The sequence below is a fragment of the Panicum hallii genome, chromosome 3 (assembly GCF_002211085.1).
Source record: "Panicum hallii strain FIL2 chromosome 3, PHallii_v3.1, whole genome shotgun sequence".
Lineage (NCBI taxonomy): Eukaryota > Viridiplantae > Streptophyta > Magnoliopsida > Poales > Poaceae > Panicum > Panicum hallii.
Genome location: NC_038044.1, coordinates 22213915 through 22283647, shown reverse-complemented (window position 1 = coordinate 22283647; position 69733 = coordinate 22213915). Strand labels below are relative to the sequence as shown.

General features: G+C 44.0%; 7 protein-coding genes across 11 annotated transcripts; 2 read left to right on the top strand and 5 right to left on the bottom strand.

Moving 5' to 3' along the window:
- Positions 1 to 26581: 26581 nt before the first annotated feature.
- On the bottom strand, positions 26582 to 30435 carry LOC112887278. 2 transcript variants are annotated; one of them, XR_003227543.1, is made up of 3 exons: positions 29846 to 30435; positions 28766 to 28849; positions 26582 to 26731 (listed from the first exon to the last, which is right to left on the bottom strand). XR_003227543.1 is itself a non-coding variant. In XM_025953415.1 (2 exons), the coding sequence occupies exons 1-2, from the start codon at positions 30336 to 30338 to the stop codon at positions 28806 to 28808; spliced, it is 537 nt and encodes a 178-aa protein (XP_025809200.1). In that variant the 5' UTR covers positions 30339 to 30435; the 3' UTR covers positions 28432 to 28805. The 2 variants fall into 2 exon arrangements, 1 of the variants encoding a protein (XP_025809200.1); XM_025953415.1 differs by lacking the exon at positions 26582 to 26731 and having other exon boundaries at positions 28432 to 28849.
- Positions 30436 to 30945, bottom strand: LOC112885349. The gene has a single exon (XM_025950983.1). It carries the CDS (start codon positions 30943 to 30945, stop codon positions 30436 to 30438), a length of 510 nt encoding a protein of 169 aa, XP_025806768.1.
- Positions 30946 to 33472: 2527 nt separating this feature from the next.
- On the bottom strand, positions 33473 to 36949 carry LOC112887064. Of its 2 annotated transcripts, XM_025953145.1 has the most exons (4): positions 36887 to 36949; positions 35617 to 36782; positions 34910 to 34984; positions 33473 to 33736 (listed from the first exon to the last, which is right to left on the bottom strand). In XM_025953145.1, exons 2-3 carry the CDS (start codon positions 36737 to 36739, stop codon positions 34914 to 34916), a joined length of 1194 nt encoding a protein of 397 aa, XP_025808930.1. In that variant the 5' UTR covers positions 36740 to 36782; positions 36887 to 36949; the 3' UTR covers positions 33473 to 33736; positions 34910 to 34913. The 2 variants fall into 2 exon arrangements, with proteins under 2 accessions (XP_025808930.1, XP_025808929.1); XM_025953144.1 differs by having other exon boundaries at positions 35617 to 36921.
- Positions 36950 to 44505: 7556 nt separating this feature from the next.
- On the top strand, positions 44506 to 47972 carry LOC112885879 (caffeoylshikimate esterase-like). Its single transcript, XM_025951564.1, has 8 exons — positions 44506 to 44642; positions 44741 to 44834; positions 44960 to 44992; positions 46210 to 46356; positions 46583 to 46713; positions 46801 to 46938; positions 47160 to 47258; positions 47378 to 47972. The coding sequence occupies exons 1-8, from the start codon at positions 44622 to 44624 to the stop codon at positions 47765 to 47767; spliced, it is 1053 nt and encodes a 350-aa protein (XP_025807349.1). The 5' UTR covers positions 44506 to 44621; the 3' UTR covers positions 47768 to 47972.
- On the bottom strand, positions 47094 to 51848 carry LOC112885878. 3 transcript variants are annotated; one of them, XR_003227288.1, is made up of 4 exons: positions 50581 to 51848; positions 49338 to 49428; positions 48204 to 48489; positions 47094 to 47721 (listed from the first exon to the last, which is right to left on the bottom strand). XR_003227288.1 is itself a non-coding variant. In XM_025951563.1 (3 exons), the coding sequence occupies exons 1-2, from the start codon at positions 51704 to 51706 to the stop codon at positions 49376 to 49378; spliced, it is 1179 nt and encodes a 392-aa protein (XP_025807348.1). In that variant the 5' UTR covers positions 51707 to 51848; the 3' UTR covers positions 48001 to 48489; positions 49338 to 49375. The 3 variants fall into 3 exon arrangements, 1 of the variants encoding a protein (XP_025807348.1); XR_003227289.1 differs by having other exon boundaries at positions 47094 to 47627; XM_025951563.1 differs by lacking the exon at positions 47094 to 47721 and having other exon boundaries at positions 48001 to 48489.
- A 7454-nt stretch (positions 51849 to 59302) lies between these two features.
- Positions 59303 to 64721, top strand: LOC112884528 (caffeoylshikimate esterase-like). Its single transcript, XM_025949931.1, has 8 exons — positions 59303 to 59526; positions 59753 to 59846; positions 60100 to 60132; positions 63139 to 63285; positions 63506 to 63636; positions 63718 to 63855; positions 63965 to 64063; positions 64186 to 64721. Exons 1-8 carry the CDS (start codon positions 59506 to 59508, stop codon positions 64591 to 64593), a joined length of 1071 nt encoding a protein of 356 aa, XP_025805716.1. The 5' UTR covers positions 59303 to 59505; the 3' UTR covers positions 64594 to 64721.
- A 131-nt stretch (positions 64722 to 64852) lies between these two features.
- Positions 64853 to 68881, bottom strand: LOC112884527 (UDP-glucuronic acid decarboxylase 4-like). Its single transcript, XM_025949930.1, has 6 exons — positions 68106 to 68881; positions 66927 to 67074; positions 65985 to 66064; positions 65804 to 65887; positions 65617 to 65691; positions 64853 to 65413 (listed from the first exon to the last, which is right to left on the bottom strand). The coding sequence occupies exons 1-6, from the start codon at positions 68736 to 68738 to the stop codon at positions 65096 to 65098; spliced, it is 1338 nt and encodes a 445-aa protein (XP_025805715.1). The 5' UTR covers positions 68739 to 68881; the 3' UTR covers positions 64853 to 65095.
- Positions 68882 to 69733: the final 852 nt, after the last annotated feature.

Genomic DNA, 69733 nt, shown 5'->3' with positions numbered 1-69733 from the left:
GGTATGCATGACTCTAATGCCACATTTTCTTTCTAATTATGGCTGTCTAATTTGATATATGTGCAATATATGTCACTACTAAGTACGCTATGAGAGCCTTTTGGGCCTGCAATGAAGTTGTAGTATTCCATCTTGAGTTCCCAATGGGACAAACATCTCGTCTACCTGGCAAACGATACTATATCTCGCACGATTCAGTGCAATTCAGTGGCCCATGGAAAAGAGCTTTGACATCCACAATGCTGAAGCTGGATATTGCAATGCTCCGTGGCTAACAGAAAAGGTTTATGTACCTTTTTTGTTGGGAGTTTCAGAATGCCGGTGCAAAAATTTTGGCATTGAAGCGATTACCTTTTGTTCTTGTGTGCAGATGTCTACTACAATACTGAAGGAAATTAGGATTAAGTGTCCGCGTCGCAAAGAAATGAGTAAAGAAAAGGATTGGCCAAGCAGCCCTTGCCCTTCGATGCATGGAAGTATCATCACTGCCTGATGGCCATAAGTGATGGGGCATATTGCAAGACCTCTTTGCAACTTTCAACATACTATAAGAGGAATATGAATTGTATACTTAGCATACCTTGGCCTCAGCACTTGCGCTCATAGTCTTATGGTGGTCCTCTTTGGCTGTATCTTTCGATCGCAGATTGCATGCTGGTTCACAAAAACAATTTTTTTTCATTAGAGTTGGTCACAAAAATAACTTGGCTTATGATGGTACAGGAACAATAACTGTGGTAGCCGCCCCTCCCTCCCCAAACAGGTCCAAAGCTTGCAGGAATACTGGGCTACTTGGATTGTAAAGTAAGGTTGCCATGCCAAACTCGCAGCCGCCTACAACCGCCGCCGCTAGGCCCTCTCGTTGCCGCCCCTCGGTCCCCCTCCTCTTTATAGATCTTTATAGATCTAGTCTTTTACTTTTCTTCCAGGTTTGGTTCTCCGGCGACATCGGCGAGGTGGTGGCGACGATGACGCTATGGAATAAAGTCTCTTCGGCCTCTCCTACCTCGACAACATCCGATCTGGCGTTGATGAAGGGCCAGTGAGAGTTGGTTCCGCAAGATCTGAAGGTTCTCTCCAGATCTTTGCAGTTGGTGTGTCGTTCAGGAGATGCAGTTGTCTGTCTTTTGTTGTGGCGACTTCGACCTCTTCCTTCGATTTGTTCTGCGACAAGTTCCGATTTGTCCAACCCTCTATTTTGATGGTGAAGGATTGCAAGCATGCGTTGCTTGGGGTGTCCCCCAGCCGTTGTTCTTTCAGCGGTTGCTAGATCTCGTTGTAAGTAGCGAGTGGTTTTTACGGTCTTCAAAGCCTTGTGTGACGATTGCGTTTGCAGGTGTCCCTTTTCCTTGCTGCCTTTCCAGTGCATTTTTCAACCTCCGGTGGATGACGAACAATCAAATGAAGAAGACGACCAGAGAACTCTTCAATGTATTTTTATTTTTTATATTGTTTTGTGTCAAGTTATCCTTCTTTTATACCACCAATTATTTAGACTCCTTTCCGGTGTCTTCCTTAAAAAAAAGGTTGTCATGCCTAGCTAAAACTTTCTACCTAACTTATTGTGGCAAAAATATCAGCCAACAAAACATACCCATTTATGAGGCCAAAGCTCTCCATCGTTTGACAGTAAGGCCCTCCTTGGAACGGGAGTTAATTTCCCCACGCTCCACATGACTTAATGTGCATTTCCATTTTCCTCTGATTTTTACTTTAAGTTACTTACGGGACCTCAGAGGTTGACTATATGTGATATATATTTACAGGTAATGATCTCCAGTGTGTGCATGATCTAATTGCTCAGACTGTAATTCTTTTTAATAATTAGTCGAGTGCTTTATCTTTGATTCATAAAAGGTAAAAAATAAGAAAGAGAACAATCATGAACGTTTCTCGTTAACTACCAAGTGAACAATTATGCAAATTTGCGTTTTGTATTTATTTCTTGTTTTCATTAAGCATGCAAAGCTAAAAACATTGAGCTAATAAACAGCTGGCATATCAGGCATACCCTTGTGACGATAACAGTTGGTTAGCAAATTAATAAGCATACTAGATGGTTAGATCGTTAATTTTCTGAATCATCACCACGTCATTAATCGTGTCTCCTTGACTTGGTGACATCACCATTCACCCCAAGGCTATTAGGGTGCCCATCTTCTCTGCTTTTGTGAGATTAAGGGAGAAGGGCATTCTTTGTTGGTAGTTCAACCCACAGTGAACATGCCAAAATAACTTAGACGGTTCAATAAACCTTTTCCCATAAAATGCGAGGAAAAATATAGCTATGATACCTTAGAAGTTCTTGGGAAACAAATGTATCTTCACTATATATGATGTTGCCGCAAGCCCACAACAAGTGTTCCTTCTCAGCTAAGGGCTAGAGTGCAATGATATACCCTATAGTTTCAGATAATAGTGGCCATCTCCGGCCTTTGACCCTTTGTATCAGCTGGGGGCACACAACCAATATATAATTTTTAGAATGTGCTCACTAGCAGGATTTGGTCTCGTCACACGAAAGGTGCTTCCCTATGTACTAGTAGACACAAAACATTAGTTCACTTCTTTCCAAATGACCAACCTTTAAGCTGATTCATTACTGTTGGATTCAGATTGGGGAGGTTGAGAGTGAAAAATAACCATCTACGAGAGAGAAAATTCTCACCTATTTAATTATACAAAGGTTAAAAGTGGTGAAACACAACTTTTGCATACTTGCAATCTATAAAGCATTTGAGTTGTACAATATAAATAAATAATATGGTGGGAATATGCCCCGTCATGAAAATTGTGTACTTGATCTTTTTTGGGCTTATCCTATGTAGGATCAGATTTTACCTAACGTAGTTTTGTTGAACCTTTTTTCTGATCCTATATTAGATCAGATTTTGGTGGTGTCTTATGCCATGATGATATATACCTAACTATATGGGTCACAAGTATTATCGTGCACCTAGGAAATATGAGCAATATGTACACATACCCCACATATATAACTAGCACAACATATCATGTGCAACCGTTAAAAGTGAAAAGTTGGTTTCTAGAACCTAATAAACATTAAAAGTTCCAGCAATATGACTATCATATTTTCATAAAAAAATATGACCATTATATTTTATCTGAACTACAATGCCAAAGGTACTACCTAGTATTAGGGTGCATTTGGCAGTGCTCCCAAAGCTAAGTCTGATAAATCTAGCAGGAGCTCTGCGAAACGGTTTTTCAGAAAGAAGTGATTCTCTACTGATTCTATGAAGTAATTCTGTGAAATGAACTAAGAGGCTGGAAGCTGAAAAAAGTAGCTTCTCCTGATTCTGTGAAGTGATTCTCCATCCTAATTTTAAAAGTTTATGCTAGAGAATTAAAGAGAATCATTTCAACCTAGAATCATTTCTCTCAGAGAATCAACTTCCATAGAGAATCAGAATCAGATGGGGCTCTACCAAATAGACCCTTAATCAAAATGCCAATTGCTATTACCCAAAGTAATAATAATTTTAACTGAATGCTATATAGATGTGATAACTTAAGAAAATTAATCTCAAGAGTAGATCAACCTTCTCTTGATATTTTCATCATGTTGATTTGCTAGCTAGCTAATACTTTAAAATCAATTGTTCGATTGGACCTTCAAGGTTTCCAAAGTGACTGCACAAGTTACATCTTGCGTGCAATCATTCAGTGACTTTTGGTATAGGCACCATACCAACATATATAGCAATTCATGACAAGAAAGAAGTAAGTAGAGTCCAAACTAATCATCGTTCATGCTATGTTAAGATTAACAGAAGCTGAAAAATCCTGACAGGTCGTAAAATAATTAAAAGGAAAAGGAGGGAGAAAAGGGACAAATTAATGGCTGGAACAGCATATTATCACAAATTTTCGCCTTCTAATTCATTCATGATCATTACTTCCAGGAAAAGGACAAAAATTCCTTATAAGAAGATGAACTGGTGGCACTCATGATCATAATTGCTTCTGGAGTCTTTCATGTTAATTTGATACCCAAAAGATAAATTGGTTGCATAATTGCAACTACTCAAGGTGTGACCGAGCTTTATATGGTCACTACCAGCAACGGGAATTTCCATGTGTACCAAAAACCATCAAGGAAATAGCCCAAAACTGTTAGAAATATTTTTCTATCGGCAAACCGACAGGCAAATCCGGATAGAAATAAAATAATAGAGAAATTAAAGATTTGCCAGGAATAAAATAACAGAAAAATTAAAATTGCCTGTCACAGAATTATTTTTCCTGATGGGTATTCTTGACCATTAGCTCACACGAAAATTGTTGCTAGTCAGGTTTAGAAAAACATTAGATGCCGTCAAGATACTTTTTTCCCCTGAAGGTAGCAACCATCAGAGAAATTCTCAATTCCCTATCGGTCTTCCAACAGGGTTATGAATCATAAACTGACAGAGAAATTACCAGACTAACAACAAAGAGTTATTTCCCTCAGTTCCAACTGAAAATTTTCATATCACCCTCAAGGATACTAGCATTTCAGGCAGTAATAGATTTGCAAACAACCATTAAAGATCAAAGATTTATATAACAGACATCACTAGCATATAGGTACAACCAGATTACAAAGCTACAATTCAACATGGGTTAATACAGAAATGTTCCCCTCACAAAGCCATATGTTTTTCAAAAAACAGCAGCAGCGATGTGTTCAAAAGATAAAAGTCAGCTGCCGGTCGATGTTTGCACCAACAGCCATGCTTTACCATATCCCATCAACATCCTTGACATCGAGCTGTAAATACATCAATATTAGATCTCGACAATTCAACAAGACAAGTTATTGATGTTAAGAGCATCACAAATTAACTATTAATTAGAACATAGCTTAACCACATTTAATAGACTATAAGATTGTCCAAAATTTTGAAGAGCACTATCTAAAAGTGGGCTACAATAATATATCCACTGGCTCCAACACAGTTTCATCATAACCTATGATAGGTGAAAAAATATACAAGTAACTTTCTGGTAGAACTTCACCATGTATCACAATAGGTACTGAACACTAGTTCTTAGAATGTAAGAAAAGAAATTACCTTCCAATATCAGCAGAGAAGAGCACTCGCACCAACATGTTGTACATGTCCATTTCTTCCGGAGGTGCAGGATCAAGATAGTTTTCCTTGCTCTCCTCATTCATTATCACTTAGTATCTGTTACCCATGTATTCAGTTCCATCAGAAAAATTCTGCATGTATGAAATGCTTATAGTTCAGCTCAGCTCAACGCTTAATACCTGGGCGTGGACCCTGTTGACCCTGTTGGACAACCAGAACAAAGTAATTTGGCATATGGGGACCCCCAGGTCTCATCCCTGGAACAAGCTGCTGCTGGAAACCAAATTCCAGCTGGAAGAAACTGAATGTACCATCAATATCCATTTAGTTCAGCACATTAGCTAACGTAAATGAAATGCTTCATGCAAAGAATGAGTATATAACATAATGATCAGGAAGTGATTCAACACAGGACAGATGTTGCTAACCAACAGAAAGTCATAAGTGCAAAACAATAATAAACTATGCCTACTTTGTATGCCAGGTTAAGCATATGGTACATGATAAAAATTTCATAACCAAAAAGGCAGTAGGAGAAGGGCACCTTATCAATTGAGTTTAGTGCAAAATAAGACATCAGTATCACAATAGGAAGCAATGCAAAGCAGTATGCCTCTTCAGACTAAACAAAATGTTCAGGTTCTAAACTCTAATTCTAAAGTTTCAGAAGATATATTTTAAAAGTTTAAAAAGGCAGTTCCTCACGTCCACGTGTGGGGCCTCCTCCTCCACCTCGTGCGCCAGGTGCTCAACCTCCATGCCCCATGTGGGTCATGCGCCGCCCTCCCCCTCCTCAAGGACAAGCTCCAAGGCCGGCCAATGCCCATTGGAGCAACCCAAGTGCTGTTGAAAGGGGCCCATGCTACAATTGTGGTGGCACGGGCCACATGTCCAAGAATTTCCCCTCTCCAAGACAAGGTGGTGCCTCCAATGCACCTAGGCCCAACAATCCTCCATCTCAAGCACCACGTCAAGGAGCCAAGCCACAACAAGCTCCTAAGCGTGGCCGCCTCAACTACACCACCGCGGAAGAAATTCTGGAGGATGCCGAAGTGCTCATGGGTACGCTCTTCATAAATTTCCATCCGGATTTTGTTCTTTTTTTTATTCCGAAGCAACTCTTTCATTCATCAACAAGAAGTTCATGTTACATAGTAAACTTCAAATGCAAACTCTACAACTACCATACCATATAGATTCACCGGGTGGGGAAATCATCTCTAGAAACTTTGTGGAAATGGTTCCAATTCTTATAGAGGGAGCTACTTTTCAGGCTAATCTTCTCATCCTAGATAAGTTGGGTTTAGATGTAATTCTTGGGATGAATTGGTTGGGTAAACATGATGGGGTTATCAAATGTGGGCCACGCACCATCAATCTCTTGCACCTCTCCGGTAATAGGGTTCTACTCTCTCTTGCCAAGAAGGAAGTTTGCCTCTATGCTTTGACGGGTACCGAAACCATGACATTGGAAGATATTCCTACGGTTTGCGAGTATCCGGATGTCTTTCTGGAAGAATTACGGGGCATGCCTCCCGATCGTGAGGTTGAGTTTGTCATAGAGCTCATGCCCGGGACGGCTCCCATCTCCAAACGTCCTTACCGCATGCCCCCTAATGAGTTAAAGGAATTGAAGGAACAACTCAAGATCTTATTGGACAAGGGTTTCATTTGTCCGAGCTCCTCTCCGCGGGGATGCCCCGGCTCTCTTTGTGATGAAGAAAGAAGATAGTTTGCGGATGTGTGTTGATCAACTTTCGGGAGCTCGTTATTTCTCAAAGATTGATCTAAGGTTGGGTTATCATCAAATCAAGATTCAAAAAGAAAATATTCCAAAAATGGCCTTCTCTACTAGATATGGTCTCTATGAATTCACTGTCATGTCCTTTGGCCTCACCAATGAACCGGCTTATTTCATGTATTTGATGAATAGTATCTTCATGAAGGAACTTGATGTCTTTGTGGTTATTTTCATCGATGACATTCTTATCTTTTCCAAGACCCAAGAAGATCATGCACATCACATTCATGTTATCCTCCAAAAGCTTAGAGAGCATCGTCTTTATGCCAAGTTTAGCAAATGTGAGTTTTGGCTTGAAGAAGTATCCTTTCTTGGTCATATTCTCTCGAAGGATGTTGCCGTAGATCCTAGCAAGGTGCAAGATGTTCTTGACTAGAAGCAACCTCGGAGTGTCACCGATATCCAGAGTTTTCTTGGGCTTGCGGGATATTACCGCCAGTTCATAGAGAACTTTTCCAAAATTGCCAAGCCTATGACCGAGTTATTGAAGAATGGGGTCAAGTTTGAATGGTCCCAAGCTTGTCAGGAAGCCTTTCAAACTCTCAAAGATCGTCTCACTACCGCTCCCATTCTTACTCAACCAAATATTCACAAGAGCTTTGATGTCTATTGCGATGCCTCTCGCATCGGTCTTGGTTGTGTTCTTATGCAAGAAGGCCAAGTGGTGGCCTATGCCTCTCATCAACTCAAGCGACATGAAGAAAATTATCCTACCCATGATTTGGAGCTTGCGGCCGTTGTCCATGCTCTAAAGATATGGCACCACTATCTTCTTGGTAATCATTGCAACATCTACACCGACCACACGAGCCTCAAATATATTTTCACTCAATCCGATCTCAACATGAGGTTATGTTGGTGGCTTCAATTGATCAAAGATTATGATCTTGAAGTTCACTATCATCTTGGAAGAGCAAATGTCGTTGCCGACGCACTAAGCTGAAAGGCCCAATGCAATTGCTTGACTATGGGGCCTCCTCTTCACTCTTTGTGATGATCTTCGGAAACTTGGTATTGGAATGGTCAAAGAGGGCTATCTTGGTACTCTCATGGTCAAATCCAATCTCTATGATCAAATTAAGGAAGCTCAAAAGAATAATAAGGGTATGGCCCGAATTCATGATTTAATGAAGGAGGGCAAAGCTCAATGTTTCTCTATTGATGATCAAGGGGTTATATTTTTTGGAAAGCGTATCGTGGTGCCTAAGGATCATAACCTAAGGCACCTCATTCTTGATGAAGCTCATAGTTCCCAATTCTCTATTCATCCGGGTACTACCAAAATGTATCAAGATCTCAAGAAAAGGTTTTGGTGGACTCGCATGAAGTGGGAAATTGCTCGTTATGTCACCGAGTGTGATGTTTGCCAAAGGGTTAAAGCTAAGCATCTCAAACCGGCCGGTACTCTTCAATCTTTACCTATTCCATCTCCGAAGTGGGAAGATATTTGAATGGATTTCATCAACGGGTTGCCAAGGTCTTCTCAAGGGTATGATTCCATTTGGGTAATCGCTGATCGTTTGACAAAACCGGCTCACTTTCTTCAGGTCAAAGCTACTTATCACGCCAAGCATTATGTGGAGTTGTACCTCACTCGCATTATGTGTCTTCATGGTGTTCCTAAAACTATTGTCTCCGATCGCGGTCCACAATTTGTTGCCCGTTTGGAGAAGTCTTCATGAAGCCATGGGGACCGATCTCACCTATGGCACCGCGTATCATCTTCAAACCAATGGTCAAACCGAGAGAGTCAACCAAATCTTAGAGGAGATGTTACAAGCTTGTGTGCTCATCTATGAAAAGAAGTGGGTTACTTGCTTACCATTTGCGGAATTCTCCTATAACAATAGTTATCAAGCAAGTATCAAAATATCTCCCTTTGAAGCCCTCTATGGACGATGGTGTAGGACTCCTACAATTGGTCTGAGTCCGGGGAAAGGCCTTTCTTTAGCCCGGATTTGTTTAAGGATGCCGAGAACCAAGTCAAAACTATCCGTGAGAATCTCCGTATTGCTCAATCTCGCCAAAAGAATTATGCCGATCGTCGTCGCCGTGAACACCAATTCAAAGTGGGCAATCATGTCTATCTCATGGTCTTTCCGTTCAAGGGCAGTCGTTGTTTCCAAGTAAGGGGAAAGCTAATACCTTGCTATGTGGGACCCTTCCATGTTACCAAGAGGGTTGGTAAAGTGGCTTATCAATTGGATCTTCCTCAAACCTTTTCCGCCGTGCACAATATTTTTCACACCTCTCAATTGAAGAAATGCCTTCGTGTTCCAATCGAAGCCATCGACCTAGAGCTATTTCATCTCCAACCGGGTCTTACCTACGAGCAGCACCCTATTGATATTCTTGATCATGATGAGAGGAAAGTGAGGCGTAGTATGGTGAAGTTTGTCAAGGTTCAATGGAGTAATCACACCGAGGATGAAGCTACATAGGAACGTGAGGATCGCTTACACCGAGAATATCCTGATTTGTTTTCCGATGAGTAAGCTTTCCATCTACCACACCCCACTTTCTTAATGAATTTCATCTTTCTATTGCTTTATATGTGTACAAAATAACCATCAAAGAAACTCTAGAAATGTCTTGCCACACAACACCACCATGCTTTGTACATCCTCTTATATGTTTATCTTGTCTAGGTGAATATGGCCTCAATACACTCGGAACTTTATCTCCTTCTATCAACCAAATCTCGGGACGATATTTTCCTAAGGGGGGAGAGTTGTCACGAACCTAAAAATAAAACCATGATTAACATTTAAATATCATCATCATGAGCATCATTAAAGCACAAAGAGGCATCTTGTACATGTGTTGGCATGAGTTATTCAATTTTTGTGCTTGCTTTGAATGCTTGCTTGTGAAGTAAGTTAAATTTTTGCCTCGTAGCTTTGTGCTCAAACAATTTATTTAAATACTAGATTTAAAATGATAAATTTAAAATATTTTTTCAGAATTTTGTGTCAACTAACGCAAGCCATAAAATTCTTAGAAGGTTTTAAAACTATCTTTTTGTTTATTTTTCTAGAAGCAATCTAGAAAAGATTTTTGAGTATTTGTTTTTGTAGTATGTTCTTGATGATTTTATCTTGCTCCAATAAACCTTTGGTGATTTTTGGAGCAAGGGAAGCCTTAGTTATTTAATTTTAAATTTGAACCAGCGTTTTTCCTTTTCCTCCTCCTCCCCGGGGCCCACCCGTTAGTAGGCCCCACCTGTCAGCGTTACCCCCCACCTCTCCCATGCCTGCTTGCTCGCCGGTTGGGCAGCAGGGGTGATGGTGCCATGGCGTCGGCCTCTCGTTGGCGCGCCGAAGCCGAGCCGTTGGCGTCTGTCCACCTCCCGCTCGCCCTCCCCCCTCGATTTAAACCTCGCAGCCCTTCTTCCCCAAACCCTAGCCCCCAATTTTTTCCCTTCCTCCATTCCTGCCACCTCCTTCTTCTTCCTCAACGTCGGCCGCCATCAAATCCGCCACCTATGGTGAGCCTCCCTTCGATTCCTTGCACGCACGACTTCCCCCCGCCCTCCTCGACCCATTCCGGCCTTTATCCCGCCGTTTCCTCGCCGTGCAGGCCTCCCCGGAGACAACTTACGCTCGCCGCCGTTGTTCCTTGTCGAGCTGTCATCCCTGCTACTGTTCTCTACCTCAGGGCTACTAGTGAGCCTCGCCGCCTCGCCTCCATCCCTGTGCACCCGTGCCCTGTGCCCTGCTCACCCTTCCCGGCGCCCAACCGTCCGCCGCTGTCGGCCCGGAGTCAGCCATGCCGAGGCCGCGCGCGTGGCGCGCTGTGGCTGCGTGCTGGCCGTGGTTAAGGCCAGGGGTCGACCTTGACCCGGTCCCCTGGCCCCTAGGCCCCGCCTGTCAGCGGCTCGGGTGGGCCTAGGCTGGTAGATCTGTTGTGTTGTGTTTTGCAAATATGAGATCTTGTAAAATTCGTAGAACATTGTGTGGACCTCCAAAATTTATGAAACTTGTTTTATTGCAACCCTTTGGTATAGATCTACTTTGAAAAAATATTGTTTTGCATGCTCCTGTTGCATAAAATGATTTATGTTTTGTTTTTGTAAAAGTGATTTAAATGCTTGGTAATTTCTGTGATGATCTAAAAATACCAAACTTAATTTCTCTGATGAAAAGATCTATCTAGTGGTGAAATTTGTTGTATGTAACCAAACTGTTTATTAGATTTTAGCTTGATTTCATGTTTACTGCTGAAGTCTTATTTATTACATAACTTTTAACTAAAAACTGCTAAAATGGTAAATCTACTGTGTTATCTTATTTTCTATGTCTAGTTCCTATGGTTTTCTGGAATTTATTTGAAGTGATTTGCATATCTTTTAAAATTTAACTTGTTTAAAGTAGCTGAAAATTGCCATGCTCATAAATAGTTCTATAAAATTATTTTTGCTGCAAATCCAACTTTCATAAATTCTTGTTGATGGTATCTGTATGCTTAAATTAATTCATAATTTATGCTTGCTGTATAAATTTATTATTGATATTTCTTGATTTAGGTTTCTTGCTTAAGTGCTATGATGCTCGGTTACTTTTGCTTGTGCTCATGTTTGTGTATCATTGCATATTGTGCCATTCACTTTTCATTGCATATCATTTCATGCAGAAACCAAAGCACCATACTAATGCATGCATCCATTAATACATTTTAGCGACCGAAACGCCGGAGAACGAGACCGTTGAGACCGAGCTCAGTGTTGAGTACATGGTTGAGCTGGAAGAAAACCAAGACAAGCAGCTAAGAATGTTCTTTTTACCCTCCTAAATTGATTTAGCTTTAGTTATCTTATTTGGATATCTATGGTTATGTATTATTAGTATTTATTGCATTGTTGTACCTACTTTTATGCATTATCTTTCTTGCGTTGTTTATCCATATCCTTGTCACGTGATATTTAGTTAACTAATTAATTTTACTAGTTGCCTAGCCATACTTAGATTATTCTATAACTTGAAAGGAAAGAATGAAATAGGGTCACACTACACCCACTTGGTTATCCTTGGAAGCACATGATCGGTTTAGGATATGTTGGAAAGATCGGTGATGGGTATGTTGGAAAATTTGTTTCGTGGTTCGGGCGAAATGGTAGGGCCTAGAGAAGGAAGTCTCGGAGGCATAGTCCCTTGGATCGTTTAAGGACCATTCGTGGATGCCTCGGTTTTGAGCATTTTATCGTGCTACCACATATCCAATCATAGTAACAATGAGCCCATTACCTACTTTGTCTTGGTTAATGAGGCTCGATCCTAGATGGCCACGCATAGCCCGGTGGACCTAAGTGATTCTCGGCGTAAGCTAGGCGTACCCTCATGCCGAGGCTTGTTAGGAACTGCTGATGCGAGTACCCCCTCATCCAACTTGGCCGCTTGGGTGAGCCGCATGGTCCTTGTGTCGTGTGGGTAAAGAAGTACACCCTTGCAAGGTTAATAATCAATTCGAATTGTCACGTTCTCGGTTATAAGCAAGCTCAATTTCCGTCGAATTCTTCGTAGAAAAGTTTCGTGTATGTTGGTTATGGTTCATGTCACTTTTATGATCAAATACTTATTCTTCCTTTAATCAACTAAAACTTGTGTGGTCGGGTTGGACAAGATAATTAATTTGCTAGAGAGCTAGTTGTTGGATTAGAGAGCTCATGCTTATATAAAAAATTACTTAACCGTAAAGCCTCATCCATGCTAAGCCCTTGTTTGTATATCCTTGCTTATATAATCGTGTAAGCCTTGCGAGTACCTTTGTACTCATGTTGCTTTTTAAACTAAGTTGCAAGTGAGCTGGAAATTATGTTCGGCCACTTTTACCCCGCCGATTCCAGTGCAGGCAGGAGTAGGTCGTTATGGCTGCAATGGTGCTCTTGAGCAAGATGCCATTGCTTTATCGCGCTTTTATCGATTTATCTGCTGCGTAATTTATCTTTTATGATAGCATGTTGAAACACTAAACTTTAATTTCATATCTCTTTTATTATCATTCGTGAGTCCACAGCTTGTATTTGGAGTTGGAACCTTTTATTTTCAGATTTGAACTTTCCTTGTGATAAACTTATACCTTTTAAATGTTGAACTCGTGTAATGGATAAAAGTGCTCTTTATGGTTCATTAGCCATCTGCGTATCTGTAAACAGTACGTGTATGCTTGATCTTGGACATGTTTTGGAGCACATATCGGGACTACCGGTTTGCTTTCGTTTTATGTGAATTTGCATTGGTCAAACGCTTCTAGATGTGGATTAGCACGTGGCGTGTCAAGAGACAGACACGTGCTAGCTCTCATCTTGATAGATTAATCGATGATTTCACTTAAACCGAGTGCAAATTGGGCGTGGGCGGTTCCTTTCATCTTTTCGTGAAGCCTCAGACGTTGTCTTGACGAGCTTGACCTGGACAGTCTCGACATGAGGCTCAAAGCGTATGGTATGCAGAGTTAACGTATGCAAAACTCTTTATTAAAATGGATCACAACTTTCTTCTCGATAAAGTTGCAATCCAACACCTAATTACCCTTCTAAAAACCATAACACATTTTTATCCTAATTAGTTTAACCCTAAACAAATTTTTAAGCATTTATTTAAAGTGAGTTTCAATTATTCTACACTAAGAAAACCCTAATTCCCTATTTATTATTATTCCTAAATATTTATAATAATGGGTTAAGAATTATCCATATTTTATATTTATAATAAGTATTTAAGTATTTATTTAAATCCTTTGAGAATAAAGGAAATAAATAAATATTAGACCTTATTATTAACCTAAGGTTATTATATTTTTCATGCATAAAGGAAAATAAAAGAAACCTAACAAAATATTTTTGGAATTTTCTACAATTTATAATGAAATAAACATGTTTCAGCAATTAAAATAAAAGCTAAACTAATTCTATTTGCAGAAACCCCCTGGAACTTTCTAACTCTCTCAACCCTGCCCTTCCCTCTCTCTTTCTCTCACAGACAGGTGGGCCCGACCTCTGTTTCTCCTCCTCCGCTTGGCATCACGGCCACGGCCGAGGACGGCGGCAGGCACGGCGGCCGGCTCGCCGGCGGCGGCCTCGCAGGCGACGGGACCTCGCCCAAGGGCACCCCCGCGCGAAACGCAACACGCCAGTGCCCTCCTCCCTTCTTCTCCCCATTCCAACAGAGCCTACGGCGGCGGGGCCCTGGCCGGCAGCGAGCCGAAGCTCGGCTCCCGGTGACCGGCGACGACAGGGTTCCCCGGCCCAAACCAGTTGGCCGGTGAGCATCACCGCCACCCCACGAACCTAACCGGCCCCATTTCTGCGGACGAAACCAACCGGGGCATGGCTCCCCACGGCGGCGCCCTAGGCGCGACAGCCCGCGGCGGCGCGAGCCGCGTTCCGGCCGACAGAGGCACGGAACCGTCCAACGGATCTCGGACACACCTTCCTCACCTCTTACTCCCCCCCCCCCCCCCCTCGACACCCTGAATCACAACCCAAACCCTGGGAACAGGTTGCTCACCGGAGAGCTGCTCTGCTCGGCATGATGGCGAGTTGAGGACGGGGAAAACCGCGAGCTCGGAGCTCCGGTGATGGATTCAACCCCGCGATGGATCATATGGGTTAATGACAAGCTGTTGATGGTGGGTGTGCGAGGAATTGAAAGGAGGGAAAGCAACGGCGGCGGATTTCGCCGGAGAAGACAGCTTGGGCAAAAGGGGAAGAATGGCGGGAGGAAGTCGATTTGGATAAGCTCGGGGTCAATTTATCCCATTGCAAACCGCCTCAGCAAGTGCCAGCACCTGCTCGTCTCCTCACCCATGAATCACACGTGGATTAATTGAATTTGGGCGCGAATTTGGATCAGCAGCACCTGGAGAAGAGGATAAGAACACGCAGATACTGTAGCGTTCTGAATTCTGCCCTGTCCAGTGCATAGCTCGATCTTTGAACTGAATTATCTACAAATTTCACATGTGAACATCACAATATCCCAACATAAAAGATGTAGAGGGTACATCCAGATAACTTTACCATGTTATACACTTTCCTTGAATCCATCTCTAACTTGTCCAAAAAGAGCTCTGAATATTGCTGTTTGCGTTGAGTCAAAACTGAATATTTCTGAACCTGAAAATTGCAATGCATTTTTATCCAATTTCTTCCACTGAACATCAAAATCTCCAAAACGAAAATTTGTAGGAATTACAATTATATACAACTTTTTTCCAGGCACCCTTGCCGATTTGTCCTCTAACCCTTCCACAAATTGCTCTGAATATTGCAGCATTCAACCGGTTCAGTCAAATTCAGAAATTCACCTCCTTTTTGCCCTGAACCAGAAATTTTCAGCTCTTTTATCTCCCAATTCCAAATCTCAAATTTAAAATAGTCCAATAGAAACGTTTTATATAAAATATCCAGCTCTTTCATGTTTAACACTTCCTTTAATTCTGCCTCTATCATGCTCAAAAACATCTCTGAACATCAGGGTTTTGGACTGAAATTAATTGTTTCAGTCATCTACCCAAACCTGCTACCTTTGGATCCATTTATATCCAGAATTCATTACTGAACTTTGAATTCTTCCAAAATCAAAGTTGTAGAGTAAAATTTTATCTATAAATTCCATTACAGGCACATCTCCTGATTCAATGCCTAACCCATTCAAAAATATCTCTGAACATATCTGTTTCGGCTGAGTTTCAGCCCTTACTCAAATCAGTTGTTTTTGGATTTAAATTTGGAAGCTTTGCCAAATGTTTTCGGCAAAACAAATAGACCTCCGAATACCTCTGAATATTTGCCAAATTTGGAACCTCTTTGTACCCGAACATCCCTCTATAAGGCTGGGTACTTGTCATCCCAGCACTCGTACATGAATTCTTACTTATAGAACTCTGAATATTGCTGTTTAAACCACATTCAGACTTTCAGTTTGTTTACTCAAACCAGCCATATTTAAATTTAATTTTAAAATCCTTTCCCTAGGGTTCTAGTTAAGCTGATAACACCATTGTACAGGCCAGGCCTCCAGCTTCATAATGGTATGCTTGTTGTCCAAGATCCTCACAATAAATCTAATTTTTATTGGGCTCCAAATTTAGTCATTCTTCACTGAATTCAGCCCCAATTCAGAGTTGCAATTAATCTATTCACACTGGACATCTTTGAGTTCAAATTCAAATACCTTGCCAAATGTTCTCAGGCAAACAAATGGCACCTGTTCTTAGTCCAAACATCCATATTTCTAAATATGTACCTGTTGCCAAAGGTTACATATAAATCTTATTTTAGTTAGCCCCAATGTTGCCCCTTTAACACTGTAATTCCAGACTTCGAAATTCTGTGTCAGCTGAAGCTGCTGTTCTTTCCAAATTTAGGGGCTTTTAACATGTCCAAAACGCTTTTTTCCTTGGTTCAAACTTGGTTCACTATAAAATATACACTTTGCACTGTATTTCTCATTTTAACCAAGAGTTGACTTGTTCAACAGAATTTTCAAAATTTAAGCCGTTGAACATGGCTAATCAACCATTTTCTATTCTTCCTGTGATCCATTGAACTCAGACTCTTTTCCTTTTGAATTTGATCTTCAAACTTTCTGTGTGACCCTCCTTTGACCTTTTTCTGCTGTTTGACACTCTTTAGAGGGTTTGACATGGAAACTTTTCAAATTTGGACAAAGTTTGACCAAATTTGACCAAGTTTGACCTCTTCTCCTTACTTTTCCTTTTCTTTTTCCCTTTTATATCCGTAACCCTAGTTACTTAGGGTTAATCCCTTCTCATCAAAAGGTGGGTTGACACAGCACGTCACTCACCCGGTGGAGTTCGCAAACCCAACAGGCAACAAAACCCACCGGGAGCCTGCAGGAGTGTTAAGGATATGGGCTAAGCTCAATATTGGGGCTTTTTTTTGCTGACCCATTACATGTCATCGGGACCAATGTTTTTCTCCTCAAGCCGCCGGGCACGTCGTCGAGTTGGAGGAAGAAGGAAGCCAAGGAGATCTCTGAGGTAGCTGCCACAAGAAGGTGGCACCGCCGGTTCGAGGTGGATTAGCCATTTCTATATATGAAAGCCCCCGACGAAGCCGCACTGGCAGTAGGTCTATGTTGGCCCAAATAATACCGGCCATCGGATTGGTTTTGGACGGCGTTGAAGCCATGTAGGGAACCGTTCTCGTGTCCAAACTAGCATGCAATCCGTGCAGGGAAAAGTCCTCGTGTCCACACTTGCATGCCGACCCTGCTAGCCTTGTTCTTCTTTTCCCACATCGTTTCACCCTTCCCTGCATATGCAGGGGCGGCCAGCCTCGACACTGTGGTGAGACTTCGATGGTTTGGGTATGGTGTTTGTTGAGCGAAAGCTCTGCATGGCTCATTGCCGGGGCCGACGGCAGTGACGTTCTTGGGCATCATCCCCTCCTTGGAGGCGTCTTTGTAGCATCCCTACCCAAAATCATTTTGGGGGATTCGGGTGAAAACCCTTTTGATCTCCTGGTCGAGTGATGGCGGCATCTGGTTTAACGTCATTCCCTTCATGAAGGCATCACTTTGGAGATCCCCTCATACTCTCATACCGCCAACCACAAATGTTCAGCGTGCACTCTCGCTAGCTCTACTCGCATATGTTGTACTCTGCCTTGGGTCACCTGCTGGTGCCTTTGCTTCTTTGTTATCCATGCCCCTTGGTTATGCCATCTCATCATATGCCGGGTTAGCGAGATCATGATCCCCTCTCTCGGATCTCCTCATTCTCCTTTCGACGGTCCTTCCTCCTTTGTGGCTTCCTCCCCTTGAAGGGCATTGGAGGACATCGTTGGGATCCCGGAAGCACCTCCAAGATGTCTTTGAATACGTCTGTTGTCGGCCGATTTGGCTCAATGCTTAACAGTCGCTGGTGGTGTGGTATCATCGAAGTATAGCCACCTGGTAGTGGCGCAAGTCAGGAAACTTCATGTGCATTCTTCAAGGTTGTAGTATGATGTGGTGTGTGTTGTATCCTCTTCCTTCTTGCATGTGTTGGGTGAGCTTTGATTGCAAAGCTGCTAAACCTTATGGTTTATTGAGCTTGCAAGAAGCTCCAATCAATGAAATTAGGTGGGGATTCCCCCCCCCCTCCGGTTCTCTAAAAAAATAGTAAAATCAGCTAGAAGGACTACCTAAACTCCATACATGACATCTTGGAAGCTAGTGAGCCTGATCTAGAGCGGAAGAAGGTGGGTCCACAAGCAACCAACACCCACACACTGATTAATTACAAGCCTGTTGTAAGAGCACCTAGAGGAATCAAATCATGAATATGGTAGCACCCAACTCTACTTCATACTCCAAAGGATCATTTATTGTCGCAATCGATCTAGTCCATTGTAGGATTACACCTAGCTTCAGGCAAAAAAGACCCAGCAGACTAACGGCCATCAGTCAATCTGAAGTGGGGAGTACCATTCCAGGGACAGTCATGCCAGGATGGGATGACATGGAGGGCTTGGCATGGATATCCAGCACCATCCTGCCGATGATCACCGGCCTCGGCTCCTCCTCCACCACCGTGTGGTTGCTCAATGGATTCTGCAACAAAGGAAAAGAGATCATCAAGAAAGGTAAAGAGAAATCAAGGTTGGGCGGTAATTTAAGCTGAGTGGCATGTACCAGGCGAAGGGGTGGGGTAGAAGAAGGTGGCGGCGGACGGCCTCCATCCTCCGGTTGGCAGGCTCGATCATGTCAGGCGAATGGCGGCGCCTTCGATGTGCGGAGCCGAAGCGATAAGTGAGGATTCCGGCTGCTGTTGGCGGCAAGTGACGGCGCATGGGGCGGGGACGGCAATGGATTGGATCGGGCCCAGGCCGACACGGAACGCGCACGTCACCCACCCCGGCGGAGTCCGCAAACCCAACGGGCAACAAAACCCACAAGGAGCCCGCAGGAGTGTTAAGGATTTGGGCTAAGCTCAATATTGGGCCTTTTTTGCTAACCCATTACACGTCATTGGGCCCAATGTTTTCCTCCTCAAGCCGCAGGTCACGTCGTCGCATTGGAGGGAGAAGCAAGCCAAGGAGAAGCTTTGAGGTAGTTGCGACAAGAAGGTGGCACCGCTGATTCGAGGTGGATTAGCCATTTCTATATATGAAAGCCCCCGCTAAAGCCGCAAGGCCAGCAGGTCCATGTCGACCCAAATAATATCGGCCGTCGGATTGGTTTTGGACGGCGTTAAAGCTGTGCAGGGAACCGTTCTCGTGTCCGCACTAGCATGCAATCCGTGCAGGGAAAAATCCTCATGTCCACACTTGCATGCCGACCCTGCTAGCCTTGTTCTTCTTTTCCACTTTGCATTCACAACTGGTGCTCCTTCTTACCTTCCGCAAAGTTACACGTTCCTGTCATGTCGTTTCACCCTTCCCTACATATGCAGCGGCGGCCAGCCTCGACACTGTGGTGAGACTTCGATGGTTTGGGTATGGAAGTTTGCTGAGCTAAAGCTCTGCATGGCTCATTGCCGGTGCTGACAGTGGTGATGTTCTTGAGCATCATCCCCTCCTTGGAGGCATCGTTGTAGCATCCCTGCCCAAAATCATTTTGGGGGATTCGGGTGAAAACCCTTTTGCTCTCCTGGTCGAGTGATGGCGGCGTCTGGTTTAACGTCGTGCCCTTTGTGAAGGCATCACTTTGGAGATCCCCTCATACTCTCATACCGCCAACCACAAATGCTCAGCATGCACTCTCGCTGGCTCTACTCGCATATGTTGTACTCTGCCTTGGGTCACTTGCTGGTGCCTTTGCTTCTTCCTTATCCACGCCACTTGGTTATGCCATCTCATCATATGCAGGGTTAGTGAGACCATGATACCCTCTCTCGGATCTCCTCGTTCTCTTTTCGATGGTCCTTCCTCCTTTGTGGCTTCCTCCTCTTGACGGGCGTTGGAGGACATCGTTGGGATCCCGGAAGCACCACCAAGATGTCTTTGATCACGTCTATCGTCTACCAATTTGGCTCAATGCTTAATAGTTGCTGGTGGTGTCGGACCATCGACATATAGCCACCTGGTGGTGGCGCAAGTCAGGAAACTACATGTGCATTCTTCAAGGTTGTAGTATGATGTGGTGTGTGTTGTATCCTCTTCCTTCTTGCGTGCGTTGGGTGAGCTTTGATTGTAAAACTGCTGAACCTTATGGTTTATTGAGCTTGCAAGAAGCTCCAATCAATGAAATTAGGTGGGGATGCCCCCCCCCCCCCCCCGCGTTCTCCTAAAAAATAGTAAAATCGGCTAGAAGGACCGCCTAAACTCCATACATGACATCTTGGAAGCTAGCGAGCCTGATCTAGAGCGGAAGAAGGTGGGACCACAAGCAACCGACACCCACATACTGATTAATTACAAGCCTGTTATAAAAGCACCTAGAGGAATCAAATCATAAATATGGTAGCATCCAACTCTACTTCATACTCCAAAGGATCATTTATTGTTGCAATCGATCTAGTCCATCATAGAATTACACCTAGCTTCAGGTAAAAAAGACTCAGCAGAGTAACGGCCATCGGTCAATCTGTAGTGAGGAGTACCATTCCAGGGACAATCGTGCCGGGTGGGGTGGCACGGAGGGCTTGGCATGGATATCCAGCACCATCCCACCGATGATCACCGGCCTTGGCTCCTCCTCCACCACCACGTGGCTGCTCAATGGATTCTGCGACGAAGGAGAAAGAGATCACCATGAAAGGGAAAGAGAAATCAAGTTTGGGCGGTAATTTAAGCTGAGTGGCACATACCAGGCGAATGGTCGAGGACAGAAGAAGGTGGCGGCGGACAGCCTCCATCCTCCAGTTGGCGGGCTCAGCCATGTCAGGCGGATGGTGGCACCTTCGTTGTGCGGAGCCGAAGCGAGAAGTGAGGATACCGGTTGCTGCTGTTGACGGCGAGCTGCGGCGCACGGGGTGGGGATAGCAATGGGTTGGATCAGGCCCAGACCAACACGGAACATGCACGTCACCCACCCCGGCAGAATCCGCAAACCCAACAGGTAACGAAACCTACCAGGAGTGTTAAAGATTTGGGCTAAGCTCAATATTGGAACCTTTTTTTGCTAACCCATTACATGTCATCGGGCCAAATGTTTTCCTCCTCAAGCCGCAGGTCATGTCATCGAGTTGGATGAAGAAGGAAGCCAAAGAGAAGCTCCGAGGTAGCTTCCACAAGAAGGTGGCACCACCAGTTTGAGGTGGATTAGCCATGACCTTTGCGGCGTCGGCCTCGTCTCATCTCCGGAGAGCAGCAGCTGCTCGGACGAAGCAGGTGTTGAGGGTGCGCTGGCTCTGGAGTCTGGAGTCTGGAGTCTGGACTGGAGCGGGAGTCGAGTCCAAAAAGTAAGCAAAAGGATAAGGGAGGGGGAGGAAAGCTTTCAAGTTCCACATGGTGGCACGCAAATTGAGGTGGCCATTTGCTTAACCGAGACGGATCGGTCCAGCTATTCTTGAAATTCGGTTATCAGAGAATAAAGACCGATCAGTTCCTAACAATCAATTGTTAAGACCAAGCAAATGCAGTCTTGCTTAGTTCGATTCAATTTCAGTCATAACTGAACCAACCAAGTTATAAGGCATAGCACATCCAAAATCAAATGAATGAAGTGCAAATCAAGAAGAATGAAGCACAAATCAATACAAATCAGCTAGGAATCAAGCAATTTACACCAGCAATTATCCATAATCAAGAAATCACACATCTCATTGGAGGCACCACATCTTTAGGAACTCATGGTCAGTGCCACCTTGGCCACACTACTAGAAACACGCTAAAGATCCACCCAAAAATACCAGCATGAAGATGACCCGGTACTAGTACTTTTGCGGTGGATGGAAAGATCCAGAAATCTTTAAGTACCGGGTGGTAACACCACCCGGTACCAATGGCTAGTTGGTACCGGGTTGTGTTACCATCCGGCACTATGATAATACCACCGGGTACCAATGTCTAGCCTTTATACCAGGTCGTGTTACCACCCGGTAATAAAGGGTTCTCCACATGTTATTTTAAAAGAAAAGTATCTCTCTCAGTCACAACTGTTGTGTAGGTGAGATGGTAAGGGAGGTACGCACGAGGTAAGAGATCGCGGGTTCGAATCTCGGCCACCGTACGTGCGCGTATTTCGCGTGACTTGTGAATTGGAACCGTCACCCGGTACTAAAGAGGGATTTTGGGTAGCGGGTATCTTACCCAGTGATGAAGATCAAAACGTTTAGTCTTGACTTCGCAGTAAAGGTTAAAAAACCGGTGCCTAAAGACCTTACCAATACTCCTAATACTCCTTTTTCTAGTAGTGCCACTCCGTCAAGCCTGCCCTCGTCACGCAGTTCACCGCCTCCCCGATGTTGCATGCCTCCTTGACACATACGCCCAGCCTGCTCTTGATACGGTTCTCGCATCGTCATGATGCAAGCTCTGCCTTTCTACGCGGTGGATCCGCCGGCACCTGCAAGATTGCATTGGGGAGGAGAGGAGGAGCCAGTGAGCCACCCCCATGGCTGCTCAGGTGGGGAATAAGCCAGGTAGAGTTTGGTTGGGATTATTGAAAGCAACCAAGATATTAGGAAAGCGTTCTCACCTCCCGTAGGAAGCCGCGTACATGTATTAATATGAGCCAAGAACAGCTCCTGGTGTGGCGTACAAAACACGGATTCAATCCTAGATTGGTTTGGCACATAAGAGAGTTTGTTACAGATAAACCTAGCATCTAAACCAATCTAGGATTCCCGCAAGATATGAACCAAACTCATGCACAACATTTATCTCTAACACCCCTCCTCAACCACAACTTACTTAAGTTGAGATTGTGCCAAAATTCTTCAAGCTTGTGAACAGGTAGAGCTTTTGTAAACCCATCAACTAGTTGGTCGTTTGTAGATCAGTTGTTTCTTCATAAGCTTTTGGGCAACTCGTTATCGAACAAAATGATAGTCAATCTCAACATGTTTTGTTCGTGCATGGAGTGCCAGATTTTGTGACAAGTATGTGGCACCAATGTTGTCACACCATAACTGTGCTTGAGAGTTGAGACGGACTTTTCACTTGTAACTCTCGAAGTAATGCCTGTATCCAAATCACTTCTGCTGTAGCATTGGACATAGTTTCCATGCTTGATCTAGTAACTTGCTTACGAGCACTCAAAGACACTAGGTTGGATCCCAAGTAGACGGCAAAATCACTTGTTGACCTTCTATCATCTATTGATCCTGCCCAATCAGCATCTAAGAAGGCACTAGCACACACGGATGATGACTTGCTGAATTTTATTCCCATTCCAAGCGTATAACGTACGTTTCACAGCTGCCCAATGCTCAATTCTTGGAGAATGTAAAAACTGATAAACCTTATTGACATAATGACAGGAAACGAGAGATCAGGTCATGTTAAAGCAGTTAAGGTAAGGTAAGGGATTGTAGCGCCTCAACAATACTTCGATATCTTGTTGAATCCTCAGGTCCAAGTGGCTCTTCTTGCTCAACTGAGAATTTTTCTGAGATTGACAGTGGTGTATTTACCGTTTTACAATTGGCCATGCAACTCTTTCGTGAACATCCATTGCATACTTAATTTGTGATAGCACAATTCCATCTCCCTTCTTTTTTACTTCTATACCAAGGAAATAATACAAGTCTCCTAAGTCCTTGAGAGCAAACTCAGATTTCAAGTCAGCAAGTAATAAGAGAACAGCTTCACTGACAGAACAAACAACAATAATGCTATCCACATAGATAAGTAAGTTAATATTTACATTGCCTTTGTTGTAGAAGAACAGTGAAGTATCAGCCTTTGATGACTTGAATCCTAATTTCAAAAGCTTCTGACTCAACTGAAAATATATACCAAGCTCTTGGCGCCTGTTGCATGAGTTTGAATCACCTGATCAGCCAACTGAGCATTTTATACCAGAATACTGATCTTATTTTCCGTTCAACTCCACCACCAACTGCCCAATCCATAAAGTGAAATAAGTCCAATGAACCATTGAAATTAAAAAAAAAAGCCAAATGGAAAGGATAGAAAGCATGTCTGCTGATCAGATTCAGATCAACGATCCGTTACATATTCATGTAAACCAAGAAAATAGCTAGCCTTTATTACAAGGTCAGAAATTGTTACCCGCAAAAAAAAGGTCAGAGATAGTTAAAAAAATAAAATACAAACTACAGACAAGGACAAGGAGATTTACTCAGAAGTATTATAAGCATTAACCTAAGACTGCAGGGCATGTTTAGACTACTTGGTTGATCAGAGAACGAAAAGGTATCTAGAAGTTAGAACTACTCAAGAGGGAACTTGTTCCTAGTTATTACCAATAAGCATAGTCAACAGATGCAACAACAGCAACAACAACAACTTAGCCTTTTGTCCCAAGCAAGTTGGGGTAGGTTAGAGATGAAACCCACAGAAAACAAGAATAAGAAACACAAAAAGTACACAAGCCAAAGGAAGGGTTAGGGGTTAAACAAAAAGTAACAAAGGTCACGGTTCAGGTACATTAATTGCTAATCTCCAAGCGCTCCTATCCATAGCTAATTCCTTAGCGATATTCCACTCCTTAAGGTCTCTCTTAACCGTCTCGTCCCAAGTTAGTCTAGGTCTACCTCTACCTCTCTTTACATTATCGCCCCGCTTTAGAACTCCATTACGCACCGGCGCCTCGGGAGGCCTCCGTTGTACATGTCCAAACCATCTCAACCGATGTTGAATCAACTTCTCATCGATAGGTGCCACCCCGACCCTATCTCGAATCTCTTCGTTCCGGATTCTATCCCTTCTTGTATGCCCGCAGAACCAACGCAGCATACGCATCTCTGCTACACTCAGTTGCTGGACATGTCGCCTTTTTGTAGGCCAACATTCAGCACCGTATAGCATCGCTGGGCGAATCGCCGTCCTATAGAACTTACCTTTTAGCCTCTGTGGCACCTTCTTGTCACAGAGGACGCCCGAAGCCTGCCGCCACTTCAACCACCCGGCTGAAATTCTATGTCTAACATCTTCATCAATGTCTCCATCTTTCTGAAGCATTGATCCTAAATACCGAAAAGTATCCTTCTTGGCCACCACTTGACCTTCGAGGCTAACGTCCCCATCCTCATGCCTAGTCGGGCTAAAGTCGCACATCATATACTCGGTCTTGGTCCTACTCAGTCTGAAACCCCTCGACTCTAACGTGTGTCTCCACAGCTCTAACTTCATATTAACCCCTACCCTATTCTCATCAACTAGCACCACATCATCGGCAAAGAGCATACACCAAGGGATATCACCCTGTATGTCCCTTGTGACCTCATCCATCACCAAAGCAAATAGATAAGGGCTCAATGCTGACCCCTGATGTAGTCCTATTTTAATTGGAAAGTCACTGGTATCGCCATCACATGTTCGAACACAAGTCATCGCATCCTTGTACATATCCTTGATGAGGGTAATATACTTAGTTGGAACTTTGTGTTTTTCCAAGGTCCACCACATGACGTCAACAGATGCAAATTAATAAAATTCAATGAAATAGATAAGCATGCTGCTTAGAAGGTAGATAAACATGCGCTTTGTAAAAGATAAATCGAAGCATTATTTAGGTCTAATACAGTAAAAATGAACGCATAAGTTGCAGCAGGACATGGACAATATTATTTCAGAAAGCATATGCACAAAAAAGTTAGATTTTGTTAATATGTAAAGATGAGCATTACTGGCAGAGTGGCAGTGTAGAGACTTGTGTAGGGATAGAAGGTGGTGACCAAGTGGTCGCTGAAATTTTTTTCTGAACTGCACTGTTTCCAGTTGCATCATGAAGGCACCGATAGTTGTTGCTACTAAAATCACATTGATATCCTCATCGTACCCTAGTATGCCTGCCAGCCATTGCCCCAGCTTGTTCAATGATGGTTTTGGTGAAAGGAGCTTGTCCAGTTCAACAGATTTCTGCTGCTCCCATTCAACATCACCAACTGCAAAGGTGTTCCTCCCCCGTAAATGGATGTTCTGTTTCGACAAAATAGCGAGGCCAAGCCGCCTATCATCTGTGTGCAAGACCTGGAAGTCAAGAACGTCGGCAACATAGGCACCCGGGTTACGGCCAGACTCTGGCTAACCGTGTCAAACTCAAGGATGCCACCGCCAGACCAATGAAGCAACCAGTAAAGGACATTCCCAACAAGGACACGGTCATGTCAGTCCATGTCCAAGAAGAGGGCAAGGCCGTGGCGGCAGCCGAGGGCCCTCCAGCTCTCGCCGGGGCCCTGCGCGGGGGTGAAGCGCGAGCTGGGGACACGGTCGGGAGTGCCCAGCGTCGGTAATCTGCGAGTACCTGACAAAAGCTCGGAGCTGCTGTAAGCTTGGAGCTTGCACAGCAGCGTGGCGGCCGGCCATTTCTCCCAACACCGCCGGTTTCGTCGTTGCGTGGAGTGGATGAAACCCAGGCTACGCAGCAGGAGCTACAAGCTCTCACCGATGGGTGTGCGCCAACAGGGCCTATGGTCATTGGTCACGGCAGGCCTCAAATGCTCGTGGGCAAATGAGGAGCTGATAGTGTTCGTTAATATTAGCGAAAGTGCAGAACTAAAAATGTTACATTCCCAGGGTGATCACCTCGCAAGTCACAACCCCCAAAGGTACAATCTGATCAGGAACAGTTGTTGGCTGAAGCTGCGTCAAATCAAGAGTCGACATTCCACCATTGCTCGAGTATATTTATACATCATTCAAAATAACCCCGATTAATGTTAGCAACTTCAATTATTGTTACATGACCACCTCTCAGTAGATAGGTGTAGATGGTGCTTTAACTTGGCAGAGCTCGTTGGTAACTCCGTGTAACTGTGAAGCAAAATAATCTTATCAATCAAATAAATTTTCGACTCATCCAAAATGAAAAAGTCAATATCACCCCCTCAACTATAAAGGGTGGAATATTATTCACCCCTGGATATTCTGCCCCCTCGACTAGCCAAAACCGGTCAAATAACCGCTCAAGCGGTTTTCAACGGTGGCTTTGCCATCATGGATGCTGACGTGGACGATGACGTGGCGATGGCCCCACATGTCAGCCACCCCCTCTTCTCTCCCCTCCGCTTCTTTGTGTCCATGCTGTTACAAGCCGGGTCCAGGCCGGGTCAAGGACTCAAGGCTGCCCGCAGGACTTGACCCGCGGCAAGCGCGTGCCGAGGCCGGCGCCGGACCTGCAGCGGCGGCGAGTGCTGAGGCGGCCAGGGAGGCGAGCGGGGGCAGGGGCGGCGCGCGCATGGTCGTGCGGGGGTGCGGCGAGCCTCACCGGCCGGGCGCAGGGCGGAGAACGGCAGCGAGGAGGCGGCCCGACGGAAGACGGAGGCGGCGGGTGGAGCTTCAACATCGGGAGCTCTGCACGGCGAGGCAAAGGGCCAGGTGAGCGCTCAAATGGGTAGAGGGGATGGAGGAGGAGCTGTGGGTTTGAGGAATCGACGAATGGCTCACCGGAGAGGACGAATTAACGGTGGGCGGCGTCGGGGAAGGAGCTCGTGGCGGCGGCAATGGAGGAAGGGAAGGAAATTTGGGAACAAGGGTTTGGGGCCGGTGTGACGCCGTGGCGCCGCCGCCCCTGCTACGGTGCTGCCCCAACGGGCACGCGAGGAGGTGCGGGGAAGATGGGGTGGTGGCTGACGCGTGGGCCCAGATCGTGCACCGCTGCCTCCAAATCGAGCTCTGCCGCCTCCGTATCGAGCTCTGCTGCCGCTGGATCGAGCTTCGCTGCCCTTTGCTATGTCCGCCGTCGTGGTAGCTCGTCGTCGTCCGTCCCCTTCGCCGGCTTGAGCGCAAGGCTCGTCGGCATCGCCACCTGGTCAGACTGCGCGGAGGAGGCGGCGTTCCTGGAGGCGCAGCGCGCGAACGCCTCGCGCCTGCGTCTCCTCTGCTTCCGGCCGATCGCGCTGCTGCCCTAAATCCGCCGCCTCTGAGCTGTCCTGGGCCGATTCCTTGGGTTACCAGCACCTCCTCCGCCCCATCGACCTCTCCAACGCCTCGTCCAAGACCGTCGTGCACGGAGCGTCCCTTGGAGCCCGTGCGCGCGCTACCGCTCCGCGTTCGCCGCCGGCGCCATGGCCGAGCCCTGTAACAGCATGGACACGAAGAAGAGGAGGGGAGAGAAGAGAGGGATGGCTGACGTATGGGCCATCGCCACGTCGTCGTCCATGTTCGCATCCACGGTGGTTTTCGCTAGAGCGATTATTTGACCGGTTTTGGATGGCTGAAGGAGTAGAATATCCGGTTTTATAGTTAGGAGTAAAGTATTTTACTCTTCATTGTTGAGGACGACGTAGACTTTTTCCCATCAAAGATAAGCAATGGAAATTCATGCAACGATTAGATGCATATATACAAGTTAATTAAACTGATAATGAGAAAGTTATGCTTAAAACATGCTACCGAGGCGTGGCATAAAAAAATACATCGTCCACAGAACTGAGTAGGACTACAGCACATACGAAACAGTTGTTCTGGCTATGTGCACATCGCTACATACCTAGTGGCGTGAAAGTTGGAAAAGGAAAACCATGCATCAATATGAAACATTTACATAACTGCAAACCCGAGCAGTAGTGGAAACGGGTAAAACAACGAGTGTACTCAACACCAGTTACATAAAAAAAAAAGGAGCATCGGATCATTTACACTGGAAAATCATGAAGGAGTTAATTAGATTCCGGTCTTGCAATATCCCATATGGTTGTACACTAATTGCATCAGCATGCCATTTAGAAAATACTAACCAATCAAGTGTGATGAAATTGGTACACATTTGCAGCACGTACAGTAGAACTAATAAGATGCTAGCAAGCAGAGTGTATATACATAGCAAAAGATAAAAACGTGCATCACCTTTTCAACCAACGCAGCAGGATCTAATAGGCTGACCATCTCATGTGTTATTCAATATTTCACCTCCATCATCTCCACCACCGACTGCCGAATGCCCGAATCCGCAAGCAAAACGAGTCAAATAAACCGATGAGAACTAAGGAAGGTCAAATGGATAGGATAGAACAAATGTGCGAAAACCATTCAGTTATACCTGCTATTAACGTTCATGTAAAGTCAAATAACTTGCATGGTCATAAATTGGTAAAACCAGCCAAATCTATTGCCACAGCAGGCAAAAAAATTACTCAGAACAATAATAAGTACTTATATCATTGGGATGTTTGGAGTTTGGATAACTCAATCGATCAAACAAAATAAGATTATTTAGAATTACTCTGGAAGGAAGCTGTTTCAAGAATGACCAGCAAGTCTAATAAAAAAATATGCTCAGGGTGAAAAAAAAAAACCTTCAATGACACGAAGGAGCATGCCTGCCTAGACGTATATAATATTTGACCTTCTAAAAGGAAACAAAGCATTATCTAGTTCTATGTCTTAGCTAGTATAATAGTGAAGACATGAACTGCAGCAGGACTCTTCCTGTCTTCCACAGAAGTTTATTGGTAGTACTACTATAGATGCAATAGTCATACAGGTCAATCATTTAATAGGAAGGTCAAGATAGATGCATGTTATCTTATTCTTGTAGCAGGGATATTTAATGAAATAATACTACAGAAACCTTTAAGGTTCCAAGTGTGAAAATGGAGCTACATATTCAAATGTCAGATGGTTCAACTTCACTTTTAAGTCTGAGTGTTGTCGAAAAGAAAGCACCATATAGTATACTATGCATACACCGATGGCCAGGCAACAAGAATACGTCTCTACTAGCTTTCACTCTGTTTAAAGGAATAAAAAGAGTTGTGTGTCCATGAGTTCAGCAACCGGAAAAAGAAAAAAAATATGATGCATGCTTAAATTAACAGTCGGCGGTTAAGTGCATGAGCAACATTTCAGCCTACACATAATAAAAATAGTTGGGTTTGGCTGCTTTATATATATATATAATATATATATATAAGGAGAAGCTATTACCTGCAGCATAAAAACTTCTGTAGGGATAATACTCAGTGGTACAACTTATTACAGCAAGTTCCTTGAACTGCATTGACTCCAGTTGAACCATGAACATGCGATGAGCTGCAAAAAGTAAAATCTCAATGCTGTCCTCGTCAAACCCTATAATCCTTGTTAGCCATACCTTCCTTAACGGCTTTAGGCGAAGGAGCTTTTCCAGTTGAACAGTTATCTGCAGCACCCATCCAACAACACCATTTGAATTGGCTTTCCTCCCCCATAATTGGATGCTCAGTTTGGACACGACTGCAAGGCCAAGTTCTCTATCTTCAGTCCGCACCACCCGAACGGATGACTGCTCCGTAAAGTAGGTGCCCTCTGGCTTCTGAATTAAGGCTAGAGTTTTTGTATCCAAACAAAACTCAAGGATGTCGCCAAAACGAAGATGCCAGCAAACTGTATTCCTGACCAGGACACCAGGACTGAACCGCAAGGACATAGATGGCTGCATGGTTACTGAGCTTATATCACCCCATTTTCCAGGCTCTGATTCATAGAGGCGTGCACATGCAAGATTTTCTTCACCAATGTTGAACAGTAAGATCAATTTAAAGTGGGTCGTTGCCATTGATGCCAGCAGAATTCAGCACTGCACCATTGAATATGTAGTGGTCATCATCAGACTTCACCTCCGGCCGGAAAGCTATGCGGAAATGGCTGCCCGTGACAGGTTCCCACACAACAGCCTCCCAACGGGTCATGTCAAGGAAGGCGGCAAAGCCATGGCGGCAGCCGATTAATATCCAGCCTATGCTGGTGGGCTGCGGCAGGGAAAAGCGAGCAGAAGGGATGCGGTCGGGCGCGCTCAGCGTCGGGACAAACAAGGGTTCGGTGAAGCTTTGGGTGAAGAAGCCGAGCTGAGGAGGCGTCTTGTGGTGGGCGCGGAAGCGGCGGAGGAATCGGGTGTCCGAGAGGAGGCGGCGCCAGCGCTTGCAGACGAGGGAGGCGCGGGGAAGCGAGGACGGGAGCGGCGGCAGGCGGAGCAGGATCTCCCAGAAGATGTTGTTGTCGTCCGGAAGGTTCGCCGGCGCCGGCGAAGAGCGGGGAGCCTCGCTCATCTCGAATTAGGAGGGAACGGCCCGTGTTAGACTGTACGCTGGTCAGCCAACGGCAAAATCACAAAAAAAATAGGAGGGAACTCAGTAGGTAACCGACCTGTAAAATCTCGTAGCTTGGGCAGCAGCACCCACCAATCTCCGGCTGGCCGGCGCCCGCACTGAGATTTTTGTTGGCGCTGCGGGGCGGGCGCCCTTCAGAATCCACCGCCGGTGACGTTGCACGTCGTCGTGATGGGGGAGGGACGCTCTCTTCTCTCACCGGTGAGTGGAGAGGGGCGGGGGGCCGAGGAGGAGCATCTGGCCCTCCGCCTTCGCCGGAGAGCAGCGGGTGACGTTGAGGGTTCGAGCTAGGTCTCACACACGGTGAGCGGCGGCGCTGAGGTGGGAGGCGGTGAGGTGCGTGGAGGAAGCGATGGGGCCGTGGGCGTGGGGTTTTCTCAGCCATTTGGTCCCACATGTCAGAAAATGAAGTGGACTGGTAGGATCCATGTCAAATTTGAACCTTTATAAACACATGACCCAGAACATGGCTGGGCGCACGCTTTCCATCAAGAGCTCGCTTGTTGTATGATTTGTTTTGGCTGAGCTAAAAGATTTCATCTTTTCTTTTTGCGCAGAAGTTTAATTGGGAGCAAAGCTGCATACAAAGACGTCACTAGCAGGATCAGCTATGAAAATCAAATAGCAAAGATGCAAAACCAGGTAGTATCGTAGCATGTCCATATATTTCTAGTACTTAGAAATTGCAAGTAGCGGCACATTGCAAGGGTGTGTTTGGTTGGACTGTGGTTTTTGAAAAAATTGTTGTGAGCTGTGACCTGTGAAAAAACTGCTGTAAGAAAAGCAGAAGACCGTTTGGTTAGAGCAGCTGTGAACTGTGAAAAATTATATGTTCTGGGTAAAATACATGTAACCTCCGAAGGTTTGTAGGACTGTTTATATACAAAATACTCGTACAAACCTAATATGTTCACTATTGTAAATGTATTTTTTGAAAAGGTAAATACTAAATTTTCTAAATTTTTCATGCATATGGTCCACATAAATAGAACTATAGCAATTACACAAACTAAAAAGCTCATCCAATTATGATATATCTCAACATAACTATCCTCCTCTCGCACTAACCAAATCATTAGCGATCTTGTTACGAGTAGTATTCATGGTATCCTCATTCTCTACATCTTCACTCCCATCTCCTTATGTTTTTGTCGTGCCACTTGTAGATGGTACCAAGTACTGCTCATCAACATCACATCTCTCAAACTCCTTATCACGCAAATTGCTATCATGGATAAAATTATGCAAAGCAAAACAAACCATGATTATATGCTTCTAAGTATGAGGTGAGAAACTTGGCATGCTCTTCAAAATACATCACTTCTGCTTCAAGACTCCAAAAGACCTTTCAATCATATTTCGAAGGGACGAATGCAAGAAATTGAACACCTTATGCTTTCCTTGAGGAGGGTCCGTACGATGCCGAAATTCGGGTATATGATATGTGCTTCCTTTGTAAGGTGCAAGATACCCTATTCAGTTTGGATAACTTGAATCCATGAGATAATATTTTCCTATAAAAGTAAGCAAGTGAGGCAAAATAAATAATACAAGTACAACTAACGTAAAATGAATACAAACTTGAATACAAGATTCTTCCAACCGGTAGTAGTGAAAATTTTCCAACAGCCTATTTCTACCTTCTATCTCTTCTTTGCATGTATCGTACAAAGGCCTAAAACAACGTCACCCCAATCTGCCTTGTCACCCATTCTTGAGCCAAATAAAAAAATTTCCAATCAATTTGCATGCAACAAGTACTACTCACACATCCTCCAATTCACCAAACAATCATACATTCTTGAATCAAACTTTCTCTACTATTCTCCAATGGATAGAGCAACAATTTTGGATACAAGGGTAAAAATATAGAGGAGGAAAGACTACGTGCAGTGCACTGCCGGCGGAATGAATCTGAGGCGGACGGCGGGCGGAGGCCGGCGGGCTGAACGGAGGCGGCGCAGGGGCGGCTGGGGTAGAGGTGACGCAGGGGCGGCGGTCAGGCTGGAGGCGGACAGGGGCGGCGGCCGGCCTGGATGCGGCGCTGGGGCTCCAACCAGAGGCCATCCGACCTGGAGGCGGCCGGCGGGCGAACTGGGATGGCGTCGTAGGGCCAGCGGCCGGGCTGGAGCGGCGGCCAGCGAACTGGCGCGTCAGCGGCCGCCCAACCTAGCCACGAGTGGGAGGCAACGAGCGGACAGGAGGGGCCGGACGAGTGGGAGTCGAGGGGTCGGACGGAATAGAAAAACGAACCGTTTTTTCATAATCAATGGCAGGTGGGTAATTTTTTCCTCCAAAAGTCACTAAAAGCAAAGGGAGAGGTGCTTTTGCATTTGTACTGTCTGCTTTTGGATAAAAGCACCTAGGACTTTTGAGCCTTTTGGTTGCAAAAGCAAGTTGGAAAGCCCAACCAAACACACCCTAAGAACTGAGTTTCAATTTGCAATTCATCAAGTGCCGTTGCTTCTGAACACACCACATCGTCAGCCGTCAGGTACAAACAACCAAACCATTGAAGTGTGATCAAGTTCAGATAGACAAACATCCTTCGTCTGCGCTAAATCATCAGGAAAGGGTGAACATTCCATTCCACACCGAAGCGCTAACCAAAGCACAAGCCACAGTTTCATTAGACTACGCGTCACTGAACATAACTCCAGATAATATCAGCCAACTATATAATTTCTTCTTCATCTTGGCACACCTGTTACTGTTAGACAGCTCCTGGTACCTGTGAAGCAAATAACCTCATTAATCAAACCGAATTTCACCACCAAGATAATACCACTCAATTTTCAACAACTTCAAACAGTATGAAATATATCATCAGTGTAGTTTCATTGATTGCGGCCTCAAAGTCTACTTGTCAGCTTGATAGGTGATGGTATGTTCCTTTCCAATTTGTGCACCTTTGCAACACTACCAAACTATTTTTCTCAGCAACTATGGAAAAGGAAACGATAAGAACTGGGAGATAATTTTTGTAGTTTTGAAACTGATACTAATTCACCCAACCTATATTGTTGATACATTATGTCTTAGACATGACAATGACTTAAGCTTCATCAGAACTGAACATTGAGCCGTTATAATCATCCTGGGCATGCAGTGTAGAGTGTACTCTCAGCACATGAGGCACATAGGGAGTACTGATGTTACAGTTTCTACTTAACGGACAAACTCTCAGCAGTTGGGAGAATTGATTAGTAATGAGTTGAAATGTCAGAAGTAATCAACTTCGCAAGACAGTGGTATCATGGATGCGAGATTAGGATCCTTGAAGCTAATCGCTTGATGTTATCACACAGGTTACTGGTAATGATGTTCAACAGAAATGGAAGTAATGATCAGCTACCTGAGACATGCTAGCAACTGCTTGGCACTAGAAACCACTGTCCTTGATGGTACAATAAATTGCAAGCACCAAGATAAGGAAAAACATTAATTGAAAAATAATGCTCTTCTTGTTCTGTGCCAACCAAAACATATCTATTGGCAAGAAAAAGGAAGGCACTCATGAAACATGAAATATTTACATGATCAACAATACGAGTAACTGTGGAAATAACTAAACTGCAAGCATGCAAAATGTTGTGGTTGGGCATCTCTAATCTAAAAAAGTCTCTGCTTAACATCAGTTACTTAGGAAAAACAGCTAATGGTTTACATATGTGTATATGACAGATGATAAGGAACAAAGTTAGTTCTGATTTTAATTGAGGTCCAATTTACTGAGGGGCATGAATCGATTAACAATTTTGTTGTGCTCTGGTTCATCATCTTACATCCCAATGCAGCACTTTTGGAGCATATATATTACAAATTTACAACTAGAAAACAGAAAAGCAAAAGGCATAGCATAAGATAATTAAGGTACACTTCGTAAATCAATACAGCACTTTACCATATCAAACAGGGAAATCAGCTCGTGCATTGTTCAACATTTCAGATCTATCATCCCCACCACCAATGCCCCAGCCTACAAGATAAAAGGTACAATGAAACCATGAAGCTGAGGCACCCGTAAGATACAACAAAACATATGTATATCAACCAACTATAATGTAGTTTTGTAAATTGAGAAAAATTCTAGCTTTTATCAAAAGGTTTGCTATAGAAACAAAATCTACTGCCACCGTAAAATTAATAAGAAAATAATCATCTACCTAGCTACCTATTAATGAAACATGTTAACAGCCCGCTTCAGACTACTAAATGTGCTAACTGAACTGCTCAATTCACAAACAGATCGTTCAGCTTTGTTTTAAGTTTGAGCATTGCCAATTTCTTAATGGTAGCAATTAGGAAGCTCATGCTGAAGAAACAGTATAAGAAAGCACCATGGAATATTTTACACAAGCATCGGGAGCCAGGCAATGACAACAAATTTTTTCTCTGCTAGCTTTACACAATTGCACATAAAATTAGAAAAAGACTACACTGCTATTAGCTCACAACAAGATAAAGGAAAAAAGTTTACAATGCATAATTAAATAGCTATTTCTTGTCAACCTTAATAATTAAGAAATGAACAATATTTCAGCTATCACATACCCAAAACAGTCGAATTTGGTTACTACTACACTATGAAGAAAGGAGAGCAACTATTACCAGTAGTATAGAAACTTGTGTAGGGATAATACAGCCGGATGCTGTCATCTTTGGGAAGGGTAGTGAACTTCATTGACTCAAGTTGGATCATGAAGGTATCAATAGCCGTTGAGAGAAAAAACACATTGTTATCCTCATCAAACCCCACTATTGTCGTTGGGTGTTGTGTCTCCATCAATGGTGTTAGTGAAATGAGCTTGTCCAGTTCAATAGTTTTCTGCAACACCCATCCGACAACGCGATCCGAGACGGCAGTCTGACCCCACAACTGGATTCTCTGTTTTGACAAGATTGCAATTCCAAGGCCTCCATCTGCTGTCCGCAAGAGATCAACGCATGAATCATCTGTATCATGAATGTCCTCTGGCATCTGGATTACATCCAGACTCTGCTTATCTGTATCAAACCGAAGGACGCCAGCACCTCTGAAATGAAGCAACCAGCAAACTGCATTTCCAACCAGGACGCTAGGCTGAGCCAAATAAGTAGAGGATGGGACCGCAGTTGAGATGATATTGCCCCATTTTCCAGATTCTGAATCGTAGAGGCACGCCCATGCAAGTTTGTACAGTCGATTGCTGAAAACCGTGACCACTTTAAAGGCGCCTGAGCAGCAATTCCTCATCACCGCACCATTGTACAAGTCGCACTTGAAGTGGTGGTGCCGATCATTCCTCTTCATCTCCGTCGGTATAGCTATGCTGAGCCGGAAGCCGGTGATAGGGTCCCACACGACAGACTCAAGCTTCCTCCAGTTGAAGAGGAGGGCAAGGCCGTGGCGACATTCGAGGAAGAACAAACCCTCTCTGGAGTGATTCGGGAACGAGAAGCGCGCGGGTGGGATGCGGTCGGGGGTGGCCAGCGTGGGGGTGAAGACGGGTATGGGCCCATCGTCGTTGTCGAAGTCCACGAAGAAGAAGCCAAGCATTGGGGGTTTCCGGTGGTGGGCCCGGAAGCGGCGGAGGAACTGGGGGTCGGAGAGGAGGCGGCGCCAGCGCTTGCAGACGAGGGAGGCGCGGGGGAGGGACGACGGGAGCGGCGGGAGGCGGAGTAGGATCTCCAGGAGGAGGTCGTCGTTGTCCGGCAAGGATGCCGGCGCCGGCGAGGCGCGGCACCCGTCCATCCCGTCGGTGAATGCGGGTGCCCGCTCCGATTCGAGGAAAGACCTGCGAAGGGGACGGCTGGAATTAGCTACCAGTACGTTGCGCATCCACACAAGCAAAATATAGCAGTAAAACTCCCGGAGCTTTAGCAATGGAGCAACACCCACACGTCGCCGCCGTGGGGCCGGGTGCCCTCTTGAAGCCGCCGGTCACCTAACGTGTTGGGGAAGGAGAAGGCGAGAAGCCCAGTAGAGCTAGGTCTCACTTGGCGGCGGTGGAAGTTAAAGGGCGGCGCCGTGAGTGGAGTGGAGTGGAGCAGTCTCTCCCTCTTCCTTCAGCCACGAGCCCACTTGTCTGAACAGGAAGGGCTAGCTAAATTTTGGCCGGGAGGTGGACTAGTGCAGCGGTTTCTCATACGGAGCGGAAGCCGTTTAAAAAAATATTTAGCAAACGGTTTCTTCATATTATTTAAAAAAGATAAAATATCTAAAATACCCTTATATTTTTAATTTTTATTTTATTTTTCTCACGTTCTCTCCTTCTCCCATCTCCCTTAGCTGCCCACGCCGCTCCCACGGTCTCCCTCGCGCTCGGCCCCGGCCGCCTCCGCCCGAGGCAGAGTTGGCAAAGGGTGAGGCAGAGCCGGATATAGCCACGTTTTCTGACTCCGCCTCCTCCAAAGTGCTCCAGAGAGCGTCTTTTCCGGGGCACTGGAGCTGGAGCCGATGGTGAAGCATCCCGTTTGGCAGGGCTCCGACTGGAATCGGTTTTGGAGCCGCTCGTGGAGCCCTGACAAAAAGGATCCTAACATTCGGTCCAAAACATGGTGGTCCGTTTTCAATTCCGGCTTCCAGCCAGAGCTGCTAATAATTTTCAAGCTCTCAGAAAAGAAAAAAGCTAAAAGAAACTATTCAAAGGGAAACACAATGCAAAGAGTTGGTTATACATCACTTCAGGTGATGGTTTCGCATCCAAAAATAAAAGTAACCCACATCATGCAAATCCAAACCTAAAAAAGTTATAACTATTAAACTGAGCATACCGATTAATTTTATATTGCAGCATTATCTTTCTTCTGATAAATCTTCAAAATCGGACCACACTTGCCTATGTTTGCACGATATTTTCTAAAATATTATTTAATACTAAATAATTAGTTTCGGCTACTAGAAATAAATATTTTAACAACACGAACAAATACTTATTTTTATAAATAAAAAATTAAACATAACGAACAAATAATAATATACAATGAACAAAATATTAAACATCACGAACATTGATTGTGCAGACTAAATAAAAATAAATAAATATCACGGACAAATAAATCAACATAGCCGAACAATTTAATCTACAAAACGAACAAATAAATTATACACCTACAACAATTATATTATGAATACAGAATAAAATATTACTATATATAAAATATAGTGAAGTATGAAAACTGAATAAAATATAAGAAAAGTATGAGAGAAGTATGAAAATCAAATAAAAATAAAATAATAGAATATGTTGAAAAATAGTGAAATAAGAAACAAAAGAATGAAATGAAAAATATTAGATAGGGAACAACGGGAAAACCATAAGAAAACATAAGCAAAGAAACATTAATACTATATTTATAGCATTTATAGACTTAATCAATAGAAAAAAGAAAATAGAGAATAATGGAGGAAAATACTAGAAGAAATAAAAAATAAACAATATAGAAAATAAAATGAAAAACAAATATCTACCAGAGCATTAGAAATAAACGGTAAAATGTAGATAGGAAGGAAATCAATATAAAAGAAAAAAATCAAAGAAACAAAAAGAGAGGAAGGTGCGGCCGCTTTGCAAGCCTGTGTATGTAGGTGACTGCTTAAACAGCTTTGCATGCGGCTACATGCAACTAGGTGTAGTTCCTAGCATGATGACAGCGCCGGCCTAGCACACGGCGCCACAGTCCTAGCCAGTCCACTAGCGTGCGACAAATCAATGCAGCAGGCTGTCAGATATTTATTGGGCTAACTAACTATTGGGCCATGCGCGCATATTTCGGGTGATGGGTCGCGGTTTTGTAGCATAAGCAAACATATAGTCCTAGCGTAATTACAATCCTAAGCCATAATCTTCTCCACACTTGCTGGACCCTATAAGCGCCACATTTTTTTAATTGTGTATTCATTTTTTTTTTGATGTGGTGATCACTGATGTGGACAGAACGATGCATCAAGGCACCGAAAGAAAGAAGAGCACTCCAAAATTGTTCATCCTTCTTCACAGCACAATGGATCAAGCCACCAAGGAAGATAGGGGATGCCAATCACAAAAAAAGGTCCGATACTAATACTGAATTCTAGACATGAACTTGACCTCTAAGTATGTATATTGGTAATAAGGATAGAATGGCCAATTCCCTAATCCCTATCCCTTAGCCTTCTCGGTGCTGCTGCGCATAGTACCATATATATGAGGTTAGGGGATGAGACCTATATAAAGATTCATCATTTTTTTCAATTGGATAGAACCGGTACGAATGCTTTTCAATATGGTTAACCAAGTTGGATTTGCTAATCAAAGACTGTTATAACTCAAGAAAAAAATATAGTAGGTGATTTATGTGGCAAAACCGCCCAAATTAATCCGGTTTAAGTGCACTGACCATCAGTATAGAGGCAATCCAAGCGCTAACACGCATTTAAATCGGAGCAAAACAACAATCTGTCGCGTAACATCCCGATGCAACCAGTAGAATTTCAATCAAAATAATGCATACATAAAACCCACATGAAGGTGAGCCCAGAAATTACAACAATCCATAAATTTTACAACAAAAGTTCAACCAGAATTATTATTACAAACCAAGTTCGAATTCATGCATAAACGAGTACTTCAGAGTTTAATAGTGCAGCAGAAAATAAACGATAGTTCTAACGATGATATAAGATATCATAATGAAGTCCTTACATAACATCATTTAAAATTATCATTGTTGGCTGGAGACGTATCCCATTCCACCAACCAACCAGCAGGAAGAGTGCACGGCCAAATCAAACTAGCAACCATATCCTCAAAGGTCTCACATGAAAACAAGCCACAAGCAAGGCTGTGAGTATACTAATACTCAGCAAGACTTACCCGACTAGCGGTATATACTTAGCCGACTCCTAAACATGCAAGGCTTTTGGCTAAGGGTAGTTTTTGCCAAAAAGCATCTAAGAATGTTTTAGCATCAAGTTCCAGTTGATTAACTATTCTACGTAAGCAACTATCCAATTCACATATGGTGGAGAAAATAATTAACTAAGCATCCAGCCAGATTAATCATCATCATTGTTCCTCTTCTTACTCTATATGGTAAAAGGGTAAAGCAGTCTCAATGGCCGTGAGAAATGGACGATTCGAATCGAATTTTTTTAACTTTGTAAGGGAAACTTGATCACACGTCACGTGGTTACTCACAAAGTCACACGTGCAACTTTTCCCCTTTCTTCCCGAGTTGTGGACCAGGCCACCCCCTCGAGTATAGAGGTCCACGAACCACGGTACGGCGCCGAGCCGTGGCTGCTCTTGTACTCACCATGTGCCCATGGGAACGACGTCAAGAGGGTGAGAATATTATCCACTCGCCGGTCCGATAAGGTACTTAAGCTTACCGGTTACCATATTCTCGGCATGTGTTTAGTACGTTCAAAAACTTAATCACCACTACCACACACCGCGACCTTAGCATTTTTGCTAAATAGACGGATCTCAATCATCAACAGAAATATCGTAACATAGCCCCGTCCGTCGATCTTATGATTCTAACATATGTAAAACAAGCAACTAATATATCTCGCGAGTGACAGTAAATCACTCGATTTTTACCGGAGTCCTATTAGCATGGCAATTTAGCGACCCACACAAACTAGTGTTCATGTCATAGGTACTAGGATCTACAACTAGGGTTACGATCAACTCCTAAAAACTTAATGCACAATACCATATATAAATAAAAGTCGCATAAGTTTAAAAGTAGGGGTTATGCTCCGGGGCTTGCATTCTTGAGAAAAACTAGTCAGGGGCGCTTTCGAACTTTGATTCCGGTCTTCAGCAACTTCAGTTAGATTAACTTGAGCTTCGCACTGCCCACTCTCGAACTCTAGCACCAGCTCATAGGTTCTGTTGGCGAGAGTAGTCGATTCTATATGAATGCATATGTATGAGTGATTTTAATGATAGAAACAATAAACAGTATTTCAGGATAAAGTTGTAATCCAACAAAACTCCAAGTTACTTTATAAAACATCTAACTAACACTTCCTTAGGCTGTCATTTATCGAGTACTTATCTGAATTAACTAACTTCATTAAGCAAGTGAAGTGAGTGGTTTTGTCCTTATATAAAGGGTCATTTTTAAAAGCAAGCATGGATTAAAATAAAACTACCCGTAGAGATTTGGTATTTAGATTTTTTATACAGAGTACATTACTTAAGTACAAACCCATTGTAAAATTGTTAGCCATTTTCGTTCAGCAGATTAATCATGAAAAATATATTAAACAGCTACTGCTAGCATCAAGATCTATTTATACAAAACAAAAAATGCAAGAACTGATGCTCAACATTTTACTAAGTACTTCTAAACTAATGGTGAGTCTACTGTAAATTTTTCAGGTTTTAGTGTTGCAAGATACAGAGCATAGAAAATAAGTTAAGATACATCTACATTAAACAAGATTTGTTTGTACAGGTAGTTTCACAGGGTTTATGTGTCTCAAACTTTTTCAACATGATAATCTACTCAAAGGTAGTCTCTGGTTAAAATTTTATATTTTTCTAAGTACTAGAACTAGTTACTTTAATTTAATGTAGCTTTTATTAACTAAAATTATAAGCAAATTAGACAGAAGTGAAAGGTTCCAAACTATATCCATAGCTTTTATGGATCAAAGTTGCTCTTATGTAAAAGTTTCAACCCTAAAGTATTTGTAGAACAGCATGAAAAAATAATTCTAGCAAAATAGCACATCAAATAAGATCCCACAAAAACTACTCGTAGAGACATATTCTGGATTTGAAATTTTTACACAAGTCTTAACAAGCAGAGACTAGCTTACAGTCCAAAAATCATTCACGGTGCTGTCCTAAATCAAGAGATATATTTATAGGCTATTTCATCTTAGATCAAGTTGTAGTTTGTAACTAGTCATCCGTCTGTGCATAAGTAGTCGGGTCCATCAAGAGGGTTACAAAAAAATTTAGTTTGTATTTTTCTGTTTTTTCTATAATTTTAGATTAATTTTACAAGTGACAGCCTTTTGAAAAACAAAAGTACTCGGGCTCTCGCAGATAGGTCCTTGGATCTAGTAGGAAGGATCTTAAAAACAACTTCGTGAGTACAATGTAGTCCCTAGGCGAGGCTGGGCTGTTCCCGGCCAAAATCTGGCGAGGGAACTAGTCGGCAGCGAGGAGAAAGAGGTGGGGGCACGAGAAGATCAAGAGAAATATGTAGGTGTGCTCGGTTGGGTTGGGGTGGCTGGAGTTGGACTGCCGACGGTGAGCAGGAGCTCCGCCGAGGTGCGGACGATGGGCGGTGATGGTCCGGCGAGGGAGGGCGGCGTGGGGAAGTTGGGGAGTACCAGCAAGCCGAGGGCGACCTGTTTAGAGCCTCGGTTTGGGCAGAGGAGGAGTGGAAAGTGGGGCTCGATGGCGAAGTCTAATGGTGGCATTAATGGCGGGGTGATGGTGGTTCTCGGGTGCGTGTGAGCAGGGGTTCAGTGCAGCCCTTTTAGGCGCACAGGGGGAGGAGGAGGAGCTGGGCGCGACACAACGGAGGGAGGCGTAGCTGGGACAAGGTCGCGGCATCGCCGGCGCGTTGTGGCTTGGCCGTCGGGAATCGACGGCCGCGTGGCGCATGCGCATCGGGCATGGGTGGATTCGGGACGCGGTAAATCTCCGGCAGCAGACCCGGTCGGTGGCTGGTCGAGGCCCATTAGGGAGGCGCGGCTTGCCGGTGCAGGCATCGTCGGTCAGGTGGCCGGCGGCCGCTGCCCCTCGATAGGACAAAATAGGGGAGGGTGGAGAAGAGAGAAAAGGGTTAGGATTCAAATTAAATTTTCTTAAAGTTTTAAATAGAAATTTAAAAAACTTTGAACATGAAAGTTGTAGGGAATTTTAAAATCTACAACTTCTATTTTAGCCAAAAGTTCATTTGAGCTACAGTGTAAATGTTATTTTAAATTCAAGACTACTAGTTATTTATTATGTTAAATTTTAAATTTGCAAAAGGTGTTTGAAGTACACGTTGTAAGGTACTAAAATATGAGTGTGTTTCATACATACATATGCACATACACATTCATACACATGCATACGCGCACACACATAATTACATGCATTGTTTCAATAATTCTGGATTATTATGCATGATGCTTACTTAAGGTTCTAAACACCTAGGGTTCATAGATCCCTCGTATAATATGAATTTAATTAGGTAAAATGACATATGCATGGGCATGGGTTCCCGATAACTAGATGCGCTGAGAACAACTATCTAGAAGATAATACTAGGAATATTTAGAGATAACCTCTTTTTATTTTTATTTTTTAAGAAACACAGTACAGACGCTTATTGGGCAGCTCAACTACGTGTTTGTTTTAAAAGACAACCTTTTCAAGTCAACCAACTCGTTTATGACATTAACAAAAGAAAATGACGCAATAGTTGATTGTAGGGATGAGAATGTGAACGCAGATATCCGAAATATTCAATATCCGTATCCGCTTAAACATCAATACGGATATCCGTATCCATATTTGAATTTAATATGGTAGTAAAGTGGATACATCCGAATCCGATTTTTATTGTTTTCTCTATCCGATTCCACATCCGTATTCGACAATACGTGACACTATCCGTATCCGTTTTCAGTAAAACTATTTAAAAGTTATATTTATTTTCCATAACCAATATTATTAATTTTTATAATAAAGTTATAAGAAGATTAAGTTTATCGTAAATATTCTTATTTTATCTATTTATAGGTGAATTACTTTTATAATTTTTTATTATATATTAATTAAAAATATTTATATATTTATTAAAAATATATTTTTATTTTTATTTTATATATTTATTTATTAAAATATTTGTTGATAAATAAGCTATTTTTGACCGGCTATCATTGTTATAATGTCATACTTTAGTTTGTACATATAAAATGATTTTATATTCTAAAACTATCAATAAAGAAAGTAGCTAAATGTTATCTTATATATCGAGTAAATATCCGAATTCGAATCCGAATCTGAATCCGAAGCATCCGTTTTGCATTTGTATTTGAGAATATCCAAATTCATATTCATAATCGAGTTAAAATGTGGTAAAAAGTGCTATCCGAATCCGATTCCATACGTATCCGATCCGTTTCCATCATTAGTTAATTGTACGAAGAAAAAAAACAACACTTATACAATCCCATCTCCCAGATCTTCTCCTCCGTGTTTAAGGCCGTTTGGAACATTAATCAAGGGCAAGATATCATTTTATATGCTCCTTAGCCCAACTGAAAACAACAAGTATTGTTGTGAATCGGATGTAGCTGGTACCAGAATAAGCGGAGATACTCTTGATCTGATCTGTATCGAACCATAAACTACACTGCTGCCCAGGCGTCCAGCACCCTGAGGTAAGGTGGAATTGAAAAAGATACACCAGATCGGCGAAACTGCACAGACGTGCTGCGCCTCCTGACCTCCTCCCACTCGCCTCCCGTCTCTTCCTCCTCCGATCTGGCTGCTGCTTGTAGCGCTGCGCATTCATTCATGTGTTCTCCGTAACATTGCTCCCTCTACGGATTTCTCCTCCTCCCTGATCCGAGAAACCGCTTGACCCTTCGTGCCAGTGATAGAGCAGCAGTGTCTGGAAAGAGGATGGACATAGAGTACCAAGAGGTGAGCAGTTTGAGCTCCAAGAGAAGTGTTTGCATTTTTTCTGCTTGGGTCAGTTTACTTGAACGATCTTTGCAACCGGTATGGCGGTGTCGATGCAGGAGCACGTGAGGAGCCCGAGGGGCGTGCAGCTCTTCACGTGCCGGTGGCTGCCGGCGTCATCCTCGCCCAAGGCGCTCGTCTTCCTCTGCCATGGTATGTAGGAGCACTTAGTTTGTAGCCGCCGGCACAAACTCAACCGTTCTGAGCTCTAATTTTTCTTTTCATTTTAAGATACTGACCCTTTCTTCTTCGATCTTGTGTGTGTTGATTTACTTCAGGTTACGGCGCGGATTGCAGCGAGTTCATGAGAGGTATATACTCCCTGGCTATCATGTTCGCGCTCTCCATCTCTGTTCTTTCCTTTTAACTTTCGGCCTGGAAATTGTTTGAAAACGGCATACATGTAAATTTCATTTTCAATTCACTAACTTGTATTTTTATCATACGTCAACCAGCATGACTTCACATTCGTGCATATCTATCGGAAATTTAATTTAGGCCTCGCGCAATAGTTCCATTTTGACAAAACACTCTCCCAATATTAGTATTCGTGGGTGGTATGGTGCAGAACTGAGCCGAATCGAATTGTTGTCCAGGGTCTTACAAGTTAAGAAACATTTTCGATGACACAGCGTCAACGATAGTAAAATACAGAACATCACAAGAAATTGAGCACAAGCGACGAGTGGTTAGCACAAAAGAGAATGAAGCATGAGGACCTGTTAACGAGCATAAAAAAGAATGAATTGTTAATTAGCACAAAAAAGAATAAAACCACTTTTGTGCTCTTAGGTGAATTCTCAAAGTAGAAGAGGTTGTCTTGTACTTTAAAATGGAGTATGAACTATGAAACTATGAATGACAGATGACTAGATTTATATTCAATGTGTTTTGATAATAGCTGCTACGGATCTACATCTATTAAAACAGCTGTTCCCTGGTCTATTGAATTGAATATGCCCATGCGTATTTCTGGAAGCATGTGCATCCATCACCCATATGTCTAGAGATACCTTGAGAAGGCAATACCTGGTTGAGAAGAACTGTTAAGGTTACTAAGTTTGCTAATATATGCCATAGTTTTCACTGCAAGTCAATATATGCCATAGTTTTCACTGCAAGTCAGTTTCATGCTCAAAAGAAAGATAAGGATATGCAAGTTTTCTAAATTACAAGAATATATGATGGTCTTCTAGATTTTTTTTAGAACTAAAAGAAATCGAGCCTTGACCGCACATAAGGCTTAATTTCTTTTTTTAATTACATACATAGAGTATCAGGCGCTCAAATCCTTGTGCCACAGGAATCTGTCATTTTTCATGCTGCTAGTTGCAATTGCATGTACTGTTGATCAGAATAAGATCACTTGAACTGATGTGTTTTGACTATTTTCTCAAAAGTTTATTTCTGAAGTGATGTATTGACTATTGAGCATCAATGTTCATGAACGTTTCTGTCTGGTTTCTTGAAAAATGTCTGCTGCCATGATAACTTCTGTCTAATGGTGGGGAAAATTGTTGTCTGGCAGAATGTGGGATCAAGATGGCCACAGCAGGGTATGGTGTGTTCGGCATCGATTACGAGGGCCACGGGAAGTCCATGGGTACCAGGTGCTACATCCAGAAGTTCGACAACCTTGTGGCTGACTGCGACCAGTTCTTCAAATCCATCTGCGGTAAAACAACTTTAACATTTTACTTCAATCGCTGCAAAGACCTTATAATGCTATATATGATCTCTACATTCTGCTTGACTAAGATTAGCAACTTTGTTTGGTATCTCACATTTTAATGTGTCCTCAAACTCTTAAGGATCTTTAAAAAAAAACTCTTAAGGACAACAAAACATTCTTTTTGCGGGTGATTACATTCGATCATGGAATTTACTAAATCCTTATGCAGAGATGGAGGATTACCGAAACAAAAGTCGGTTCCTGTACGGCGAGTCCATGGGTGGAGCAGTCGCTCTCATGCTGCATAGGAAGGATCCAACATTCTGGGACGGAGCAGTCCTTGTGGCGCCAATGTGCAAGGTATGGTGCTACAGCATTAGGCTCAACCCCCATGGATCTGAACTTGCTGCTTGGTTGCTGAAGTGTGGATTGTTTGCATGATCGCAGATATCGGAGAAGGTGAAACCGCACCCTTTTGTGGTCACCCTCCTGACCAAGGTGGAGGAGATCATCCCAAAATGGAAGATTGTCCCGACCAAAGATATCATTGACTCCACATTCAAGGACCCCATCAAGCGCGAAAAGGTCACTAAACTCTAGGGGTCACTCTGTTGATGTCTGCAGTATGTATACTGATGGTGTTCACATGATCTTGTGTCATTTGAAGAAAACATGAATTTTCTCTCACCTGCAGTTTGTGGAAAACTATACTCGTTCAAAACATATAGGAAGTTGAGACATTATCGCTGAATTAGGTTGTTTTTTCTTCGAGAACGTGAATAGAGTTCTTCTGCAACCATGGGCAGATCAGGAAGAACAAGCTCATCTACCAGGACAAGCCCCGGCTGAAGACAGCGCTGGAGCTGCTCAGAACCAGCAAGGATGTAGAAGACAGTATGTCAGAGGTACTCTAATAACCTCAGGCTGCTAGCAAGATTTGTTTATCCATAATTTGTGTTTAGCTTTCTCAATCAAGAGATGCACGAGATTTTTAATCTATAACTTATGGATATGTTTCCTCTAGGTGAGGATGCCATTCCTCGTCCTGCACGGCGAGGCAGACACGGTGACCGACCCAGAGGTCAGCCGAGCCCTGTATGAGGGGGCAGCCAGCACCGACAAGACCTTCAAGCTCTACCCGGGGATGTGGCATGGCCTCACCGCCGGCGAGCCTGATGAGAATGTGGAGCTGGTGTTCTCTGACATTCTCGCGTGGCTCAACCAGCGCAGTCGCCATTGGGAACCTGAAGAACGGGTCCGAACTCCACCGGAGCCTGAGAAAATCGCCCATGTCACCAGCAGCAATGGCACAGAGAGTTGGGTGCCAGATTCGGCACACGGCCAGCCTCAGCGGGGCTGCAGCTTCCTCTGCAGGCTCGGTGGCCAACCAAACCAGCAGCGATGTAAGATGTAGATATCCAGAACAAGGCATTCATGATTCAGCAGCTTGAAAGCATATAGATCCCTAATTTTGTTAGGGGCACCAATGACTTTATGATCATCATGATTAACATGCATTAGAAAAAAGAAACATCGAAAGTTAAGTCCCGGAAATATTCTTGGCCCAAGAGTGTGTGGTGGGATTTGGTAACGACTGAAACTTTTTTAGTCCCTTTAAATTTTGGTCTTCTACAGTTGATACCGGAATTGGTGATAGAAAATTCGGGTAGTCATCATTATTTTACAGTCTTTGGCCGGGTCCCAACAGTCGGTTTGCCCTCCTGACCCTCCCACTTACCCCCGCTGGAGATGCAGCCCAGAGCTAGGGATTGGAGGGAAAAATGAACTAGAGTGGCATGCCATCGTAATTAATTAGCTGACTAAAAACACACTATTCAGTATCCACTTACATTCTTATCCAGAGGAGGTGGATGGTGCCACCATGGCACAGGGCTGCGACTGTCGAGCGAAGTCACCGTGGAAGGCGGTGGGCGGAACTGGCCTTAGCGTCCTCGCCCTTGGGGCAATCATACAGACATACATGTAGTAGAAGATAAATTCACATCCATTGTTCAACCAGCATGACACTTCAAAACGGGGCGATCATTTCATGTATTGATCGACATTTCAGCTCTATCATTTCCACCACCAATTCCAAGAAGAAAAGTCCAACACACCAATGAACACCAAGGAAAGCTGAAACCATAAGATATATTCAGGTCAACCTACTGTCATGTATTCTTGCAAATTCAGAAAATTGCTAACTTTTAACAAAAGATTAGAAACAGGCAAAGAAAACAAAAACTATTGGCAATAACGAGAAAATTATGCAGAACAAAAATGGTCATATAACTACTAACCTAGTAATGAAGGACATGTTTAAACTAATGAGCCCATCACACAAAATAAAGTTATCTACAACTCCTCTAGAGAAGTTTGTTTCACTTGTTCCCAATGAAATCAATTCGAATAATCTCAAAAGGAGAGTAAAAAAAATATGTGCATGACCGCTTAGAAATAAATAAGCAGTGGCCTTGTGAAATATAAATAAGCACCATTTAGCTCTAATCCAGTAAAAGTGCAAACATCACTTTCAGCATGAATCTTCCACAAAAGTGTTAATGATGCTACTATTATCCCATAAGATAATATGCAATCTGCCTTCACAGATTTATGATTTAGTAGTAAAAGCAATATAGATTATATTATCCTGCAGACGATAATAATCAATGAATAAAACAAAACAGCAAGTTGCAATGCCAATCAAGCTACTTATTTCCTATCAGGATGCTCACGCTGGAACAACAGTAAAAGAAAGCACCACAGAATATTTCCGTACATAATATTTCCATACATCGATGGCCAAGCAATGACCAAAAATTATTTGACTACTAAACACATCAAATTACTGCCTGTTTACAACTGAAAGACATTGATCTAAATAACAAAATAGGTGATGGCTTCCTAAAACTTTTGAGCATATATTCAACCAATATGCTGATAAGAAAACAACATACACATAGAAGAAGATAAATTTGCATCACCTGTTAATCAAACACCTCAGATATATTGGATAATCGTCTCATGCATTGTTCAGGATTTCAGCTCTATCATCTCCACCACGAATGCCCAAGCCTACAAGCAAGACGATTCCAATAAACCAATAAAAATAATTAAAGCCTGATTGATAAATAAAGAAAATGTGTGATAATAGGATTCAGGTCAACCTTACTGTAATTAACCATGTAAACTGAGAAAATTCTTAGCTTTTATTATAAGGTCATAAATGGGCAAGAAAAAGAGCCAAACCTAATGCCAAGTACACAGGAAACCATTCTGATCAAAACAATACTCAGCTGCCTAGTAATGCGTGATATGTTTAAATTCCTTAGACAAACAAAGAAACATTAATCTATCTACAGTGAACTTTATTCTAGATATCCCAAATTAACCTTATCAAAATAAGTTAAAATTGAGAAACTTCAGTTAAAAAAATGAGCATATTCATTTAGATGCAACTTGTTACTTTTACTTCAAATAAAAATTTGGCCCTGTGGATCAAAAAAATATTTAGTTCTAACCGAGAAGAAGAGAACACATCACCTGCAGAAGTATTAGTCCGCAAGCTAACAACGATGCCATTGGCTCAGATTTTTTATTTAATAACAAGATCAGTATCCAATAGATATAAACATTATCTTGCAAAAAATATAATGAATGAAAGTAGAAATTAAGCTTTAAGCTTCCAAGTGTGTCAATTGAGCTATACTTATTTAGTATCTGGATGGTTTAACTTTACTTAAGTCAAACTATTGCCAATTTCTTAACGTTTTTGGAAGCTGATGTTGAAAGCAAGAGTTCAAGAAGCACCGACGAATATCTTTTGCATACTTCAATAGCCCGGCAATAATAATAAAGAATTTTCTGCTAGGTTCATGTAGTTCAAGAGTAGTAACCATATGAAAAATTGCTTTGGCTCATGTTCACCAACTTGAGAAATAAAACTACAATGCCATACGTTTAAACTGCTAGTCAACTCTTAAGCTTATGAACAGTACTTCAATTACCATAAAGCAGAAATAGTTGGATTTCATAAGTTTTGCAATTAGGGATGCAAGTTTGGCTTTCTTTGGGTTCATCCATCGACCCAAAGCTCATGTAAATGAACTTCAATCTGTTTTCAAAGCAAAGAAAGTGGGATAAAATGAACTAGCTAGCTAACCCACTACTACCTTTCAGTGTCAAGACTTGCATTGCTACTCGCAACTTAAAGAAAAAAGCTATTACCTGCAGTGTAGAAACTTGTGTAGGGATAGTAGGCAGTAAACATATCGCCGTCAAAAAGTCTTGTGAACTGCAATGACTCAAGCTGGATCATGTAGAGGCCAATATTCGTACAGATATAAAAAGCGTTGTTATCCTCATCAAACCCCAGAATCGTTGCTGGTTGTATCCTCATTGACGGACTTATTGAACGGAGCTTGTTTAGTTCAACAGTTTTCAATAGCACCCATCTACCAACACCATCTGAATTGGTCTCCCTCCCCCACAATTGGATGCCCAGTTCTGAAATATTTGCAAGGCCAAGCTTGTTATCTTCTGTCCGTAAGGCCTGAAGGCCTGAATTGCTTTTAACATGGGCGTCCTCTGGCTTCTGAATTACAGCTAGACTCTGGCCATTCAAATCAAACTCAAGGATGTCGCTAGTTCCCAATAGCATCCAGTAAACTTGATGCCCAACTAGGACACCGGGCTGGTGCAAACGAGAGAAATGTGGAATAGGCATTGAGCTGACATTGCTCCATTTTCCAGACTCCGATTCATATAGGCAGGCGGACACAATCGCGCCACGGAGATCAGCATGATGCACCAGTACCAATTTGAAGGGGATCAGGAGGCAATCACCGTGCACGTGGCCGTCGCCGGAGGAGCTCAGGACGGCGCCTCTGTAGACGTTGTGTCCTTGGCCGAACCCCAGCGGGAAAGGTACTCGGCGCTGGCTGCCGGTGACGGGGTTCCACACGAGGGCCTCGAGACGCGCGCGGTCGATGAGGAGGGCGAGGCCGTGGCGGCATCCGAGGAAGCTCAGGAACTCGCCGCCGTCGCGCCGCGGCAGGGAGAAGCGCTCGCGGTGGATGCGGTCGGGCCGGCGCAGCGTGGGCACGAACTCGATGTCGCCGTCCTCGTCGGCGAAGAAGCCGAGGAGGGGAGGCGCCCGGTGATGGGCGCGGAAGCGGCGGAGGAAGGCGGGGTCGGAGAGGATGCGACGCCAGCGCTTGCAGACGAGGGAGGCGCGGGGGAGGGAGGAGGGGAGCGGCGGGAGGCGGAGGAAGATCTCCCGGTGGAGGTCGTCGCTGTCCGGTAGAGGCGCTGGCTCCGGCTCAAGCACCGGCGAGGTGGTACCCTCGCTCATGTGGACTGTGCCTGCTCTGTGGCGCTCACTGAGTCATGAGTTGGACGGCGCGGCGGCGGCGGCGACGGGCGGACTGGCAAGGAATGCGGTTGACTGGAGCCACTGGAGTTGTGTTGTGTTGGGCGGCACAGAGTATGAGATTTTTTTCCCCATCATGTAGGATCAGAATACTGATTTTTTGCCCTTTATTAAGGAAAAGTCAAGGGAAAACGACGATCTTTTTATGTATTTACGTAGAGCTATTGAATGGTAGTTATTGTATTATTCTTATAATTTAGGTTAGATAATGTATGTAAACTTTTTCTTAAAGTACAGGCTACATGCACGTACACTCAACCATACAAAGATATGCATATAACCCTACCTCAATGAGTATTCCAAAAGATTGAACCGATAATAGATCTTTAGAATTGACGGAGTCACCACAGACGTCTCGTTATCGACGGACGTGTAAACTACCAATGAAAGAGATAATGATAACGTACATAAAACAACACTATCTCATACTACAGCAACCGTTTAAACTAAGAGAGAGAAATTGATAGAACCGGTTTGCTAATTTTATCGGCTCCTTACTAAAAATCCGGATCCTAAGGGTGTGTTCGTTTCCTACCCTCTAAACTTTAGATCCGTCACATCAAAGAGAATCTTATCATTTAGAAGTATTAAATAAAGTCTAATTACAAAACTTTTTACACAGATAGGTGCTAATTCGCGAAACAAATTTAATGAGCCTAATTAATCCATAATTTGCCACAGTCTTGCTACACTAATCATCCGCTAATCATGGTCTAATATACCTCATTAGATTCGTCTCGCGAATTAGCCCTGGGGTTCTGCAATTAGTTTTATAATTAGACTTTATTTAATACTTTTAAATAATAAGATTCTCTTTGACGTGGCGGGCCTAAACTGGATCCTAGGAAACGAAGACACCTCGGGAGGCAGTCCTCACGGTTTCTGTATTCACGAGATGCGGAGCAGTTGCCGCTGTTGTCTCGGCTACGAGCCATCGATTTTACTTAGGCTCCCTTTGGTTCAGCTTCCCTGCTCAGATTCGCGGCGCGGAAATCGGATTGGCAACCAAAGGGGTCCGGCAAACAAATCGATTCCGGTGAATCTACCGATTCCATCCAGTGCAAGGTGAAATCGGCAGCGACCCTAGATTTCCCAGCTGCGGCGCGTTTTATTTACCCACTATGCCATCGGTTACAACGATCGAACCGTTTTTCTCTTGTTCGCGTGAGCTTCTCTTTCCTCCTTATCCACGAGCTGCCCCGCCGGCTGCAGGTGCTCCCGCCGCTGCAGCTGCTCCCCTCTGACGCCCTCCCCGGCGCCCCCCGCCGGCCCCGCCGCGCCCCCGCCGCCCCCCGCCGCGCCCCCCGCCGCCCCCCAACGCACGCCCGCTGCCCCCGCCGCCCGGCCCCGACGCGCCCCGACGCCCCAGCCGCCCTCCGCCCGAGCCGCCCGCCGCCAGCCCCCCTCCCCCCCGACGCGCCCCGGCGCGCCCCCCGCCGGCCCCCGCCCCGGCCGCCCCCCGCTGCGCCCCCCGCCGCTCCCCAACGCACGCCCGCTGCCCCCGCCGCCCGGCCCCGACGCGCCCCGACGCCCCAGCCGCCCTCCGCCCGAGCTGCCCGCCGCCAGCCCCCCCCCCCCCCCCCGACGCGCCCCGCCGCCCCCCAACACACGCCCGCTGCCCCCGCCGCCCGGCCCCGACACGCCCCGACGCCCCAGCCGCCCGCCGCCCCAGCCGCCCCCCGCCCGCTCGGAGCACGTAGGCCCCGATCTCAAATCGTTATTCTAGCGACCCTCGGCGATCCTTTCCCCGCTTCAAGGTACGGCGATCATCTCCCCCATCCTCTCCTCTAGTTCGGATAAGCTGTTTACAAGGTCTTGGAGTACCTGGGCGCAGCCACATTTTCCGGATGTCAATGGAGATAAGCTGTTTACAAGGCCTAAATCATGGTCGATTACCTCTGGGCACAGTTCACGCACTATCGAAAGTTTCTAGCAACTGCACTATGGACTGCTGTTGAAACAATTGCATTTGTTTGATATACACTTCGTAATTGTTATGTCAAAATCAGAATATTGTCTTATTTGTTATCTTTTGTATTGGCAAGAATATAATAATATTATTATTATTGTTATTTCATGATGTTCTGTTGGCAGGTTGAGGTTTCAAAAGAATTTGGCATCCCAGTAGAATCCCAACGATTTTGGGTGTGGGCTAAGCGGCAAAACAACACCTATAGGCCCAGTCGGCCATTGGACTTGCAGGACGAAAAAACTGCTGTAAGTGGAATGCCCATTCTCGATGTTATGTTGGTGTTTGATGCTGTTAGAATACTATTCAAATTGTTCTCTTCAAAAGAACATGTTGGGTAACTGCCTCTACATTCACAATGGATGATGGAACTTTTAAAATTGAAACTGGTGTAAATTTCTGACTGGAAACTTCATGAGGCATTTTCATCCTGTTTTCTTCCAAGTAACTACCATTGCAAGTGATGAATCTATTGGGGCTTAAGGGGTGGAATTGTACTTGCCCAGCCTTGCCATCTTGCAACCTGGGTCTCCCTTTGCTCCCGCATGGCCTCGACTTGTATGACTAAAACTCACTCATTTGTTGTAAGGACGAGGCAAAGTATAGGTCTCATGATTGTCCAAACATGTGTTTCCTTTATTTGCATGTCAAAGAGTAATGGCACTTCTTTCAATTGGATGATGAATTCACTTGTATGTGGGGGCTTTTGCTGTGGCTGAAACAAAGATCAACTGAACAATTAGGTCTTATATATGTTCTCTGTCATACATTTGGATGGCATACCAAATCCCTGTACTGTTAATTTCTTGTTTTCTTATTTTATGGATTTTGCAACCTAATTTCTGTTATCATATTCTTGAATTCTGCTGGTTTCTTTATCCTTTCATTTATTTTTGTATCTGTCAGTTATGTTGATTCACAGCTAAAGTAATGTTCTCTCGTTTGGGCAGATTTCCATGCTTAAAGATGCAATAACTGTAACCAAATTACAGACTTCTGAAGTTAGGCTGTTCTTGGTGGTTCATTTCAGACAGGTTAGATGATTTACTTTTTCTTGATTTTATCCCCATACTTTGATATGTCTTGGTTATTTCTTTACCATTTAACATAGCTTACAAAGCATACAGGAGAATCAACCAATTTCTAGAGTTACACATGTAGTTGTTCATGTCATCTTCTAACTATAGTGCCAGAAATTTTTGTATTTGGGTATCTTGATTGAAATATTGCACTAGTATGCCAGAAATTTTTGTATTTGGGTATCTTGATTTTTTTACATTCTGGCAGCTTGATAATTCTTTTTATTCACACTAGTATGGCTGAAAAGGCGGTGTGGGATAAGGAAAATGTGAAGCACTTCTGTGACATATGCATGCATGAGGTTAATGCTGGGCATAGGCCATTAGGTCATTTGAACAAAGTCGGATGGAAGAATGTTGCAGAAAAGTTTGAAAATATAACTGGTCGGAAACTAGAACATTTGCAACTCAAGAATAAATGGGATAGTCTGAAAAGAAGTTATACTGTTTTTATGGAGTTAAAAAATGCTGCCACTGGAAATGACGACAAGCAGACTGTAGATTGTTCAAATGAATGGTGGAACGAGCATCTTGCGGTGAGTGTCGCAAGAATTGTCATTTTGTAGTTTTGTTGGATATTTTGTACTATCTAATAGAACCATTGTATTGCAGAGATGTCACGATCCAAGTAATGGAAGGAAATGCAAACATGTTCAGTTTAGAAAACGTGGTCCGGACAACTTGGAGGCGATGCACATCATGTTTGGAAGTGCGCATGTTACTGGGGCATCTGCTTCCATACCGGGAGATTTGTCTGATAATTGCAGTGATGATGAATTGCATGAGCTTGAGAGAAGCCCCTCAAATATCAACATGTCCAGTATGCTCCAACATAAAGGCAAGAAGCGTAAAGGTCCTTCTTCTACGTGTGCGGATGACAAGGAAGAGAAAAGTCCATTCTTACGTCTGTACAAGCAAACCTGCAGCAAGATCGAAGATGGAGTGAACAAGATCACCAGTAGTATAGAAGCTTCATCGGCCCCTTATATGACCAGCAACATTCCTACCCTTGCGGAGGCCTTGAGGATGGTGAAAAAATGTGGAGTACAGGAGAAAACTGGCCTCATGCATACAGCTGCAATGGCGATACTGAAACCTGATTTTAGGGAGCTCCTCGGATTACTGGACACAAATGAAGGAAGACTTGATTTGCTGCAAAGGGAGCATGAGATGAAGAAGTTGCCTTAATCATTATGTTCAATCTTGTTATGTGAATCCTTACTGTTGTTTGGACCATTATATTGTTGTTCTTGTGCTTGCAAACTTTTATGTTTGAGTCCTTGTTTTTTCGGACCCGTATTTGTATGAAACCTTTATGTTTGCGTCCTCATATGTTCAGACTTGTTATTTCATAATCTTAAATGTGGCTTATGGTATGTACTTGTTATGCTTATGCTTGCAGAGGCATGGACGATTTGGCAAAGAAGGGTCACAATGGACTTCAACTTCTAGCCGAGTTGTCCAAGCAGGCTGCCACAATTGGACATTTAGGTGATCGGTACACCAAAAGGTACTTGAATAAAAATGATTACAGAAATCCTCAACAATCTGGAATTGAGTGAGTCGAAGAGTGCCTAGCTGCCCCTAGAAATTTCTACAAGATGTTTAGGATGACTCCTGAGGTTTTCTGGGAACTTCATTATTTGCTTGTCGCTAACTACGGTTTGCAGTCAACAAGCAATGTTTCATCTGTGGAGTCACTAGCTATGTTTTTATGGATTGTTGGAGGACCTCAATCTTTTTCTCAAGCTGAAAACCGTTTCATTCGGTCCCTATGGACAGTTCACACTAAATTTAAGGAAGTCTTGAAATGTTTGAGAAAATTAGCAAAAGATAATATCACACCGAGGGATCCTACTTTCAGTACGGAGCATGCAAAGGTTAGACAAAACCGTTTTTGGCCTCATTTCAAAGATGCTATTGGAGCCTTAGATGGGTCACATGTACAAGTTTCGGTACCTACAGAGGATGTTGTCAACCACACATGTCGGCATGGGTACACATCACAAAATATTCTAGCAGTTTGTGATTTTGATATGAGGTTTACTTTTGTGGTTACTGGTTGGCCGGGCTCTGCACATGACACACGGATCCTCAATCATGCCTTAACAAATTTTGGTGACAAATTTCCGAAACCACCTGCAGGTACAAATGCTAAGTTTGTGTATACTTTGGTATTATTTGAAGTATAAGTCATGAAGTATATGTCATTAACTTGTGTTCTTTTTTAGGCAAATACTACCTTGTGGACTCCGGTTATCCGAACCGAACCGGATATCTTGCTCCTTATAAAGGAAGTGCATATCATCTACCCGAATTTCGTCTTCGCAGACAACGAGCACCTCAGGGGAAATATGAGATGTTCAATTCTTTGCATTCATCCCTTCGCAATGTAATTGAGCGTGCATTTGGAGTCCTTAAGCAAAAGTGGCGTATTTTGAAGTCGATGCCAAGTTTCTCAACTCGTACGCAGGCGCATATCATTATGGCTTGCATGACATTGCACAATTTCATTCGTGATAGCGCGTTACAAGATGATGCATTTGACAAATGTGATGAAGATCAGAACTATATGCCGCGAGATGAGGACGACACCGAGGAACCAGAAGTGGCACAACTAGAAGTGGATGAAATTATTGAGGAGGAGAACGAGGTTATCATGAACATTGTTCATGATAACATAGCTAATGCTTTGATTAGTTGAAGATAATATTTTAGTTAGGTCGATGTGGATCTATATATCTTTTGTATTAATTATATATGTCAAACAATTCTAATTATGTTACTTTCCTCTCCAAAACGGTCATCTACGTATCCTTACGATTAATCAGCATATAAACAGTCCTATACAGTCTCAGGGGCAAAACTGACATTTCTCACAGAATCCCACAGCTGACAGCTGTTTCAGGCAAACAGCTTTCAGCTTTCCCACAGCTGTCAGCTCACAACAGCTTTCCCACAGCTGATTCCAGAAATCAGATTTCCAGGAATCCACAGGTGAACCAAACATGCTTAGTGCTTGGTGCCGATGATTGACTAGTGGTCATGATTTGACCAGCGACGTTGGTTGTCTGACCGAGCAGAGAGGAGGACGGCATTGTTGCTTTTACAAGTGTGAGCCGTAGGATGGGCAACGAAAGAGGAGAGACGAGAGAAGTGCGGCGGTGCGTGGAGCAAAGGATGGGCGAGGAGTTTTCCTCACTTAGGGGCCCACATGTCAGGTTATGAAGATCAGTCGATCTGGTTGGTTTGGACCTCAGCGGGCTGCTTTCGCCGTAGGGTTCAATCCATGCCGAAAAGAGCCCAATAAGAGAGTTGTGCAGCTTGATTTGACCACGCTCAAAAATGGTGAGGAGTGCATGGGTGATTTCCGATTTCCTTTGTCCGCGCCAAACATAAGTTCTCTCTTTTCTTTTATGTTTCTCTTGGTTAACACACCTAATGGCGATTTCGAAGAGTAAGCTAGCGAGCACTCATTACCCATTGTCCGCCACTTCTGCGGTCGCTCGTGGAACAAAAGTGGCCAGAATCCGTGAACTTGTTGCGAAGGCGACATGGACCCTCGACCGTATTGGTGCGGGCATCAGCGCGCATGCTGACGGCTGACCGCACCGCCGCATCGAGAAGCGGAAGCGTCGCGCCCGCAGATTGTGCGCGGCTTGGCTCTGCGTCGATGATCATCCGTGAGCACGCTCCAGTGACGCCTCGTGTGGTTTCCGTTTTCTTTTCTGTCCCAACAAAGTGTGATTTCATTGGAGGATGGCCTCTCCCGGCTACTGGCCAACATAATTATCTACTTAACTTAGGACGTGCTATTGGTTTGATGATGACGATCTTAGCATGGCTCGTATCTGGGAGCCATGTTCTCACTAGTTAGACTCTGTAAGTAAATATGATAGTGGTTTGATTGGTTACCAATATTCATCCTGATTAACGACTACATATTTTATAAGATAATAAATATTATAAACAATTATTATTATAGTGTTTATCTTAATCAAGTATGTTTTAGTAGTTCTTAGTTTGTCTCATAAACCTTAATCACCTTTAAAAAACACTAGTATCACGTAATATATACTAATAACCTTCGTAATACCATCATTAGCTAGTAGCCATTCGCATCCAGCGAGCCAGGCAACTAAAATAAGCCAAGATAATCGTCATCTCATCCGTATGAAACCATATACTATCCCTGCCGTTGAGCACCCCGAGAGAGGAAGATCGGTATGGTGATGATGCCAGATCATTGACCAGATCAGATCGGCAAAGGCAAAACGGCCACCTACCCTCCCACCCCACGTAAAACCGTTTGAAGGTCTGTTCGACCGTTCCCACACCCGCGGCGTGGCAACGGCCCACGGCACAGAGGATCCTCGTGGACCGGGCCCAGCCCTCAGCGACGTCCCGCACCTCGCCTCTCTGCCGTGTTCTTACGGCACGTGTTGCGCTGCCTCCACACGCTTCCCCGTCTCCCACCGCTTCGTCTTCCTCCTCCTCCCTGTCCACTTGCCTCTGCATGCTCTCTCTCTCTCTCTCTCTCTCTCTCTCTCTCTCTCTCTAGCAATTAGCAGCATCTGGTTGCCTCATGTGACATTGCTCCTCGCAAATTGTTGATTTTCCTCAAGCTCTGATTCGAGACGAAGGCGTCACGGACTAGCAGCTGACTCTAGAAGATGGACGTACAATACCATGAGGTGAGCAAAGTCGTCGTCTTTTTTGTTTTTCTGTTCCTGATCTTCGATCGGACTGCGTCGATGGCGTTGCAATCCGGCCGGTTCCCTTGTTTAGCTCCAAAAACCAAGTGTTTGTTGCTCGTTAAGTCGTCTCTCCCTGGTTCTTCGTCAATTGATTGCTTCCTGCGCTAGCTCCTCCCTGTTCGATGATTCCATCTCTGATGAGCTACTTGTCTATCTGCCGCAGGAGTTCGTGAGGAACCCGCGGGGCGTGCAGCTCTTCACGTGCGGCTGGCTGCCGGCGTCATCCTCGCCCAAGGCGCTCGTCTTCCTATGCCATGGTAAGTGCCGATCGATAAGCTTCAGTTCCTCTCTGACCATCACCAAAAGTTCAACGCGTTCTGAGCCATCTTGTTGTTCTGTCTAAAGTTATCGATGCAAGAATTCATTGGTTAAGATTTGTTCTACCTATCGAGTTTACAATAAGTTTCCGTACTAGTAGCATCATCAAAGGCGTCTGACCATCTCTTTGAATGGTTTATTCATGGATAGATGTTGACCTTTCCTCTTTCTGCTTGTGTTCACTTGGTTCAGGTTACGGAATGGAGTGCAGCGACTTCATGAGAGGTATGCTCCAGCTAGTGCTCGTGGTGTCCTTTCTCATGCTCTTTCCTTTCTGGTGTACGATTGGTCGAAAAAGCGAAATGATGTCTTAGTTTCACTAACTCTTGGCATGTCTAGTCTAGCACATATTGGATTTAACTTTGCTTTTTATCCTGCACCATCCAAGACTTCACATTCATGCACATCTATCAGAAATTCATGCTTTGCATTAATCGGTTTTAGTACCATTTTTCCATTTAGACTAATAGGTCTTCTAGATGCATAGAACGCGTTAATTTACCAGTTAGTCAAGCATGCTAATAGTATGGGGCGCAACCAAACCCTCTTCTTTCGGGACACAAGAGCATTTTCCGCGACATGTCGGCTGAATCATAGACCTTCATGTGTCATCTAGAGTAAACTACTAGCGCAGGTCAGAGCATTGCAAGTACACACTCTTCCTGACTTTAGGATTCAGGGGCAGTCCAGAAGTGAGGCTTTGAATTTATTTCAGGAGCCTTATGCAAGTTAGGAAACTTATTGGTGAGATAGTGTAAATTATAGTAGAAGGTGGGACGTTACAAGATATCGGGAAGAGACGAGGAGCGTGTAGAATACATGAGAATGAGACACTGGGAGTTGTTAATGAGCACCATAAAGCATGAAACCACTTAATTTGTGCTCTTTAGTAAATTATCTTAGTAAAGGAAGTTGTTTTGTGCTTTCAGAAAGGGGTATGATTGAGACTAAGAATGCCGATAGAGAACTGAAACGGCAAGAAATTGCGAGATGTAGATGCAGTGCTCGGATGAACTGAACTATTTAATGTGATGATATAGTTGCTGCTACTCTACGAGCGAGCAGGCTTATATTAAAGGAGCTGCTGTCCTGGTCTGCTAAATGGTATACATACACCCATATTTCTGGAAGCATGGGCAGTTGGGCACCCTCTGTCAACATCCCTAAATTTGCTCTTGATACCTTGTCAGATAGGTTCAGATTCGGAGCAGTTACCCCAATTATAAGAATTTTTAATTTGGGTTTCATTCTGTTCTCCATCTTTGCTCTCTTTGTAGATATGAGTTGAGAATGCTGCTAAACCTGCTCGGGGTTTTAATCCATCTTATATTTGTAAGAACTCCACAAAAAGGTGTTAAAGACAGTTAGGTGGTAATTACCAATACTCCTCTGGCTTGTAGCACTGGGGTGTGCTTTTATTTAACCGCAAGTGGAAGATACGTTTGATAAAGAAGTCTGATGATGGCAACGCGACACCTTTGAGTTATTTACCTCTATTTTTTTTCAAATAGTCAAAGCCACGCAACAATGAAGTGGCTATTATCCAATAATAAGGGATAATTTTGGGTTCCTGCCACATCTATTTCCTGGCTATTATCCAATAATAGAAGGCTTACCAATATTCTTGGTGTCATTTGGCTCAAGAAGTTTCAGTAAGAATGAACTAAAATGTTTCATTTGGAGTTTTCATGATTCAGATGTTCCATATAATCCAAATAAACATAGGTGGCATAAGTATCTCAAATCTTTGGTCCTGCTTTGGCTCCAAGCTGATCTCTTTTCTAGTTATTCCACAGAGAAAATACGAAGGTTTCATATTGATAGTTTTAGAATTATAGTTACGCAGTTTGCAGTTCTACACCAATTTACTATTGGTGTTACAGAACTGGATAACGTATGTGTATCATGACACATATTTGATCATAATTTTGATCTGGAAATTGGAACCTATTATTATCTGCAATAGTTTTCAATGAAAGTCACTTTCATTCTCAAAAGAAAGGCAAGAACAATTTAGACCAGTGAGCTACCATCCAACAGCCTTTGTTCCCTGATCACTTCAATAAACAGGCATCTCGTTTTTAAATGTTGATGTGGTCCTTCCTTGCTTTCATGATCTCTCTTACGTCAACTTCACAAATTTCAAACTCCAGAATTCATCCATCACTATCCTTCATTGCTGAGACTTTGTCATCGTCGCTTCTGGTTACGGAAAAGCTAGTTGTCTGTTGCGTACGTACAGTACCAAAAGATTGTGGGGCTTCATGTCTGAATCAATATTTCACCAAATTAAGTCACTTTTATTCTATATTTCCATGGACCATCAAGCAGGTGGCCAGTGGATCCTCTCAGACACGCTGTTCGGGTCTCGGGTTCGCAGTAGAACATGTGCATAGAAACAAGACACTTTCATACTAATCAGAGCTGACACCAATTGGTCCCCATGTAAGGTTCACTTGGCAGCTAGTTTTATGACATGAAGCTTTATTGAACAGGGGTTGCAGTTGCAAGTGTTGCACATGTAGCCCAAACATAAGACTCGGACTTTTTTATTCATATCCTTTGGCCATCCCACAGGTCCCATATGATTCTTGAATGTAAATTGGGACCTACTACCTCCGTCTCAAATTACAATTCATTTTGGATTTACTAGATACATATATCTTACTATGCACCTAGATGTACACTATGTTTAGATACATAGAAAAACTATGTATCTAAAAAAGCCATCACAAATTGTAATTTGGGATGGAGGGAGTACGTGAACTCTTAGAACTTAACAAGCTAGTCGCGTACAAATTACAAGGCGGCTTCCTAACTTGTTAACCTGGTGACGATAAACATCATTTTTGAACAAACTAAATAGATCTCTCTTTTTTTTAATGAACCATGGTAAACATCATAATCTACCCGAATTCCAAACACTGAGCAATCTATGTGCATAAAGTTTGATTTGGCTTTTTAGATTAAAGTTTGATTTGTTTATACTATAATTTTGTGATAGACATAAGAGTATCATACATCCAACTCCTTATTATGTATCAGATTATGTTGAATTCTAGTGCATCCGTGTCAAACTGATCTATTCTTTTTCCCTTTGAAACCTGATCTATTGACTTTATTGATCATTGGCGTTCATGAATCATGAATACTGCTGCCTTCTTGCTTTCACTTAAAAATGTTGGTGCCATGATACCTTGTCTAATGGTGGGGAACATTACTTCCTGGCAGCATGTGGGATCAAGTTGGCCACAGCAGGGTATGGTGTGTTTGGGATTGATTATGAGGGCCACGGCAAGTCTATGGGGGCCAGGTGCTACATCCAGAAGTTTGAAAACCTTGTGGCTGACTGCGAAAGGTTCTTCAAGTCCATCTGTGGTAAAAACATCTCTCTGCCATTTTTCATATTTCTAATATTACTGGCACAACTTTTATCAGGAGGGGAAAATGTTGTCACAAGTATATAGTCAAAGAGTTTATAATGTTTCATTTCGTTCTAGATATATCCTTCTCTACTTACATAAATATCTCAGTTTGGCATTGCACGTTTTGAAGTCTACTAAAGTTTATATGAAACATTGGGTAATCTCTTTTCCAGCCATGGAGGATTACAGAAACAAAAGCCGGTTCTTATACGGCGAGTCCATGGGAGGAGCCGTTGCTCTACTGCTCCACAGGAAGGATCCGACCTTCTGGGACGGTGCAGTCCTTGTGGCGCCAATGTGCAAGGTGCTGTATCATACTGAACTGCCATGACTGTAAACTTTCTGCTGGGGGTTGCTGACGTGTGGGTTATCCGCAAAACTGCAGATATCAGAGAAGGTGAAACCACATCCAGTCGTGGTCACACTCCTGACGCAAGTGGAAGAGATCATCCCAAAGTGGAAGATCGTCCCGACCAAAGACGTCATCGACTCTGCATTCAAGGACCCCGTGAAGCGCGAAAAAGTCAGTAGTCATGAATTTTTTGTATCATTGTTTATGGAACAACCATAGATTCGGAAACATATATGAAGTTTGATACTGTCCCTGAATTAAGTTCTGCAACCATGAGCAGATCAGGAAGAACAAGCTCATCTACCAGGACAAGCCCCGGCTGAAGACAGCTCTGGAGCTGCTCAGAACCAGCATGGATGTGGAAGATAGCCTGTCAGAGGTACTCTAACCTCGAAACTACATTTCAACAAGATTTGTTTCCCGTAACATGTGTTGGCTCTGTCAATCCAGAGATGTGATAACTGTTGGTTGTCCTTGAATTTCTTGATATGTTTCGACCAGGTAAGGATGCCGTTCTTCATCCTGCACGGCGAGGCTGACACGGTGACCGACCCAGAGGTCAGCCGAGCCCTGTATGAGAGGGCAGCAAGCACCGACAAGACCATCAAGCTCTATCCGGGGATGTGGCACGGCCTTACCGCCGGTGAGCCCGATGAGAATGTGGAGCTGGTGTTCTCTGACATTGTTTCGTGGCTTGATGAGCGCAGTCGCCATTGGAAACCTGAAGAGCGGGTAAGACCACCATCAGAGCCCGAGAAGCTCCACCAGACGGCGCCCACAAAGATCACCCGCGTTGCCAGCAGCGGCGGCACAGAGAGTCCGGTGCCAGCACATGACCAGCCTCAACGGCGCAGCAGCTTCCTCTGTGGACTAGGCCGCCGACCATACCAGCAGCAATGTAGGATGTAGATACGGAAAAACATTTCTATTGATCAGTTGTTCACTAAGAACTGTACATGGCATAATTAACAGGTATAATGGTGATGTAAACAGTATGCTGAACTGATGCTCAATAAAATTTTGTTGCATCATCAGAACTGCTGTTTGTTTCAGTGCAGTTTCTGAATTCAGGAGAGGCATCCTCTGCATCACAGCAAAAAATTAGACACATAAAAGCAGCGCATACGCTTACAAAAATGTGTGATTTATACCATATAATGCTATGTTCTCAACAAAAAATAAGATCATTCGGGTTTATCTCCAACAATTCAACTGAAAATTTTGTATAGCTGACTGAGATAATTGATAAAACAATTACATGAAAAAAGAATAGCATTACAGCAGCAACCAAGGTATTTCAGTAACATGTTCCCAACGAACTACACGGCCATAGCTTTTGTCAGTAAGGAGAGTAACCAAGCAGCTAGAAGCAGGCCACCAAAATTTTCCCAAACTCTCATGCTCCTTCGTTCTAACCTTGTTGGTTTCCAGTGGTGGCAGCGCTGTCTTGGTCGCCGAAGATGCGCTTGCGGAAGTCGGTGACCATGAGGGGAAGTCCCTCACGGAGGGGGATCTTCGGCTCCCACCCAAGGAGCTCCTTGGCGCGGCTGATGTCAGGCTTGCGCTTGTGCGGGTCGTCCTGGGTGTTTTGACGGAACTCAATCCGTGCATTCGGGTCAATGGTGTCCTGGACAACCTTGGCGAGCTCAAGCATGGTGAACTCGCCGGGGTTTCCAAGGTTGAATGGACCGACGTGCTCCCCTTCCATCAGCTTCATCAGACCCTCAACCTGGGAGAAGATCCAAATCAGTACAAAAAAAGCAATGGCATGCTGTATTACTAAACTTTAGCATAGTTGCATGCTATCAATAATTCAACCATTCCATTTGTTTCAACAGTGGGCTAAGCCACTGTAAACTCAAACCTGAGACTATTGCTTTACCAAGTGCTATTTTGATAATCTGATAATGTTGAGAGTAGAGATGGACTTACCAGATCAGAAACATATTGGAAGCTCCTGGTTTGCTTGCCATCACCGTAAACAGTCAAGGGCTCCTTCCTCAGTGCCTGTAGCCATAATTGCATATTGTCAATTTCGGTGCTACAAGACTAACTGTAAAATATCTCGAGGCCTGTACAACTTGTATAGCAACAATAATACAATAATGTGCGTATTTACCTGAGCAACAAAGTTGCTGACAACACGGCCATCATCAATGCACATGCGAGGGCCATATGTGTTGAAGATACGTGCAATCCTAACCTGAAAACAGCAAGAAATCACCAAGATGAACACTTACTTCCACACAGATGAAATGAAATCCCAACCATCCAAACCTACAATTTGGATGGCGAATTACCTCAAGGTTGGCACCACGGTGGTAGTCCATGGTCAACGTTTCAGCTGTACGCTTGCCCTCATCGTAACAGCTCCTGACACCTGTTATTCAGAAATAATACCCATCAGTAAAAACTCTAGGAAGAGCACGTAAGACCTTGCCTACTTAGTAAAGAATCCAAGCAATATCTAACAGCCAACAAATACTACATAAATAGCTCAACAAACTTCCATCATCAATGTGGTCTGCTTTCTTGATTATTTTAGGTGCCTTGGTGGATGTTTGGTTAGGCATAACTGGTCAAGTATAGTTATGTTTCCCTCTTGCTTTATTAAAAAGGGATCCACAAAGTGGCCCTCTTGGAGAAAATTCCACCTACCAACCATTGTCCCTTTCCACCAAAAAGAATCAAAGCATGCAAGAGCCCACGCAGCTAAGATTCCATAGGCAGCATCTCCAGAGGGTGAGACCCCAATATTCCTCTCTGCCTACTGCTTATTTTCTGCAAAGGGCTCATTTCTGCTTTCTACTGCTCGGGTAAAAAAGAAGAGCAAAGATTTGGCAACACAGATATTTCCTCTTTTGCAACAGTAACGAATTCTGCAACTGCCATCTCTCCCTCCCTTTTTCTTGGTTTAGTTCATTCCCAAATCATATCATTAAAGATTGTTGCTGCTGAGTAATAAGTTCACGAAAACCCCCCAGGAGTTTTACTCTCTCAAATGCCATACAAAAGCATGACAAATAAGGAATATGCGTGAGAAATCATTCATTTCATGGCTGCCGGTTTGCTGCTAAAAGCAAAGATCCGGCAATTTTTTTGCCATATGCATGACCCAACTAACAAAAAGCTAACCTCAACATGCTAGATCCAAACAAAAAAAATCATGAAAAATCAAATGTCAACAATAACAATTCACTTCCGGAATTCATTTAACAGGGGTACATGAGAGAAGTTATTACCGATGGGATTGACATTGCCCCAGTAAGTCTCCACCTGGGGGTGCTGGAGGGGATCACCATAGACCTCGCTGGTGCTGGTGAGGAGGAACCTGGCGTTGATCCTCTTTGCCAATCCGAGCATGTTCAGAGTCCCAACCACATTGGTCTTGTGCCATCACAAATGTTAAGGTTAACGCAAATCATCTCCAGAAAGAAATTGCAGGCGAAAACACTGGATCAATCACCCTTTTGACCTTATGACATTGTCAGTCCACAAGACCACAATCAATTGCAAAACAAGTAAAGCACTAGGAAGTTACGTGGAGTGAACAGTAAGCAAAGGCGCTCGGAAAGTGGAAAGGGCAAAAGCCACTTGCGGAGTTAGGCCTCTAACTTTTGTGTTGTTGGAAACTGAAATGCGCCCTTTATGTCAGAATTAAGCAAACTCTACAACTAACCCAGATCCAGGCACACCGTGCGCTTACTTTCTGCTTCCATTAACAGATCCTGAAGGTACGGGGCAATCGAGTATTCAGATCACAACTGCAACCTTTCCTAGTACTTCTACTAATTCAAACCCACGGCAAAATGCACTTGAGTGTACAGAAGAAGGGAGAAAAAAGTTTTTTAATGCAAAACACAAATGATCTCGATAAAGAAATAATGTGAGGACTCGAGATCTTCAGTTCCAGCTCAAGTATCAGAGTTTAGCTGAACATTTGGCGCCAGATTTCAGAGATGCAAATGAAGAGAATAAAGAGAAATTAGATTAACGAAAAGAAGGGATTTTGATCGGCCGGCATCGTAGCAGACCGGGATCTGAAACGGCCAAGCTCTGCCTCTGCTTTCCCTCAATTGAGCAGAAAACTCCAAAATTCAGTGCAAAACGTGGCGCAAATCCCGAGCTCCGGACAAAATCCCCGTCCCATATTCCCATTTCAAGGACGGACACGGAATCTCAGGGAGGTATTAAATCAGTGCTCCCATCCCAGATGCATTGCGGGAAGAACTGATAAAACCGCGGAAACGAACAAATTCCCCCACCAAAAAGCAATCTCAAGAACAACAAAAATCTTTCTATTTTGTGGTAGGAAAAGAAAAAAAAACAAAAGAAGCGATCGCGATCCAAGCATGAATGAATGAATGAATGAATCATGGAGGAAAGCAACGGAACGGAAGGAATCCACGGTGAAAGGATATGATTGTCTTGACGGGGTTGTACTTGTAGTGGACGGGCGACGCCGGGCAGGCGAGGTGGTAGATCTGGTCGACCTCGAGCAGGATGGGCTCGACGACGTCGTGTCGGATCATCTCGAAGTTGGGGTTGTCGAAGTGGTGCACGACGTTGTCCTTGCGTCCGGTGAAGAGGTTGTCGACGACGATGACGCTGTCGCCGCGCTCGAGGAGGCGGTCCACGAGGTGGCTGCCGACGAAGCCGGCGCCGCCGGTGACGAGCACGCGGAGCGCCTTGCGCTTGAGGCCCAGCGGCACCTTGCCGCCGACGAAGTGCCTCGTGGAGGCCAGGTCGCGGTGGTGCGCCGGCTCGACGGAGAAGCGGGCGAGCGGGTTGCTGCTGCTGGAGGAGTAGGCGGAGACGGCAGCCCCGGTGGCGGAGGAGGACGAAGCGGACGGGGAGGCGATGGAGATGACGGCGGCGGCGATGAGCATCCCGGCGAGCGCGAAGACCGGGCGGTGCTCGGCGGCGGCGTAGCGCGCGGCGCGGGGCAGCCACGCGAGCGGCTTGGACGGCTTCGCGGAGTAACCCCCCGCGCCGGCGCCGGCGCCGGCGACCGGCGACGCCCCGCCGCCGCGGTAGGTGAGCTCGGACGCCATCTTGCTCCCCTCCCTCGTGAATCTAGGCGGCCCCCGCTACCCTTCGGCGAGTGAAACTCCCAGGGACGCGCGATTCCGACAGGCGGGCGGGGGTGGCAGCGGCGGGAGCAGAGGTATTTATGGGCCGGGGGCGGTGGCTCGCCGGAGGAGGGAGGCGGGGGTGCCCGGGGCCGTTGGATCCGCGGTGGGCGGTGGGGGATGGAGTCTTCGGGGGTGGGGGGCCGGGATTGCGAGTGGCGGACGGGAGCGTTTGACTGGCGGTGTGATCAGGTGCGGAAGCGGAGGGGAAGCCGCCGTGGCATGTGCACCGCGTGCGCGTGGCAGCACCACCGGGTGGGCTCGTCGGCGGCTATCTTCGTAGCTGGCTGGACCGACGGTGGGGGCATCTGCCAGGGACTGCGACGGCATTTGGAGTGTAGGTGGGGGGTTTGGCTCAAAGTTTTGTGCCAAGGCAGATGTACGCACACACTTTCGTAATGGTGCACGGCAGATGGAATATGAACAAAAATAATGGTGTCACGGCAAGTAGAATACTACGAGTAGAACCACATGCAAGTTTCTAATAAATATACAAGCCACTTGATCTAAAACCTCAAGTTTTACATGTTTTAAAATATCTTGGCTGGTGACTTACTTTTTTAATAAAATACGTGCTCAGCTACAGCAGTGAAAAAAAACCTTCGCCGGTGACTAAGTGATGTAGTTATGGTATAGTCTTGACGGTGATTTTGCTTCTCCCAAATAAGCTTGCCAAAGAGATTAGCTTACATTTGGGATTGGTAGATGCCCTACGCGATTTTTCTACTCGAATGAATTTTCAGAGCATCTTTATCAGGTGTTAGACTATATAAAAAAGTGATTTTAGGTGTGTTTTTTGAAACCCTCTCTAACTTTGTAAGTACATATTTTGAGATTTTTCTAAATCAATTATCCTCTTACAGCTTCTGCTCATCGACTGTCGCCTTTACCATTGTTGAAACATAAACCATAACTCT

Excerpts from the sequence above, each read along its gene's own strand:
- LOC112887278 (XM_025953415.1), bottom strand. The coding sequence starts at position 30,338 with ATGCAGCCATCTATGTCCTTGCGGTTCAGTCCTGGTGTCCTGGTCAGG. Across the intron at positions 28,850-29,845 it reads CAGAAGTTTTTATGCTGCAG|TCGGTGGTGGAGATGATGGA; the intron begins GTAATAGCTTCT and ends GGCATTCGGCAG.
- LOC112885349 (XM_025950983.1), bottom strand. The coding sequence starts at position 30,945 with ATGAGCGAGGCTCCCCGCTCTTCGCCGGCGCCGGCGAACCTTCCGGAC.
- LOC112887064 (XM_025953144.1), bottom strand. The coding sequence starts at position 36,826 with ATGCGCAACGTACTGGTAGCTAATTCCAGCCGTCCCCTTCGCAGGTCT. Across the intron at positions 34,985-35,616 it reads CACAAGTTTCTATACTACTG|GCTGGGGCATTGGTGGTGGG; the intron begins GTAATAGTTGCT and ends TTTATCTTGTAG.
- LOC112885879 (XM_025951564.1), top strand. The coding sequence starts at position 44,622 with ATGGACATAGAGTACCAAGAG. Across the intron at positions 44,993-46,209 it reads TTGCAGCGAGTTCATGAGAG|AATGTGGGATCAAGATGGCC; the intron begins GTATATACTCCC and ends GTTGTCTGGCAG. Across the intron at positions 46,714-46,800 it reads TTGTGGCGCCAATGTGCAAG|ATATCGGAGAAGGTGAAACC; the intron begins GTATGGTGCTAC and ends GCATGATCGCAG.
- LOC112885878 (XM_025951563.1), bottom strand. The coding sequence starts at position 51,706 with ATGAGCGAGGGTACCACCTCGCCGGTGCTTGAGCCGGAGCCAGCGCCT. Across the intron at positions 49,429-50,580 it reads CACAAGTTTCTACACTGCAG|GCTTGGGCATTCGTGGTGGA; the intron begins GTAATAGCTTTT and ends TCTTGCTTGTAG.
- LOC112884528 (XM_025949931.1), top strand. The coding sequence starts at position 59,506 with ATGGACGTACAATACCATGAG. Across the intron at positions 59,527-59,752 it reads TGGACGTACAATACCATGAG|GAGTTCGTGAGGAACCCGCG; the intron begins GTGAGCAAAGTC and ends TATCTGCCGCAG. Across the intron at positions 64,064-64,185 it reads TGGAAGATAGCCTGTCAGAG|GTAAGGATGCCGTTCTTCAT; the intron begins GTACTCTAACCT and ends TGTTTCGACCAG.
- LOC112884527 (XM_025949930.1), bottom strand. The coding sequence starts at position 68,738 with ATGGCGTCCGAGCTCACCTACCGCGGCGGCGGGGCGTCGCCGGTCGCC. Across the intron at positions 66,065-66,926 it reads GGGCAATGTCAATCCCATCG|GTGTCAGGAGCTGTTACGAT; the intron begins GTAATAACTTCT and ends TCTGAATAACAG. Across the intron at positions 65,414-65,616 it reads TCCAATATGTTTCTGATCTG|GTTGAGGGTCTGATGAAGCT; the intron begins GTAAGTCCATCT and ends ATCTTCTCCCAG.